Here is a 70,639-nt window from a genome sequence, read left to right as displayed (position 1 = left end):
CCGCTGCCTCCATGGAGTTTTATTCGCTGTCTTGTGATTTATTCTTCCGGGGAATAGCCCGTTTACACACCTCTCTACAAAGTAGCGATGTTTTATAAACCATAACCACGTCCTGCAGTCACAGAAAAGGAGTCATGGCGAATTGGCCAAAGATTGGGCAAATATTTATCGTATTCATCCTGAAATGGGCGATTTTAACCTTGCACATATTAGTATTGACAAAATATTTTGAAATACACACTAGTGTTAGTAGAATTACTGGAATTGGCTGTATCAGAACAGCCAAAATACTTTAATCACGAACAGCAATGCAGAACTACAATAGGGCATTTTATGTAATAATGTGTAATAGGTATAATAATATAAGTCAATACATTGAGAAGGAATAACGATACAAAACTTTATAATTGACTCATTTAGACTTTATTTACAGACGGGCTATAGGCCAAGATCTCGCCAGATAATATGCAATGTAAGACAAACGAAATAAAAACGGCAAAACAGAGGCCCCAAAAGTCCAGCCAGCTGGTTTCAGACAGAACATAGCAGCAAATGGGTTTGATTTCTACTTTGAGTCTTGATCAAGAAATATGACCACTAGCAGTTGCCCATGATGAATGACATGGAGTCTGGCTATACATGGCTCCTGACTGCTTTGTAAGTGTGCTTTATGTCTAACACTGATTGTTAAATATTTTTAATGCAATGAATTAAAGTCGATTACATGCTAATGTATTTGTAATAATTACTAACTTTATGGGTAATCCTGGGTTGTGTCGTGTTCTGCTCTGGGGCGAGACTATTCTGCCACTGACCTTTTCCTTGAGCTGCAATAACTCATGAGAGTAATGAACAATCAACGGAAATACCTCAAAATAAAATCCATCCTCCTCGTGCACGGGTCCCCTCGCTTTCTCCGTGAAGAAAAACACGCTCTTCCATGACAGTAGTGTAATATCATCCACAAAACGCTCCTCTCTCTCTTTCTTTCTCTCTCTTTTTCAGCACCCCTATCTGTCCATCCATCTATCTCTCACTTGCAGTATAGTTCACAATGGCCCGACCCCACTCTCGTGAAGTGGGCTCGCGCAGTCAGCACCATACCAGACCAAGGCTTGCTCACACGCAACCCCCCCACCGCCCTCCACCCCAGCCCCTTACCATTATTTCGCACACCATATTATGCGCCCTGTTCACGTGATCCACGTGATCCAGCTTAAAAACCTTTATTTGAATCTGTGAATCATTAATGGGGGCCGTCTGCCAGGCAGAAGGATCACTGAAGAGAAGATAAGGGGTGGGGGGGTAGCAAGGCGTACTAGTGGTCTCGTTACTTCAGCTCCAAAAACTTCTGTTTTATGTCTGAAGTGGTCTTCCTTTCTGGGGTTCTGAAGCTCGTCAAAGCTTTTTAGGACCTCGCATTAGATGAACGTTTATCAGGTGACTTGCTGGTAATGAGCTTGTGGTGATGGTGGTCGGCGTATGTGTGTAATGGACGGTTCACGGTGTGTGCACGCCTGGGGAGAGGGGGGGGGGGCTGTTAAAACTTGAAGAGTGTATGAATGGGTGCAAATGATTGGAGGGGCTGCAGCTTTTCTACGCGAGGAAATCCCTGTTTTATGGTTGGCATGCTGATCACTCAACATTGGCGTTTCTTCCCATTATCCGTAGGGCTAAGGGCTCCCAGCTTTTTTCAGAGCTAACCCCCACCGCTCCCCTACTTTAACAACGGAGCTCATATGCTCTCCCTGTATGATAGCAAAATAACTATCAAATGTAATTTGTGCAGCAGTAGGCGAGCAGTAGAGCACTCATGTGCGCAAGGTGGCCCTCTCCCGGTGGCCACGGTGCATCATTTTGTCACTTTACAAAAACGCATGGATAAAAGCTCAAACCTTATTGCGTTCAAAGCGCGCAGTGCCCAAGATTCCAGACAAGTTACCAAACAAGTCTGCGGCTGCGAACGTCAAGTCAGCAGTTGAACGCTACTGAAACGTACAAGCTGCGCGCCTTACGCAGGTCTGAGGTCATGTATGAACCTGAATTTCAGGCAATAATCTGACATAAATTATAATAAAAGGATCTGGGATGGGTTCGTCCATCTGCTGACATTTGGGAAACAAAATAAAATAAAATGGTAGCATTTAAATATGTGCGAGGAGCTGTCCGCACTATGAGATAGCAGCCTGGCACTTTTTGTCTCTAGTTTTCCGGCAACACAGTGTTTAAACCGCAGACGTGTCGAGCGGATGTGGCAGTCTTGAGGACAATTAATCAACTCAGTCGGGCATGAAGCCTCTCCCCATTCTCTGCGCTCACTTTGTCCCATAAAAATTTGTAACCAAAGGAGATACAAACTTACTCAAATGTAGTCGAAGTTTCGAAAAGTCGCCGTTATCTTATAAACTGTTTTGAAGGAAGTTTGGAGACAGCCCGAATTTGCCCACGACTTTGTGAAGATTGTATTAAGTTTTAATCCAGATCACATGTGATGAACTAAGTTACACTTCTCCAGAGACTGGGTTACGTATTTGAATGGTAAATGATTTTACAACTATGTTTAACATTTGAGTGCAAAGTTATGTCTTTTCTTTCTTTTGCGCAGACTCGCGTGCCTGCTTTCTGGAACTGGGAAGCTTGCTATGAGGCTACGAGACACGAAGAGAAGCCCCCTTCTCTCTGGCTTTGGCAAAAGGTCCCCAAATTTCCATTATCTTACCTGAACTTCATTTTCACTCTTCGCAACAACTTTACGTTAAAATGATGTGGCTGGGACTTTTAACAGAGTATACGAAGCCTCGTTTTGACATACAGAGCGCGGCTCCTCGATCAACAGATTGTTCCACATTAAGGGCTTATCAGACAGTTCGCTGGGCTGGATTTCTACTCCTGAAGTTCCATGGAGCTTCGCCAAGGAAAGGAGCGTATCTCTTCTGGATGTTGACATTTGGAGCTCTTACAGCAAGGCTAAGGTTACCACCACACTCATCCGAAGATAACTCTCCTCTCTGAGTTTACAGCCGCCAACATCAAGGCTAATAATAACAAAACGACACTCATCGCCCATGGAACCGCCTCGCGATGTTGCTTATTTTAAAGGTGGAACTGCGCTGATTTTGAAATCCAAACGCTCCAGACGCAAAATTGTCTTTGCGTTGAAAAAACAGTGAGATATTTTTAATCTCATGATGTTGCTTTAATGTGCTATTCAAGCTTTTCTTGCGTTAGTTATTATTATTATTATTATCATTATTATTATTATTGTTGTTCTTGTTGTCGTTGTTGTTTCAGTTTTTACGTCAATTTCTTTCACACTGAAGTATTGCCGTTGTTTGTAAGCTTAGTTAATATGTAACCAGTCAGCTGAGTGAGCGCTTTTATTTGCCGAGAGTCACTCAAAGCGAACACTGCAGTCATTCATACACCAAACGAAAAGGCTATTTTGTATTTCTGCTGCCGGAACAATGCTAATGTGTTTTGGGGAAAAGATGAAAAACCAATAAAGAGTAGCATCCATATGTAAAATGGACTATTTGCCTTTTTGTATGTGTAAAGCCTATGAGACATAGACAGCACGCGAAACACACGCAAAAATAAAAAGTTTATCACTGTGTGAAATTATCTTCCACTGGTGAACGTTGGAAAACTCGCGTTGTTTAGGTTTATTCGGAACCATTGAGAAATGTATAAAGCTCAAAAAGTGTATTACCATGCTTAAAGTCAACCGTCAATCCGCAGTACTAAATGGGCGTATAAGCTAATATTACTACTATTTTTCTGTTACTGTGGTTTTCATATACTTGGTTATCGCATAAGTTCTACAGAGCACCTATAATCCCACTTGACCTGTAGCCCTACTGTATTTGCATTGCAAAGCTCCACACACAGCAAAATTCTTGATAACTTCTCGACTTTCTTCAACTACATGCTAAAACAGATTGTTGGAGAACTCTGATTAAGCAATCAAAATAATAACACTCTCAAAAACGTCTCCAAGAAATCTCCCACTCCTCCTTCTCACTCTCCAACATTATGCTAACAGTGATGCAAAAGAGCGATATGATGAAGAACGAATGCTTTAAAAAAAGTATTTCAGCTGTTTAGGTCACTTACGTTGGACTGGCGCTACTTTGTAGATCAGTTGTGCGAGAAAGAAGACCTCGAGACAGGGGACTCGCTGGTCGCTGGATCGACGGTCGACGATAAAATGAGAATCATTCTCGAATTCCCGGTATCTATTTCAGACTTAGAGGTATGTATTATTAAATAAGGTCACGTGAGTCAATTAAAATTTAAGCACGGTAGATTGAGAGGCGGCCTCAGTCCGCGCACGTCTGGAAGTTTAAATTTCCTGTCTGACGAGATCTTCAACAAGGAAGTATCAGACAGCCTTGCAATGAAATATTTAATTCACTAAATGTTCTTTTTTTCGGTGTAATATGGCCCAATGAAAATCTGGCCTTCATTGTAAAAGTGAAAATTGCAATGGCACCGAGATCAGCCTGTTTTTACTACACATGACCCTTCTTTCTATTTGATCAAACACATTTAAATGAGTTTGGCGCACTTGAGTTAAAACTTGCTTTTTAGAGTTTATTTAACTTTGTGCAACAAAGTTCTGCTTACTAGAAAAACTGATTGCAGAATGTTGACTCATTTTTTTTTGTTGTTGACGTTACCTCAGATTTTTTACAGTGCAGCAAACTGCAGTCAGATGTATAGGTACATTTGATTCCCCTTCATGCTATGGCACTGTATTATTTTACTAAACCACTAATTAATCTTTTAGGAAACATATCTACGTCAACATATCCAGGCATGTAGGGAAATATAATTGCTGGTGTCTAAATGCTTTATGCACCTATAATGCCTTTGCATATGAGGGCTGAAAAAAAACTAATTAATAACTGTTTCCCTCAAATATTCACATTATTGGACTTTAAATATTTTATGCGTTCAGTTAACTCGACATAAGGCGATCAGATTATATACATTTTAAGTTAAACGAGAGGAAGTACTTTTGTAAGGGAGTAAGAAAACAGTTTATAAGTGTTGGTTTTACCATTGATTTTAGTCTGTATTGGTTAATGCATTTGAGACAAATTCGCTGAAGAATATGAAGCTACTTTCGCATTTCTGATTATCACCGCTGGTCCCTGATTTCGTCCTCTGTTTTGACTTATGGGTCATGGCAATGTATTTTCTGCAAGCTTATCCCTGATCATCTGCCTCTTCAGCGTATGTAGGGTATTCAAGCTCCACTACTGCCCCATGCGTCCAGGAAAAAAAAAAGTACCGTGCATGAAAGGGCCTTGGAGATGGTGAGGTCAGAGGTTAGGGGTCGTTCATAGTGCTGGGGTTTGATGATTGGACAGTTCCCTTGTGTCCTTTGCGTGAACTCAAAGCGATTGGAGCCCAGCAGGTACTGCCTGACACGGCACCATTTTTTTTATCAACTTCGAAGAAAAAGAGCTTTGGGGGTCTGCTGTTACAATAAACATTTCTATAAGAGTGCAGTTCAGAGTCAAAGCAAGGTCGCAACCAATAAGTGCAATCGATGAAAACTCCACTGGTAATGCTCATTAACATAACACAGCTAGAAAACACATTAGACTCCAGGCTAAACGTGTCTAACTTACTGCGCAGACGTACATGGACCATTTACGCGATTTAATACAAAGTAATATGATCCCTTAAAAAAAGAAATATATCTTTCAGCATCATTCCCTGATTCTCAGAGATTAACGAGCCACTTCACTAAGAGTGTGTGAACATATTCGCTACTAGTTTCACCTCGAAAGCATTTGATGGACAAGTCCCTGTCACATTTGGTCATATGGCGCATATGGTCACAGTTATAAGAATATGATTAGTTTAATATAAAATAGAATTCAGCTTTAAAACATTAAAACATAACGACATTGTTTAAAACTAATAACATCAATTACTTTGAAAATAAAGTGGCACGTAAGTGGACGTCAAGTCTAAAATGACTAAGTGTTTACATCAAGGAAAGAGGTTACAAATGCATGAACAAAGCTTACAAAATGAGGACCCCACGTCTGGATCACGCCTGAATCCTGAGATAACAAACATGATAACCACTGAACTGACAGTATTGCCTGTGGACTAGTCTATGCAATTGTTATGCATCATGTTTCCACAGAACAGTAACATATACCACTAAAACATGTCTTTTGACTGAAAATGAAATAGTTTTTAACAAATGTTGGGCGTTAAGGGCGCATGGTCATGTTAAATGCACCCATCAGGTCATCAAGAGGAGAGAAGGACATAGTCGATTAGGCTATTAAATGATGGCACAGGTTTCGGGATATCACGAGAAATCACAAAATTCAGTTTTCTTTTCATTACACGTTGGCCTATACTAATATTAAAATCACAGCACAGCTGAGGTACAATAATATAATTATTAGTGAAACAGGTTAAATGTTAAAGCTGGGCCTTTTGATTTTGAATGGTCAGTGAATGTATGTGTGTGTGTGTGTGTGTGTGTGTGTGTGTGTGTGTGTGTGTGTGTGTGTGTGTGTGTGCGTACATATATATATATAGATAGATAGATAGATAGATAGATAGATAGATAGATAGATAGATAGATAGATAGATAGGATATCAACGACTGCTGTCGAATGACGTTTTTGCTGAAGAAAAAAGAACCGTAAGTCAGAGTGACTGACTTTAAAGGCAGTAGTGTTTTTCACAGATTTCATCAAATATTTAATTCATGTAACATTTGTTTATTTACTTACACAATGAGATTATTTCGAATGTATATATGTGCCCATGATTTGAGAATTATGATTAGTTCTATATTTTAAGTGTTTTAAGCCTATTTCAATTGTGAACTGTCCGTATTTAGCAACGTCTGTAACTAGCCTTTTGTGCATTTTTGACATTTACATCTAAGTATTTATCACTACTATAATTATTTTGAAACTGAACTAAGTGGAATTGGCACGTACCTCCAACTACAATTCCATGGTAACCTGGGCGTAAGTCCGATCTGGCAAGTCAAACAGTGTTGATTTGTTTGGTTTGGAAACTAAATGTTCAAATTCCACTTTTAATAATTGTTCAGGGTTCTGTCATCCGTTCAAATAGGCACCATTATGTTTATTCACGGTGGTTCATGGCTGCTATTCAAACTGAACTGCGTTTACTTGGACCTCATTTTATATATATTATGTTGGCAAATCCACACTTCCATTCTGATGAAATTGTCTTTTGGCCTTTGTAACTAACAATTATGTGTTGATAGAGTGCAGCTCCTTAGACATTACTTGGACGAATGCGCATGAAGCGTAGTCAGCCTGTGCCTGTAGTTGAACTAAACTGGCCTTTCCTAAAATTATGACATGCCCAAGTCTTACCCATGGATTATACCTAAAAAAAACGACTGCTCACAATAAACGCATTTATTATTATCCACTGATACAATTACTTGCATATACTAAAACAGCATGACATATCCACCAATATACAGATAACTAAATACACGATTATTCACAGCTTGGATGACGTCATACAGAACACACTCAAATACTTGGGACTAAGACAAACAAAATTTAGGGTTCCTCATTTAAGGACGAGATTGTTCCTACATTTGTGCCTTCATGAGATTTGTACATGCTTCACTTGACCCATCTCCAAAAACGGGACTCCCACCCGAATGCAAGCTCCATGCTTACTATCCACAACAATAGTGCTTAACAGGGTTTCATTTCAACAGCAAACAGCCATACTTCGAGTTTAGTTGTGTTCTGTCATTGTTCCATGAAAAAGAAGAAAAAACACCTTCATCTAACCATGTTGGACGGGTGCATTTTCCAGCTCAGGTTGTTTGATTTCATGGGGTAAGTGAGGCGAGAAAGGAAGGTGAGTTGAGGCTGCCCCATCCATTTTGGAATAGAAAGTAACCCTGTGAAGCTCCGATCCGAATACTGCTCTGTTTTCTTCTGTCTTGCTCAGTTCTGCTGCTTCTGACGTTCCTCCATCACTATAGGCTAGATGAGCATGGCGTGGGAAGCAGTGTCTGCTGCTGCTGTTGGCTCGCGTCCGTTTTGACTTGGTGGTTGGGGGTCGAGGAGCTAGCAGAACGAACCTTCGTGTTGGGCAACTTGTGGTCTTTCTTCCATTTCATGCGACGGTTCTGGAACCATATCTTTACCTGTCGCTCTGATAGGCACATAGTATGTGCTATCTCCACCCGCCGACGCCGGGTCAGGTACCGGTTAAAGTGAAACTCCTTCTCAAGCTCCAGAGCTTGCTGGCGTGTGTAGGCGGTCCGAGACCTCTTGGGCACTCCTCCAGAATAGTTAGCGGTCACTAAACAAACAAACAAAAAGCAGGCAGGTGTTATCAATATTCACGGTCATCAATGACCATGAACTCCAATGAGTCACCAACAGTGTTGCAGGCTACAATAGACGACGTGGTGTTGGTTGCACCAAAAGGGCTACATGTTACTGACAGCGCGCCTCATTTTTAGACAGCCCTGATGTGTCTAATTCGGAGCTATTGTATGCGAGCCAACATGCCCAGAGCCAGGATAATTATTAACGAAAACACTGAATAAACGATGGGGACCCTTTGAGTTCGAAATAGAAGCAGATGGCTCGGCAGAAACAAAACAGACGATAAAATTTACGAGGGTTCCTAATTACCGAGACAGCGTCTCCGGGGTCGTAAATCGCCCAAACGAGGGACGAAAATGCTACTGAGCATGTTCACCTCAAGCGCTCCGATGCACGTTTTCCAAAGGGTTACCGGTGTTTTATCGAGCGTGACAAACACTTACCCGTATTAACGTGGACCTTCTTCATCCAGGGGTAGACCACTGGCTCCTTCCCCTTCGGTGGGGCAGGGAGAGCCTCTGTGGCGAGGCTGCAATCCTTGGTTGCAGTCGTTCCAGCGCAGCTCTCGGTGTTGAGGTGGGGCCCGTGATTTGGGGGAACGGACGGAGGTTGTACGTGATGTCGATCGTTGAAATCCACGAGACCATTGCTTGAGACGTTACCGTATTCATAGCTCGGGTCTTGGTAGTTTGACCGCGGATATGTTGCCTCCTCGTGATGGGGGAAACCCGAGTCTTTCGGTCGATCGTAGTAGTCAGAAGAGACGGGGATGTAGCCGTTCTGCTGGTACTCCTCGCACGGCGGGAAAGAGGGCTCGATGTAATTCGAATTGATCAAGTAGGAACTCATGGTCATTAATTTGTGAAGTGCAACAATTCTAATTTTTATCGCGCTGTCGTTTTCCTGATCTCTCCAAAACCCACCTACTCCCCCTGTCAAATGTACAAAGTTGGTTAGTCACGTGAGAAAAGAGACCAATCAGAATAGCCTTTGGGTGCCGTGTAAACAAGCACCAATAGCAGGCCAGACATGGGCACAACGAAAATTCGACCGGCCGACCATGCATCTGTTTTTCTTTTTAATTCCAAAAAGATATCTGGAAAATTCGACCACATTATCATCTGGTTTTATTCAGAGGATAGAACATCTTGTTTAAACAAAGAGGCGTAAGAGAAAAACGTAGCATCTGTTTGAAATGGCTCAAATAAGAGAAGGTGGCATCTGAATCCATATGCAGGGAACATACGCCGGACTGTTTGATGCAAACTACTTCAGATTTCTGTGTCAAAACGTACATCCAGTGCAACCAAAACTTTGATTCAATCAGTTTAAGCAGTATCACAGATCAAATTCAACAAGTCCACCAGCCGTCATGCGTAGGAAAATCATCCAGCCTGATTTTCATACACATCAATATCTGATAGCAAGCTATACAAAATGCATTGAAGGCCATGCTGCTACCTTCTCAGTTAACCCAATGAGCCTGTAAGTACATATTATCTCCAAGTGAGTTACACTCGTACGAAGTCCTCATATTAGGTCAGTTCATAAAGCTAACATGCACAAATTGTACAGAATAATCAGGTAGATTGTTCATCAGCAGCATGTTTGTTGAGAGCACAGGTCATAGAAACGGAAGCAGCAGTGTTCAGTGCAAGTGTGATTTCACTTACAGCAGCGCTTCCATCCTACGCACATCAGTCTTTTTTCTTTGGAGAAGAACATTTCTGTAATATCAGTGCCATCACATTGTCAAGATTTTAAAATCACCATCTGTGTGGGCTTCGCAAGCCTTTGTGAACCTCATCATCAGATACAGAACCGTTTCACACTACATACGTCATCATAACACAAAGTAGATGAAAACCAACAGTTTAACAGTTTACCTTCGCTTAAGGATTATGGCTGAAATGTTTTGAAGAATGAAGATAGGAATAAAGTGTACAACGTCATTTGTAACACGTTACTATCTTTCTCCTTTTCCTTCTGCTTTTAATGTTAATAATGGCAATATGATGATGTAAGCTTTTATTACCAGCTCCTCTGTTTTGTCCTCGGCAACATTACATGTGTTCTTTTCAGTTTGCCTCTAAACTCTCAGTTCCAAACGTTCTTTGGAAAGGCAGATGACAGTAAAGAGGCTCTGAATTCATTTTACATACATTAGCCAATAATCATTAGTAGAACAGCGCAGATGTAGCTTTGAACTGTTTCTGAAGTATGAATTTTTGTAAAGTGGGTAGGTTTTGGTCATCCGAACTGTTTACTTTGCTGTGCATTATTTCCTCCAAAGTATATATTCGAGTATAATGAAATAAGTCCAGTTGCTTGCTACAACATGAAGTATTTTCAGGTGGAATGCACGAGCCTTTTTTCTAACAATGTGCGGCCTCTGTGATACGCGGCTATAGACTGCAACGTATACACTTTTCAAATAGCAAATTTATTAGCCAAACGGGAAATATTGAAAAATCTCATTTATAGCCAAACAAATAATACCTAATACCCCACCAGCCTACATAAAAGCCTGCGCTGAATATATACCATGAATTAAAAGAAAGGCTCCTCGAGAAAAAGAAACAGCATTCTTATCACTAAACAGTTGGAATTCCATCTTTAGACTGTACAGACGGACAGTACTCCGCAACCCGATTATCCCATGCTCGAATAACAGGCCAGCTCTTGCATAGAGAGCCCTGTCAAGCATTTCTGACCTCATGTGCCACGGCGCCTGCCCAAAAACATTGAAATAATGCCTACCTCCTGCTCGCAACAGGTACCTCCGACACTCTTCCATTTTTTCCACAATGTACAGCTTATTTGAATGAGCACAATCCACAAACACGGGAAATCTTCCTGAGCTCTCAGCGCTGCTCATTTCTGAGCCCACTAAAGCCTGTGCGGCCCTACGGAGGGCGAAGTGTTAGACTCCGCTTCTCCTCTCGAATTAATCGCCGCACAGAGATAACTTTGCTCTGACCTCTGAGTGACTCAGTTTCCATTTCGCCTCTGATTAATCTTGCTCATTGACAGTCTTTGTTAAACAACAAGGCGTGCCCTCTGAAACGACGACATTTTCATATTTGTTAGACGCAGTGACCTGGCTTTCACCCCAGCCTTGGACTTAGCTTCTCCCGTTGGGTGAGGACCCAGGGGAGCTATAAGGGGGGCTCGTGGAGGTCACCACTCAACAGCATCCCAAAAATAAGAAGAAAGCATCAGCAAAAAAATTGAGCCGAAAGGACGCAGGCCTACGATTTGTATTCTGTAGGCTTCATCCTGTGGACAGCTGTAACAGTGCCTGAATTTCCCAACACGGTTAAGGAGTGTAAAGTGATTATTATTATTATTATTACTATTATTATTGTTATTATTATTATTATTATTATTATTATTATTATTATTAAGAATGCTTTTGGGCATTCTTAATAAAAATACGCTCGTAAATACAACCTGCAGTTCTATGATCTTACATTCTCGCGAAAGTCTATAAAGGCGAGTTATGACCTTCTGTAAAATCCCTGTAGATTATTTGCTCGAAGCTGTGCTGAGCGTCATTTCGTAAAATCCGCTATCATGCCAGTAGAATAAAGTCCCATTTCAACCTACTGGCTATTAGCTGTGAGAAACGTCCAGGCTATAGACAAATGTTTTCCTCTTCACCTCCTCAACTTTGAGGAATCTTTTGCGGATCCAGATTTTCCTTCCTCTTTCCTCATGATTGGCTGCATAACTTGCATGTTAGTTTCCGAAAAATTCATAGTACTTACCAAATAATGAGTCGTAATATTACTAGCTGAAATAGAGGTTAAGGGGTCAACATCACCTTAAAATAAATAATTTCTAGAACAATCTCATCAGTCTGCAGAAAGTACTGAAACCACCGGCTTTCAAAAAAATCCAAGACGTTTCCTCAAAGCGTGCAAGAACAATCACGAAAATGCAGCGAAGTGATTTCCCACACTTGCTTTTCTTATAGCAGTTCTTAAAATAAGCACTGAGCCAACGTGTGGAAGAATATGGCGACTTTCTTATATGACTCGCTTTTCGTCTTTTCAGAGTTTAGTTCATTTAGCAAATGAAAATTAGTTCCAAACAGCACGACTTAGATAAGGCAGATCAGTCCACGCAGTGTTTAGAAATGGGATTTAATCAGTATCAGTTTAGTTACTGAAATACTAACCAACAGGAATAAACGCTAGGCTCTTTTAAAGGACACTACATTTTTAAACAAGTAATTTTGCTTATAATTATATGGCAAATTCGTAGAAAATAATACTCACAAGAATGTACATTCTCAGGTCTGTTTAAAAATGTATTTCAAGCCATTTCCATTCCCGAGAAGCGTAGATCTAAATGTACCAGTTTAAACACAGCGTACATAGACTGAGTGCAGGGTTGACCAAACTACAAACTGACAACCATCTCTTATCTACCTAATTTTTTATTGTTTGCCTTATTATTTAAAATATTCTCTAAATATACTCTTTAAAGACCATTTGTGCGTAGACATAGCACAGTGGTGAAATCATATGAGTCTCCTGGGAATGAAATTATAAATTGCTTTCCTATAAATGTAAAAAATTACGTTCTGCAAAGGAAAGAAATGAAAAGTCAATTTCATTAAATTGTCATATTTGCTTTTATTAGCAAGGCTTAAAATAACAATGTGTCACACCCACAGCTATTTAAAAATGCATTTCAATTGCACATCTTGGCAAAGCTCCAAAGGAAAAATTGTTTATAGTATAGAATATAATCCGAAAAAAACGAATGAAGATACAACCTTCGATGCAAAAAGTAAAATCCTGTAGCCTCAATGTTATATAGCATGGTTAATCTGAGCTGCCAATGAAGCAACGATAAGAGAAAGTCATTTTTTCCTGACCATTTTGGTGAGTTTTCGTGATATCTGGTTAGATATGAGATAAATGACTGGACTAGCCTTTAAAAGTAATATTAATTCGTCCACGGTCTTACCGGTGGCATCCTTTGCCTTTTTCATCCATTTGGCGAACAGAAACTGAGGAATGCTCTACCCTGCCATAATATATGAGATTGGAGAATTTCGATAAGACGAAAACCTTTAAGATTAGCCGGAGACAAAGCCTGTCCGTTTCATTGGGACAGCGAGGGGAGTATCAATCGTAAAATGCAAATTTTGCCCGGGTCTTCTGCTCATCAAATCCAATGTATTCAAAGAAAATTCACCAATCAAGTCCTCTAATAAAACCCCCGACACTTAATCTTAGCTGGGCAGGCGGAGGAGGTAGTCTCTGGAGGTTGCTAACCCAGGGTCACTCAGCTCGCAGAGTTCACCGCGAGGTTAGCCCCGAACTCGCGGGATTCACAGCTATTCCATCTTTTGTGCCATTATAACGCTGGCACCGCGCTCCACCAGAACAGATGACGGCGACGTGTTCTGCGGTAAACTTTTGACCCCAGCCCCCCTTCCACACCAACTCCCACCTTTTACCATCGCTCCCTGCTCTCTTTCTCTCTCATAAATATACCAGGATAGACAACAAACAACCGTTCTACAACTCTTTTACATCACATTTTCCTCATTTACTCACGTTCTCATACCCCAAGGTCTCGCGCAAATTGACCTAAGTAAACATGATAGGAGAGAAAACTGTCCCCTCTTTAAAACTCGTGTTGCTTCTTTCCTCTTGTTTGTAATACAGTGTTAGCTCTCCCATGCTGGTGAGCATCCTCGTTATTAATAGATACGTAATCATTCTCTCTCTTTATCTGTTTCACCCTCGTTGGGCGCAGGGGCGCGCAGCGCGGGTGACAGTGAACTTGGCCAAAAGCGAGCTCTGCTGGTGGTTCACTGCGTGTGCACATTCATCTTCCTGCCGCCAGTGACCTCGTGGTGAACCAAGAACGAGGACATTTTTCTCCAGTCTCTCTTCTGTCTCATTCTCTGCCTCATTCTCTCTCTCTCTCTCTCTCTCTCTCTCTCTGTCTTTCTCTCTCTCTCTCTCTCTCTCTCTCTCTCTCTCTCTCTCTCTCTCTCTCTCTCTCCCCTCGCCCCCACTTCTCTAACCATTTTCTAATAACGGAGAACCTCAAGAGGATTCCGTGGCAAAGTAGACCTAATTGTTCCGTGCTCGACAATAGCATGTTGTAGTGCCTTTAATGAATGGCTATGACACATTTGGAAAACTTCGCTGGTGAAGATTATTGATGAGAGGGGCTGCCGAAAGATGTTGATAAACTTAACCTTTCCATGACTCTCTGAAAGGGCTGGTTAATTGTTTTCTGCTTCATTTAGGAGCCCATATCTCACCTGCACTGCAGCTGACTGAAGTGAAAAAATCTGAAATTTAGACTGCAGCTTTAAACTGCATACATACAATACATACTTTTAATGTATGTAATGTAATCGGATACTCATTTTAAAATCAGGGCAATGTAACATCTTCCAGGCAAAAGGACTACAAGTACACAAGTAGTGTAGCAATTGTACCTAAAGACAACCCAGAAACACAATGGCAGGTATTTGCAGAAGTCTGTTCACACCCAAAATGCTGCTGCATCAAAATAGGAACCCAAAAACCATGACAGGTATTTGAGATTTTAAAGAGTTTGAAATATCACAAAAAAGCAAAAAATGAACACTGAGCTCGAAAGCAAAAATGAACATTTTCACAGCTTGAATTGTTTTTAAGGGCACACTGAACATCTAGGATTCAATTAAGTGACAGATTTGTTTTACATTCAATATGAAACCTCGGATTTCAAACTTTGACCAGCAGGGCTACATAGCATCCAAAAACCACCCATGTGCCTGTATTTATTAGAGTAAAAAATGTATCTGAGGTTTGTGTGACCTTCTACACTTCACACTTTAGGCGAAGCTCCAAATAAGGGCTCTGCGTACTGCACCTCTCATCGAAGAATTAATTCACATTGAAGCAGGTGAAGAAAATAAGGAGCAGAATTTACTCCATGTGTTTGTACACACTGTCCTTGACCGTGCTGCCCAAACCCTTAAGAACTGCCTGGGGGAACTTCTTGTGTTTATGAAACCACCACAACAACATCCGTGCACTGAATATATAGGGGAAAGTTTGCTAAGGCTCTACCTATTGGAAAATTGTTCTTAACTATTTTGCCTGGATTGAGAGCCTAGAAAACACATTTACCCAAGGACAGAGGCAGTTACAGTTAGCTAGCAAGTTCTCTTAACCGCTCATCTGCTCGCTATTCAGTCCTTCACTTTGCATATCGATTTTAGCCATTCAGAAGAACTACATGCACCCAAGCCTCCTTCAGTCTTGCACATTTCAAAATGAGTGGAATTAAAAATGATGTGATAGACGAACCACGATGGCTTCCACGAATAACTTTTTAACTGATGCTTCTCATAAGTTTGTCAATCAGATACACAGATTTTTCAAAACTTAAAAAAATCAACAACATTTAAATGTAATGGTCCACTTTATGATTTCTTTTCTTTGAAACGTTCATCAGAGACTAGAGCAATTTTACGTTAGGTCTAAGTGAACAGGAGCAATGAACAAAAACTAAAAGTTAAACTTACCACCAGAGAAAACCCAGTCTTCAGGTTTCCAGTCCATGGCGAGCCTGTACGTGACTGGCAGCGGCGACAACGTTCAAGGAACACCTCTATCGTCTACAAAAAGAGCCAAAAGAAGCTCCGCGTCAGTGCGATTAGATGTTATATGCGATATACTGTCGACTCCCCAAAACCATAAAACCACTTTAATGGCCACCACGTGACTGTTTTATGGGCAGTGAGCCTATCTGTCCGTGTGCCCTGGATGATTTTTACGACCTAATTCATAGACCAAACCCTCTTATTCATTCCTCGCACCAGTGTCATGAAGGCAGAAACTGCGCAAGGCCTAATAAAGTTCGTAGGAAAAAAAGATGAGCAGCTTTGCCGTGAAACGATCCACTGTTGATATCAAGGGGATCGCGGAGCTCTACTACCTGTTGAGTTTTTACACAACTTTTGTAAATCATTCAGTATGTATATTTAGACCACCTCAGCTCAGAGTCGAGGTCGCCTACTTTTTATTACTATTTTAATTCATTGCGACCGTTAAAATGCACCATTTAGCTGACTATTTAAAATAGCCCCTGAAAAACTGTATTTTCGCTTTGATAAGTGTTTTATTTCACGTTGTGTGCAAATATAAATATTTAGTCAACAAATAAACAAATACAAGCAAAACAATTTGACAAAATACAAATCAATTATAGATTAAACAGTCCAAATAGAATAAAATCTGACACAGCAATGAAATGAGTTAGAGTAAAAATTTTATTGACTCAGCCATAAACCATAATTACCAGTGACATTATTATATTAGTTGAATTTCCAGTTAACGTTCAATATTTATCAAAAAAAAAAACTTTACGAGATGCCAAAATGACAATAATTCAATTTTGCAAGTATTTGTCAAATACAAACTCATGTTGAAAATCATGTCCAAGTAGTTGTTTTTTACGGTACAACGTGCAAAAGTAAGAATAAAATGCACATACATGAGAACAAATCTGGACATGTCATCACAACACACAGTGGTGAAAATACATTACGGCCACAAACAGGTAGCCTACTACCTCAGCATAACCACAAAACCTGAAATTAGAGATGAAGAAAATAAATACATCCATATTCAATACATATTTACACATCCGAGAAGGCCAAGACAACGCGATAAGTTCGTCGATTCTTTTATAAGAGTCTTTTCAGAGTGCAACATAAGCCAACCTTTAGTGTTTACGAAAAGCGTTTGGCGGACACTTCAAGCACTTACATTTTTCTTCAGAACTGGACATAAGTTAGAAGTTAATTTAGACTTTCATGTGGATGTGCTAATTCTACATACGAGTTTACAATGCAGCAGTCTATACTCACACAAGCAGTTTTACTTGACAGTCCAAAGGAAATGGTTTGGTTTTCAGGCCAAGGGTAGAACGCAGGGGCGTTCACGGTGTGGGAAGTCTCTCGATAAAGGGGGAACAGATGACATCCCTTCATACCCCCTTACAAGCCTTATTTACACGTTTAGCACACGACTACATATGATAACACACACACATTAACATGTACACGCTCAGGGCCTGTAAACACCCCCTGCAGCCGCCAGGCTCATGCTCTTCAGCTTGTTGTCCTTTTTCCATTTCATCCTCCGGTTCTGAAACCAAATTTTGATCTGTCGTTCTGAGAGGCAGAGCGCGTGCGCGATTTCTATCCGCCGGCGTCGGGTCAGGTAGCGGTTGAAGTGGAACTCCTTCTCCAGCTCCAGGGTCTGGTAGCGCGTGTAGGCTGTCCTCGCCCTCTTTCCCTCAGGCCCAGCCAAGTCTGTAAATATCCACAATTTGAAAGTCACAACCAATTTAAACCAAAGTGCAGTTTTTAGAATGAAACGGTGCTTAAAATTGGATCCACTTTCACGAAACACACACCTGGACATGCAAATCTCCACCGACACACCTGAGCTCACTAAACAAACATTTCAAACTGCTGCACTTAAAGGTCATGCGTGCAATCTGACTCTGCTGGACTGAACCAGAGCCCACATTTATGTAGGGAGAAAGTTTGGGAATCATGTGCGAAAGAAATTGCTAATGTAAAAGTCATTACAAAGATAAATTTGAGGAAAAAAACTATTTGATCTAATGGAATAATAATAATAATTAAAGCGTATTTATTTCTTTATTTACCGTGACTTAGATGAAGTTTTCGCATCCAAGGGTATATCTGTGGCTGGGATGTGTCGGACACACTCTGAGTAGTCGTCTGCGCACTTCCCGTCGGCTTCTCTTCCTCCATGCTGTTGCACGTTTTGGGTACGTCCTCACAGCCCAGCACCGCGCCAGCGCCGTTGGACGTGGAGCAAGTAGAATTCGGCATGGAGTTTTTCAAGGCGCGGTGCGCGGGCTCGCTAGCGGGAGAACTGTCGACCGAAGAGCAAGCGAGCGGGTCAGGGGGAGGTGACTGGGGAGCAGCGCTGCTCGCTGTGATCGGTTGACTGTACCGGGCATCGACAGACGTCGCCGTTGAGCTCTGACTGTAGCTCTGAGCCCGTTCACCGGAGGAGACGAAGTGCTCTGTCGTGGAGCGGCCGGTGCTGAGATCCATGCCATTGTATCCGTAGCCATACCTGCTGGAATGCATGCCCGTAGAGTCCCGGTATTGGTCGCTGGAGCCGTGATCTCCATAGTTATGTAACGGATAGTCCGCGCCATTTGGGTAGCGACCGCAGAATGAGTTCACAAAATAAGAGCTCATTGGTTGACAGTGATTACCTGATAATTGCTTAGCCAGTATTATTACTACCGTGGAGAGAACAATGCCGTGTGTGCTTGATTTGTGTCTCTTGATGGTTTTGCGCGTCTATTGCGCCCTTGCACAATTTATGATGAATTATGGAAATGACTGAGACACAGACTTCATGCTCTCTTACGTAGGCGTCCAAATATGGGGTACGGCTTGGAGTCACGTGTTTTTTGTTGACCAGTCGTAAATTCTGTGCAATGACCTCCAGCGGTAAACTCACGCGCAAGCAGGAAATCTGGGTGGAATTGGTGGAGGGCGGGAGCGCGCACAAGTGTTCCAGAGCACAGGCAGCGGTTGCCGTCAGTTTAGAATTGTAGTGGTGCGCCACCCTTTGGTCGAAGCGGAGAATTTCCCACAGCGCCCGTCCCAAGGCAAGGCTGCGACAGGGTCATGCGGAGGTTAACGACTTTGCAGTGGAAAAAATATTGCTGCTGAAACAATACACAATGCCGTGACCTCTCCGTAAAAGCCGAGAACGGAGAGCATATTCGATGGACACGAATCAGATCCAAACACTAAAATCCAGCATCAACTACTGAAAAAGCAAATTGAAATAAATATAAATAAGACAACGCAGTTTTCTTCAAGCTAAAAAATGCGCATTTAATCCAAAATTGCCGTGCTAAGGTGAAGCATTGTATAAAATAATGCAGTTTATTTGATTCACCGCAAACTGTTTAACCATATACGATGCGCGCCAGCAGTTGTTGGGTAGCTCTGTCTGCTGACAAAGGCACTATATTGTCAGTCAATGGCGATGTGTGATAGGTGTTATGCCTTCATCTTTCTTTTTAGGGGTTTTTAGGAGACATGAAAACAGAAGGAAAACGGACGCAACGTAATGAAATCAAAACACCTCCCTTCAAATCTCTGATACAGCCCTCTGATCGAGGACGACAGAAAATCGATTGAATAAACGTGTTATACTACAGATTGGGCTGGAGGTAATGGGTTTCTTTTAAATCAGTGGAATTTACTACAGTACGGATATTCATCCTTCAAGAGCTCCCCTTTTGCTGTAGACCAGACATGTCTCTTTAGAATTCAAGTCATTTATACTATCTCAAAGAAAAAGTGTAAAAATTGAATTTTTAACGCTATTATTTAATTCCGTTTGTCTCCTTCTGTGAAATCACCGATAAGAATTAGTTACAACATCAGGGCGCAGGATCCATGTTCTCCAGTGCAATGGCAAGTTGGTGGCCAGCTTCACCTCATCGTGAGCAAAACTGGCTAAATAAGCAGCCAAACTCTGTGCAGATGTCTGGAAATGACGCACACCACAGTTGAATGCAATCTAACATCGACTGTCACATTGAAATCGCTCAAAATATATATAGTCATCACTGGCATGTGAAAACGTCGATGGGTGTATAAAAGCCGTTAAATTAAGGCCTTCGGCGACGTGTTTGACGTGTTTAACGCTGCGGATGATAGTTTTAGAGCGGCAGGTCTGATTTTCCTGCTCATCTAATCAAACAGCACAGTCTCAAAGAGGAAGCCGTAGGATTACAAAATTAAATTCTAATATGATATACCCACTGTGTATCACACAGGTTGTTAACTAAAAATAAATAAATTGTAGTCTCTTCAAATAGAAATAATATAATATAAAATAATAATAATAGTAATAATAATAATAATAATAATAATAATAATAATAATAATAATAATAATAATAATAATAATAATAGAAATGCTTAGATAGACTGAACATGTTTTAAAATGCTTTAAATGGATTAAAACAGAGGGTAAAGTTTATTTTGATGGTGTTCACGTTTCACTTTCACGTTTTTTCTTGCAATGTACATAAACAGAAGCACTTAAGGATAGCAGGATAGCATGACGACCACGACGACGACGACAATGATGATGACAGTGATGCCTGCGAAAGACAAGACTTTTTTGTCCAGAAGTGGCACGTATAAAGTAAAAAAACCCAAGCAATGAAGGACTAGACAGACATTTTTTGATTTACACAAACACATTGATTTACAGCAATACAGAACAGCCTTTGTGAATCTCTCTAAATATATGACTAAAGAGTACAAATACTTAGCGTTAAACTAACCATCACAGCCATTGTAGAATTTGTTAGAATATTTATGATGTTGACTTTATCCTGATGTAATAAAAGTCACCTCGTCGTCACACTCATGGCGAGGTAACTGCATTAAAACCTATTCAAATGCCAGAGAAGCCTGAGACGTTTTAGTGCACAAGAACAGCAAAACAACATATGCAGCCAAGCGTGGACTGAAGTGTTCTCAAGAAGAATCAAATCATTTCTATTCTTATAAAGGAAACAGCACCGAGTAGTGTTCACAAAACTTCTCAAAATAGGGCAGCAGATCCAGGAACAGATTTGCTACACTCCCTACACACCCATCATTGTGTGGTCAGAAAACATTAGCCCAGAAACAGCACGCATAAGCCGAGATGCTTTGTGAATGCCACCCCAGATATCTTAGCTAGTCTGCATGTAATGTAGGTCTTTAAGGTCAATCATGACATTAAGTCTGACATGAAACCTGGAACCTATGCCACTCTGAACCGTGCATTATGTCACAGCGCCACCAGATGGCGGGTTTAAGATCTACCTCTGCGACAGAGGCCTAAACATATTCTATGGGGTCTGCGCATCACTGTTGTCAGCATTACATCCACAGTAATTACCAAACCCTCTCAGTTTTCATGATTTCCTGATTGAATAAATCCATCTTGAAGCCAACCGAGGTGGCTTAGCTTCACAATACTGTCTTCAGCATACTAACTGAACAACACCAATAAAGTACATGCAATTTTAAGTTTGCTCACTGGAAAAGTAATTCCTCAATATAAACAGAAATAATAATAATAATAATAATCACAAGCATGATCATAATCATAATCATAATCATAATACATCATATAGGCATAGATCATATTTCTTGGTGAACTACACCGTGATTCCTACCGTTTACGGTGGTCGTGGATCCATGTCAGTAGTAAAAGCAAGTACAAGCAGGGACGTGGGGAACATCTGACAGCTGTCCAGCTCAAAGTTCACTTCGTCCATCGTGTGAGAAAAGATACCAGCGATGCCCAAACGTCCTTCACTCCGCAGCCCCCTCACCAAAAAGTCTAAACAAAAGCTCTACGCGAAAGAAAACTGCAAAAAAAAAAAAACAGAATAACAATGAATGCTGCTGGTGAAACCACAGCGAGGCTGGGCGAGCAGCGGGAGAAGAATGCAGCCCTATTCTGGGGAAAGGAAGCATGCACATAAAAAGTTCATGTTCGTGGGACCTCAAGCTCATGTGATCACCGCTCGCCAATGGGAGCTCGCGGAGCCTCGTAAAGTTGTTCAGCAGAGTAGTAAATTTTGATAAACAACAACAGATTTATAGTCGCGTCCTGGCTTAGAAGGAGAAGGAGGGGCTGAAAAAGCAGGGATGTTTTCAAGGCGCCATTTTACATAGAGGAGGAGCTCGCAGCAAACGCCGGATTGCTATAAGCCTGAACGCCAGTCTAATCAACCACGAATATGCAAAACTCCGCGGTCCTGATTATCGCGAGCCACTGAACCAGCGCGACGTAACGTGTGAGGGATTTCAAACAGTGATTGATCTGCACTGAATGAAATGGTGCATTGAAGTTACGTCGTTCAGATGTGTCAGTCAGTTACACACGAATAGCATTTTACATCAACACGATTCTTAGTAAGTAAGTAAACTTAAATCCAGCAATTGAGCTGATGCAACATGTTGTATTCACGTGAGACCGATTGACCAATTCCATAATGTACAGTATATATCCCATCAATACAATACAGTGCTTTAAACATGCTTACTTAAAATGAGAGAAATCCAATATCAGCAGTAAATATACAGTGTGCAGCCTATTAGTGTATGTGTGTGTGTGTGTGTGTGTGTGTGTGTGTGTGTGTGTGTGTGTGTGTGTGTGTGTGTGTGTGTGTGTGTGTGTTTGGGTTGGAGGAACCAACTGATTTGTTTTGTAATTAAATATTTTTTAAACTAAATATTTAATTACAAATGGGGAATTGTTGCTTACTATCCTGTGTGCAATGTGAAATGAAAATCCTTCACAGATGTCGGTCAAAAGTAGGCCTGCAGCTCTCAGATCTTGGCTGTGGGAAAACTGATCCCTTTTGAAGTCATAAACAATTTTAATACTTTAACGCATTAGAAAGAGAATTATATGACCTGGAGACATCTCATGTTTTGCACGCCCTTGTGCCGTACTGGCTGTGGGAGCCACGCAGTATATTCTGCTGGATGGTGTGGGACTGTAGTTGTCTAGCCAGACCTGCAGGTTATGGTGGTACCACTCGCGGATGACGCCATCAGTGCTGCATACTTTCAATATACATTCGTTAAAGAGCCACGTTTAGCTTCCTTTCAACTGGTGACAAATCAAAGAACCGATGTTCTTGGAGTGAGTGCGAAGAACCTTTTGACAGTTTAGAACCTCCACATAACATAAACAGTAACTTGCTGGGCTTTTATATCCTACCACGTTTCTAATATTTCTTAGAATCACGTCCAAGGCAAGAACATTTATTAATTCATATATTTTGAATAAAATATAAGCGTTACAATATATATTGTCGTGAAAGAAACTTCTATTTGTGTAAGTGTAAACTAGACCCACTTATGTAAGCATATATAAACGAGAAATTAAGAATCGAGGTGTTAGTTATTCTGATTAGTGGTCCAAACTTGATGACATGTTCGTATTGATTTCTTATTTGGTATCAGAATCTGTAACAGGTTGTAGGTCTACTAGGCCTGTTAATGTTATTGATTTATTGATTGCTGTACGATTGATCAACATCAAATAGTAAATACAACAACAGTATACACGCAATAAGAGCACAGCGAGACAAGAATTAATTAGCTTGCAGGCAATCAAGCAATTAAAACGGCTCATTGATAGTCGAATCTGCTGCACCGCCGTCATTGATGCATTGCTCTGCAATACAGAACTCACGATCATCAGCGAAAAGCAGGATTCCTACCTGGTGCTCTCGTGGTCACTCCACAGCATCGTTTGGGTTGAGCGTAGATGGTCGGTGCTGTTGCTCTACGTCTTTTTCGAAGAAAGTCTCTAAGATATCCCAGTCTTAGCCCAAAGATCATTCGAGCAAGCCCAGAAGAATTATGTTTAGTAATTAAGATAAAAATTCAGTATCACTGTACGGAGACAGAAGCTGAGCGCTCTACTCCTCTGCTTGCGACTGAGAAGGGAGCTGCACATTACTGGGAAAAACGTCCACGATATTAGACGAATTCATTTTATCCCCTTCCAATTGATTTGTTGGGCCAGAATCCTCAGTGTCGTTTTTACGAGGTAGGGTGATATATGATGCCATTACAACCCAGAGTTCACGCGAACCTAGAGCTCACATGCATTGGGCTTTGGAGATCACGTGATCGTGCCGTGTGCTCTTTTTAACCAATCAGAGGCTATGAGTGTTTCTTCGGTTTTCTGCGGCCGGCTCCATCTCCGGCGTTTATTCATCTGGATTTTTGCAGATACAACTAATTAGTGTTTACAGTGCGGACTTTAACTGAAATGGCTTTAAAAGCCAGGCTTAGTGGAGCAGTACCAGTAGTACATATTTCTCTGTAGTGTGTGCTGTTTGAGGAATTTAGGAATTGCTTTCGCTAAGCGATGAATTGATGAAAATATACTGAGTATAAACTCGTTTTTAGCTGAGCTGTTTCTTTTTTTACTCTGTAGCACATCACAGCTACTGAAGTGTAAACGACGTTCAACCTACAAAACGTTGTTGTTGAAGAGGATGACCCTGTGAAAAAAAAGTTCATGGTAGAATTATATTTCAGTTTAAGGTTTCTAATTACTGTACGATATAAACACAGACATTTCAAATATTTATGCAATAATATCATATATAATTCAATACTATTTTAGAGCGTGATTAGTTCATATATATATATATTTATATATATATATATATATATATATATATATATATATATATATATATATATATATATATATATATATATATATATATATACACACACATATATATATATGTACAATTAAACGGGTAAATTATTTAAATATTCCTTCATTCATTCTTCTTTTAGCTGGCTAGTCTTTTACTGCATGCTAAAATAAGTATAAGTAGTAAATAACATTTTAGATCATACAGTAAAATACTGGTAATATTGCAAATAATAATTATTACCATTAAGAGTATTTTATTATTTTCTTTCTTTCTTTATTTATTTACCTACTTGCTTACTCACTCTTTTTCCTTTTTTCCCTATTAAAGAATTAACAGACCCCAGAACGACCATTTTATGGTCATCAAAACAACGATAAAGCTGTAAAACTAAAAGCTATGTCTTCCCAATCAGTTTTTGAGCAAAGCTCACATCTTTTTTGGAAACGTTATCCCTGCAGCGCAGTTTATTTTGAGGGCTTGACCCAGTAATGAACGCAACTTAAATTACACAGCAGCAGTAACCGTGTTAAAGCCCCGGAACACTACATGAAAGGCTGCAGCCGGGTCGCATTTGTAATGCTCAACGCAATACCGAGCACAGTAGTATTACAGCATGTTTTACACAGGCCTGCGGAACACTGTAATCCAATATCATAACAGATGCGCAACTCACATATCCAACGTGTAATTATTTATATCTCTATGGTAAATCAGCATGAAAGCAAGATACCTGAATCACGATGTAAACAGAAATATTATCAGTATTAGTAGTAGTTATTAGTAGTAGATGTGGTTGCCAATGATGCAGTAAAGGTCACGGCTGTAAATTACTGTACCAAAAACCAACGTGATTTATTCATATTAATCACGCAAAGTTCAGTTCACCCATCTCAAGCAAGCCTAATGAAGCCTGAATGCTAAGGCACTTAGGCACGCCGAGAATGAAAATGACTATCATTAATACATTTGTATTAGTGTAACTCTTACTGACTCAGTCTGAATCTGTTTTATACAAGCGGCATATTCAGCTCGAGCGCGCGCGCTAAGAGTCAATAGTCAATGAAATTATTTTTGTGTACATAAACCTAAACCTAAAATTGCCAGGTGGCTTGCACTTTATCGTTTCGTATGTTCTTAAAAGAGCTGGTTCTTCAAAGGTTCTTTTGTAAGGACAATGGCTCTCTATCGAACTATAAATACTCAAAGAACCATATGCATGCTTTACAATCATTAAACTTTAATCATTAATCTTTAAACGGATCATGCGTCGCTAAATGGTTCTTCGGATGGATGGAAAATGTGATGTTTGTGGTCTTTTTCAAAAAGCCACCCGAAAAACGCAGAAAAAAAATATTTAGTTTTACAAAGTCACCGTTTTCCTGTTATAAAGAACCATTTTCAAAAAGGTTCTACACAGAACCGTTCTCTTTGCTAAAGAACTCTTGAAGCATCATGACCTTTTTGAAGGCTGTAGTCCTGGTGGGATGTAGAAAACCATACGTCATAAACTTGAATGCTTTGCCTCAAAGGTGACCAGTGCAAATCAGTGAATCCATGACCCTTTGGTGGAACTTTGCTGACATCCAGTGGTCAGATGTTGTAACAGCGACATAAAAAAAACAGCGCTCTACGCTCACGTCCTCCAGGACTGGAGTGAAAACTGTGTTGGGTGGTTGCGCGTGCATGCAGGAACGCTGCATACAGCGTGCCATACTGCACTGATGATATTAGTTTACGTTCCAATATGACGTAACAACAAATACGTTCACCGGAAACGTCTCTATTGTACCCTACGCGTCTCGCTCCTTATCAACAAGCAGCTCTGCAGCATTCAGACAAAAGGTGCTTGAGAGCGCTGTGGGGCCAGCCTCAGCCAGAGACGCCAATAAAACTAGATTATTTCCGCTGGCTTTTTGTGCACGCGGTGCAGTCTCACAGAGAGAAAGGGGGAGAGAGGGAAAAAGCACTAGTCCAAATGGGTCCTGGGGCTTCTGAAAACGGCCTAATTGTGTCTGGACAGCCATAAAGCCATTAAACGCGGAATGCCAGACAGAGTTGCAGGCCCTGCACTTAATGGCTGCGTCTCCGCGGTGAGGCCTTTGAAGTCGCCGTCCATCTGCGACTAATGTGCGTCACAACACCCTCATGTCCAGCCCGGTATGCGGTACACACTCGACTCTGTTTGTGTTATTATATCACATTTGTTAATTCTCCATGCGTATAACTGGACACTGAAGCGCGTGTCGCCATTTTGCGCAAAGCTGGACGCCGCTGGATCATGGCCGCCAAAACGACGAATTATGCTCCTCCGTGATCTGGACTGTGCTAGAGTGGCACTCGGATGCACAGACAGAGCGATGTTCGCTGGCTTTCAGCTGTTGGCTTTAATAACATCTCTCTTGTGTTGCGTCCTCTCGCCTCGCAGCGCTTTGCACCCCATAAACGGTTATAGCGGTAATTGTCTTTTATGGCAGTATACAGCCAGCGGCCAGAACGGTTGGACTGCGGGATGGGCCTGCTGCTCACCCCGTGTCCCAACATGCCCAAAATGGCCTTCGACACTCTGCTGAAGGTAGCCTGTATAAGAGTCAGATGTGTCCAAAGAATGTGTGAAAGGGGGTGGGGGGTTATGCTGCTTCTAGGAGTTTATAAACAAAGATTATGTAAGAACAGAAAGTTTGTTTCTCCAACTTTAAACCCATTTTCAATTAGGATGAAAACAAGCTAATAACTAAAATGCATGGCCTACAGAAATAACGGTGTAGCTACAAAATAATACTGACACAATCGATAATCGAGCACAAGCAATACATTAAATAATAATAATAATAATAATAATAATAATAATACACATGACTTCAGGGTGTTTTCACAGATATGATTTTATTCTTCAATAAATAAAATACAAATTACATTTGAGAGATTTAAAGTAAACAAAAGCACATGGTCAGGGCGATCCACAGCCCATGAGGTATTTCTTTTTCTGACTACAGTGTTTTTTAATATCTATTTTGTTTAGCTATCTTTAATATCTATCTCATTCACTCCCTGAAGCCCTGAAGATCGCGATGATTTTTGTCGGAGCTCAAATGTTAGCATATATAGGGAATCTCTATTAAAAAAATTACAACCAAAAAAATCAAATATAGGTAGTGAAGAGCCTAGGCAGTCACAAAAACTATAGTAATTACGAACAAAATTCTACAACGTTTCTAGAGCACACATGACCTTAAAACCCCCTTCAGTGTGAAAACTACATAGCACTGCATAAACCATGTTTACAATGGTCTGCTCGAAATGTCTGAGACCTGCAGAAATGATAACAAGAAAACAACTATACTCTAGATGTACTTCAGTATACTAAGATGCAATCGAATGGGAATTGATATATTCATCAAAATCGTGTCTATTAGTTGAACAAAAAACAAAAGGCTTGATATGTGCCAGAAAAAAACACCTCGTCAGATCAAGATTTTTCCTTTCCGTTCAAATAAACTGGATTTGTGCAATATTCAGAAAGATTCAGTCACATAAAGACACACAAATAATCCAATATGCAACACGACTCCTAGCATGCTTTATAGACAAACAAAACAATGAATAAAAACCACGGAATGAAGGAGGAAAGACCTAATGTTAAAAAAAAAAAAAAACATTCAGTTCAACACTGGTTTGCTCTCAAATTGCTGTCTTTCACTCGTCTTTCGTGTCGTCTTTATTCAGTTTTTTCATCTTCATCCTGCGGTTTTGGAACCAAATTTTGACCTGTCTCTCAGTGAGATTGAGGAGGCGCGCCACCTCGTACCTGCGGTCGCGCGTAAGGTACGTATTAAAGAGAAACTCCTTCTCCAGCTCCAGGATCTGGTGCTTAGTGTACGGGCAGCGTTTTTTGCGCGTGGAGCTCGCGTGAAGCCAGTTGGACACGGGGTTGTCTGGGGAAAGGTAGAGGGAGCATAAAGAAGAAGAAGGAGGAGGGGGTCGAAATTATGAGCGAAGATCTACCTGATTGAGACCCAAGACCTCATATTCAATATTACATTCATAATCACATTACAATCATAACTGTTCAGACATCTGAGCAAACTGAATGGACAGAATTTAAGCCATATGTAAAAATTGTTTGGAAACAATCCAAGTGAGCTTGATAGCTCTCATAAAACATCTGGCAATAAAACATAGATAGATAGATAGATAGATAGATAGATAGATAGATAGATAGATAGATAGATAGATAGATAGATAGATAGATAGATAGATAGATAGATAGATAGATAGATAGATAGATAGATAGCCTCCAGTTCAAGATCCCAAGAACCTCCAAACACTGCTAAATGTAAGCCGAGAGCCCTTTAGGAACCGTTATTTTTAAGAGAGTAGTCAAATAGGTGAGGGTTCATCAAAGCTTATGATATGCAAACTACAGTTGCTACAGTGACAGCCAAGATAAAAAAAATAGCTACCAATCTACAACCACTTGACCCGCATGTAGAAGCACTCATTGATCTTACTTGGATCGACGCTTGGTTTTTGTGGTTCCTCGCCTCTTGCTTCTGTAGTCCGAGCGTTCAGCGCATCCTTGTCCGTGGCGCATCCACCGTTGGTGAAGTCTTCCTGTAAGAGAGTAGCTCGGGAGCTGGAAAGCGCACCGTTAGCGTGGCCAAGCAGCTCGTGTTTGGCAGGGAAGTGGTGATGGACGGCCGGCAGCTCGGTCAGAGACAGTGGAGCGCAGCCTGAGTCCAGGAGCCAAGGCTGTGCGTAGTCTCCCGCTAACTGAGGCTGGGGTTGCGCGTGCGAGTGATACACGGAAGGTATGTGGCCCCATCCTGAGCCGCCATACACGGGCTGCTTCGATGGGAACACGCATGGCCCGAGCTCGCTGCGCTCGGTTGGTAGAGCAGACTGCCTGGCGTGCTGGGGAAGCCCCGGGCCTGCAGGAAAGTGGGCTTCATCGCTCTCCGGTAGTAGCAGAGAGTCAACGTAGTATCCTGTCAGAGCTCCGGATGTCGACATGGTGGGGGCTCGCTCGCATTCATATACACGCATTAAAAAAAAACACACACACACATATACACACACACCAACACACACACACACACCAACAGCCTCGCAAAATAATAAAGTGTGGGAATCAAAAGGCTGCTTCCCCCCTCGCAAAGCTCCAGCCGCTTAATAAGTTGAAGGCATTCTGCCATTTGATTGGGTGCTGCAGGCACGTGATCACAGGGACTGAACAATAAAGGATAAATCATTCGTCCTCGCTGTAAAAAGCTCGTTTTGCCCAACGCCATGAGCTCTATAACAACACCAACTATCTAATGAAAAATAGAAGAAATACCCAATGAATGTTGCAAAGTGCTTGGGTCTGCAGGAACACCAAAGGAACAGTTGTAAAGCCAGTAAACGGGATTGATTTCAGAATTTAAGCCATCTGTAAAAGTATTTGCAACAAACCAAAGGGGTCTGAGGGTGTGTAAAATGTTATGCCCGAGATCACATAAAGCATCTTTATTCGAGACTAGACAACTGAATCTGAAGTCTAGTGATGCCTTAAAATGACGAAAAATTCATTTCTGCACTGGAGCTTCGACTTATATTACAATTTATATACCATTTACATACACAACTGAAATGCAATATTGTTTGAATTATCAGCTTATGTCTTATACCTGTAAGTAAAAGGCATGGCTAAGTAGCGCTCAGCACTTAAATTATCCATTTTTTCGGTCACTTTCAACAACAGCGTATCTCGTAATAAGTATGCAGCAATTCTCATCATAACAAGAAAGATAAACACAGCAAATATATTCAGTTTCAAGCGAGCATCTCTTTAGAACTGATCTTACTCAGAACGTCAGTAACTGCGCCTACATAGTTTTCACGGTCAGTGAAAAAATATTTTGAATTAAGTCCAGTAAAATTCCTATTTTTATTCCTAATTATATTCGCGAAAAGTATTCAATTTCGTCGATACTTCAATATGTTGCAAGTTCTTCACATTTTATTGAAACCTTTAATAGTGCATTTGAAAGAATTTTAAATCATTTCCAAGTAATTAATTGGCAATTATTGTACAGGCCTAAATTATATCACGATGCACAAAACACCGATTAAACATTAATTACGCAAATGTATAAATGTTGTGTGCCTAAATATTGGTGCACGATTTACTCAACTTTAATAATAAAGCCAACATTAATATTGTTAATTAATATTGAATTGATTATAGAGAATTCCTCTTCCACCAGCAGCAACAACAACAACAATAATAATAATAGTAATAATAGTAATAATGTATTTGTTTGTTGTATTTCACATCACTGCTGATATTAGATAATATAGCAATGATCACAGCGCGCTAATTGCTATCATGAATTAATTTTAATTAACTGGTGTTTAATGTTTATTCACAAATTTCCACTTAAAAGAGTAACCAGCAACTTGACCCTAAAACACCACCACCACGACCACCACCAATAATAATAACAATAATAATAACAACAACATCACTATTTTCGACAGCTTAAAATCCATGCATTTGTGGTGGGTAAAGATAGATGAGTAATTCTCATTAAACTGATACTGAATCATGTATATAATGAAACTAAGCATGCATGTGAAAAAATGGGTTTACACTCAATGATTATGATTTAACCGATGAATATTTCAAATGTAATCAGCTGTCCAAAAGATTTTCAGGACGTGTATCAGTTGAACAGCCGTGGTGTTATAATGCTTGCTTTCTTTTTCTTTCATTCTTTCTCTTTCTTTCTTTCTTTCTTTCTTTCTAAAATAAACAGCTGTCCACTTTCTGAAAAACTAATACACTGCATTTACTTGGTTTAAATGTATACATCACACATGAATATATTGCATCAACACAGCCATTTCCAATAGTAAGTAAAGCGAAACACGTAACTGTGTACTATGCAGTGAATTAATTGTATCAAAGTGGAAATAACGTGTATGTTTGGATCCGTTCATCGCATTGCATCATTTATTCCCAGTGTATTTTATACCCTTTAAACTGCGGCATTTTAAGCAAAACAGACATAGAACTTCAAACACGAATTCAGCGCTGGTGAACCAGGACAGTTGGTGGGAAAAAAAGCAGACGGGGTAAATCTGTCTCTCTTTTACAGCAGGAAATGAAGCCACCTTTCAGAAATAAAAGGGGGGAAAAGGGACGGAAACTGCATGGCACTTGGAGGCAGTAAACGGCGCAGGGGTGTTTGTTAACGCGGCCCAGTTTTACCGCAGGCGCTATTCAGCTCTATTTAGGCTGCAGATAAGATCCTGTCGGCCGAGTCTGAATACCACCATAAAGCCCATCCACCCTTTTGTGTCCAGCCGCCTCTTATGACCGCAGAGCGGAAGCGCGGGAGCTCACCGGAGCTCCACTGAGGTCGCTGTTGCCCACGAGACGTCCAGGCCTTCCCCAGACTTCAATGGACATAACCGAGGCCTTGTCTGCTTCCTGTACGCTGCACACTCAGCTCCAAATAATTAAAAAAGCCTTTTGTATTTTCTCATTCTTACTATCATGGATTCGTCTATAAACATGTGCGGTCACTACAGCATTGAGATTGTCCAAATAGCTGACAAAATGAGGCGATCGATTACAATTAGTTTAAGTAGTCTAATGCCTAAATGGGGGGTAATGGACGCTCCAGCAAGCCTTGATCATCATCAAAATAACATGAAGTCTGGTCAAATGAAGTGTTGAGCTGTTTGCGATGAATTTAACTGTGGCAATTAAGACAGTTTCGTGTTGCAGAGGTAAAAATGCAAATCCCAACAACATGAAACTACCTAAACCACTCGACAGTCTAATCTCTGGGCAGAAAAGAATGCTGTTATGGCATTCAGAAGACGAGATCTCAGAATTAAGCATTTATGTAGCACACTCTGTTCTCTAAAGAAAGCAGACCATTCCAGCAATTAAATATACTTAGTACATAGACAAATGCTGTCAGCATGAGTAGATGCCGCCTCACCTGTGTGCTCCGGATCGATTTAAATCCTACATGTTCTAGATCCTGTAGCCAAGCAGCTTGTGGTAGCCTCTGAAAGCATACCTTCTCCCTCAGACTGTCTATCGGAACTGCACCAAGACTCGCAGCAAAGTGACGAGCCTCATACAGCAGCGAGCCATAAAACCCCACAAAAGCGAACTAAACTGCCGACTCTGCGAGGTTAGTAGTCATCGTGGCCTGAGCGCACCAGAGCAACACTCAAATCATTTTTCAAAACCATAAACCAAAATTCAAATACAAGAAGGAAAAAAAAAAACAGGAACAATAACCATTAAGCTACAGATAATAAAAATAAGAAGGCATCGGGCCACCAGGACCCCCTGCCCCCTCTCCCACAAATACACGTTCAGGCAGAACACATTTCCACGCTTTAAAAAAGCGCCATGTAATATTGCATTTTCATGTAGGCATATTTCACATATTTCACGTGATCATCTCAAATCACTTAAAACACTCCAGTGTGAACGTCCATAGAATAATTTATTCATTCTGAAATGCATAAAAACATGAAGGCTAAACAACAATTGTACACAAAGCTGGAGCCACAATTAAAATAGTCGTTTTTGTTGGCGGTTATAAAGGAATCACAAACACATTTAGGAGTTCCCGTAGCCTGTACTAACACGGCATCTCTGCACCCATAACACACACTCACACACTCCAATTTTCACACATACAGTGTCGTGAATTACATATACAAAACGCATGCATAAAAAAACAGCATAAATATCAAGACCATCGTTGCATTTAAAGCCCCTCAAACGGTCTTTTGTCTCAGAGCGCGTGACATACGACGATAAAGTAAGACGCATCTTTTCAAATGTACCTTGTACCTTGAATATGGTTTGATAAATATTCATCATAAAGAAAGAAGACTACAGACTCACACAGACACAAAAGCAGGCGACTAACCCCAAAAACACATTCATGTCGTCAGCAGCTTGCACAGAAGAATGCACAAATACAAACAGTGCCGTTCAGAAATATGGAGGGTGGAGAAATTCGTGTTAAGAGGAAAAACCGTAAGTTTGGGAAAGTTCTCGGATTCGATTCTCGCGGCTCATTTTCTTCAGTTTCATGCGCCGATTCTGGAACCAGATTTTGACTTGCCTGTCGGTCAGGTGCACGCTTCGACTGATCTCTAGGCGGCGCTCGCGAGTCAAGTACATATTGAAGAGGAATTCCTTCTCCAGCTCCAGCGTTTGGTGCTTCGTGTAAGGGCAGCGCTTCTTCCGGTCACTCTTCGCTGTCAGCCAGTTGGACGTGTTCTCTGTTTTAAAGTTTCCTGCGTGGTATAAGCATGTTTTATTGATACAGGACTGGACAGATTATTTTATTTTATTTATGCTTATATTGATTATTAATGTGCAAGTGAGTGTGTGTGTGTGTGTGTGTGTGTGTGTGTGTGTGTGTGTGTAAGAATGGTCTACATTAAGTTAGTTTAATAGCAGAGTATACCCTGAATAAAGCTTTGAATTTACATGATTTGAAGTATTTCAATGGTTGCACATGTTTTAGTATGATAGAACACAATAGGTGCCTAAAGAAGCAAACTTGTACTAATATAGCTTATGTTATTTGTGTGCAGGCACGTGACCCATTTTTAGTTGTAAAACATATTTCACATAAGATCCTTCTGCAGGTACAGCAACATATTGCAAAAAGTTTCACGTACGAGTTATATGCGATCTTGTGATACATGACTATGTATAGAATCATGTTGTAGGGAAATTGCATATACATATGCATATCTGTTGGAATCTCCATTTTTGTCGTTTTTCAGTTTTTGACCTAATTTGAAAATGCCTGTTGCCCTTCACATTGTGTGAATGTCATGCTGAATGGACCAAAAGAAATGGTCAAAAAAAATGTCTGGTTGCATTTATCTACATTAAAAACCAATTTTGATCAGACAACAGCGATAAGTAAAAGCTAATATGTGGAAAAAATAACACGTGGAGTGTCTAAAACCCACGTGATTATTTACACATGAAATTAATTTGGTGTTTCATGACGATTATTTCAGAAAAGAAAAAAGGAAAAGAAAATATAGATTTTAGTTTACTTCCGTCATTATATTTTACTGTAATTGTGCGTAAATACACACACACATATATATATATATATATATATATATATATATATATATATATATATATATATATAAGTTGCTCTTTTCACTGTATTGTATTTCATTCATAGATCTCCCTGTTTCCCTAGAAATAAAGTTCTGTGCTTTGATCATTTGTGTAAATACATACGATTCGAGGACTAGGCCTAAGCGCATTTAAACCAAGGTTTGTATGCTTTTAACTTATGCTTGCGCTGATAACTGGCTATATCCAATGACAACATATATACATCACATAACCAGTTTCTGAATATAAAGGCTTTTGTTGATTATCAACTGTTTACCAGTTTACAAACACGAAAATACGAAATACAAATAGGTCGACGTCTTATTGCTAGATTTACTCTAATACAAATACTCATCATTTTCACTCTTTTACTAGACCCTCTTAGTCTTAGGTAATGTCAGTTACTAATCAGTCACGTTTCTCAGTGCAAAACTTTCATTTTAAAGAGCTCCGTTGGGAATCTGTTGGGCTCACCTTTACCATTCTTTCCCGGACACTCTCTGGGGGTTTCTGGGTGCTCGGGAGATGACAGCCCTTCGTCAGTGGTCTCCTGAGTCTCCTCCTTGTCGCTGTGGGAGGGAGACTCCTTATCTCTGTTCCTGGAAGACTCGGCGACATCTCCAGGTCTTTCTTCAGGCGCTTGCTCCGAGTTGGACAGTGAGAGACCAAAATGAGAAACATCTGAAGCCGTCACCGGAACCACAGTTTGATGACCCGTGTTGGTCTGCGCGCTGTGGTGATAAATCTTGGCATGTGGATGTATCTGGGATAACCGGAAGTAACCTGGAAAGGCAACCGAGTTACTGTCATTACTGCTGACAATGTAGGATCCTGAAGAAAAGCGTGCACTAGAGAAGTCCTCCACGCAGGGAACTGCGGTTGCAGAGCTCTTCAGTGGCTCGTAGAGGTAAGACGAGCTCTCCTGTTTGATGTTCCGCGGAGAGAAGCAAGAAAACATGGCATCCTGCTGATGGGTTGCGGATGGTGGCATTCGGCAGGACCTCGGCGCGTCTATGCACATCTCCGCTCTGGCAATGGACGCGCCTGGACCGGGAACCACGTCATCACATTCTGGACGCTTGCTAGGACTAGAATAGAAGCCGCGGTTTGGGTACGTGTAATGCTCAGGGTTAGCTCTGCAGTTCCTGTACTGGGCCGCAGTGCTGTCGCCGGGTTCAGAGCGCACACGGTGGTCGTGACTTACCGGGCCGGTGGCACACGCCATCACAGGTGTCCGCTTTAGTGAGGGGAAGTGAGAGACCGCTCTGCTGGTCATGTTGAGCGCCGAACATGCTGGAGAAGATGAGACTTCTTCGAGAATTCCTGTGCACTCCTGAGCTAGTGGAAGTGCACAAACACACAGGGCCACGCCCCCAGCGGAGCTACGTCGCCCGCAGGCTCGAGACCAAGTCTGGGCTGGAGCAGATGACGTACCGATTTCTTTTGATCCTGTCTTTCTTCTTTCAGTGAAGAAACTCTGCTTTGAGTTCAGATGATTCAAGTGTGTCAATCAGTTGCACAGGAACGAAACGTGTTAACATGATTCTATCTACGCAATTATTACCAAAGGAAGTACTGAAATACAGCAGCGTGTTTTATTCATGTACAGTCGATTGTCACTTCATTTCAATTTCGTTTTCAATGTGTGTCTGTAATGGTGAGCACACAGCCACAGGACACAACTGAGAGTTACAAGGAAAAAGCGTTCTGCACATGCGGTTAATGTTAGTGTGTGTGTGTGTGTGTGCTTGCGTGTGTGTGTGTGTGCTTGCGTGTGTGTGTGTGTGCGTGCGTGCGTGTGCGTGCTTGCGTGTGTGTGTGCGTGCGTGTGTGTGCTTCGTGTGTGAATTTGAGAGAGAGGTGTTTTTCACTGTTTGGAAATGCACATGCGCACAAAACCGATGGAGAGAGTTATCTATAACACGCGGAACGAGAAGAGGTTTCGCTACCTGCGGTTAAAAGTTAGCCGAGTTCGCTCCACCCGAAGACAAATCACCAGCGAACAGACATGTTCGGTCTTGTAAAATGTGAAAACGTTGTGTAACAAACAGAAGGGCGTAAAATATCTCCTAATGAGGATAAGTAGGGGATACAGTGTACAATGGAAGCCAACTATAAATTACAGCCTACCGCAAAACACTAAGAAAGAGTCGTGGTGTAAATGTCTGCTGCAGTGATTCTAAATGGCCTTTGCTAAACGGCCTTTCTTAGGAAGAGCTTAATCACTAATCAACCCCGAATTAGAAGTAGACCCTAAATGATGATTTTTACAAGCCATACATAACAAGGTCCTACAGGGTAGATTGCTTCCTAAGATTTACAAATGTCTAAAACACGCTGCAGTTGAAGTGAGCAGAGCATCAGAAAACTGTGAGATCGTCACTAAGGATGATCTTTGTGCTACAGTACATCTGAAAAATGTAAATATTTATTAATGACAGTATTGTTTCTGTAATAAGTGTCACACACACGTACATTATTACTCACATATTATTACTCTAACAAACTGATGACTTATTAAGAGCTAATCTGAAAACTGCACCCCATAAAGGTCTAAAGTTATTGCTCAGGCCTACATGTATCAACTCGTAAACTGTACCCCATTAACCTCACTGTTAACTGTATACATTACTCTGTTTTATTTCAAGTTAAGAGCTCGCGGGTGCAAATTATTATGAATGATTTAGAATTGTGTATATTTACAATAAGAAAGTTCTGTAGTCTAATTGGTCTAGTAATTGCCCCATGATGAAGAAGGCCGCATATCATCAATATGTGCTAAAGGGCATTCAGTTGATAATAATAATAATAATAATAATAATAATAATAATAATAATAATAATAATAATAATAATAATAATATGTAACTTTGCATTTATATGCTTTTGAATTCAACATCCTATAATTATCATCACATCGTAGTGTCTCAAATGATTGCAAAGACATGTTTTATTTAATAACAACTACTGTTGTAGACATATTACATTTAATAATAACAATAACAAAACCAGAACATTTTATATTGAAATTATTATTATTATTATTATTATTATTATTATTATTATTATTATTATTGCAAAAAAAATCAGTGAATCATAAAGACGTGAAAAATCAAATACAATAATATGCGCCAACACAAACACATTTTCTCGTTTTAGTATAATTCACGGTAATAATGTTCTTTATCACAGCTGTTTAACGAATAGTGTTGTGTGTTGTTTCCGGAGGTCAGCGGCTGTCAGACGCGGGTAAACCCGAGCCGAGCTCCTTTTTCTGCTCTGGATTGAGTTCGCTGTTCACGGAAATCATAAACAATAATTTAGCATTTTACTTCAAGCAGCGGAGGCATTTATTTTTCATGAGAGACAAAGACTCCACGTGCACGGTAACAGGACCCCTCTTGCCCCTCCGTCTGCTCTCGCCCCTCCATGTTGTCGCCGAATCGCTCTTGCGGAAAGAGCCGATCGTGTTGCACAACTACAATCTACATTTCAAATGACATCATTCATGTTTGAAAAAGGAGAAAGAAAGAAAAGACCTTTGGAAAAAATCCAGACGCTGCTAGCCACAACTTCGTCCAAACCAGGACTGAATGAACTGTGATCGTGACTGCTAAGGTCACAATGAATCCAGCTGGTCATAATTTAGCTTCAGCTACATTACAGATCATTTAAAAAAATGAATCTCATAAATTTTCTTCATAGATGTGGTGAAAAAACGGCCTAGTCTGCCTCGTGCTTAATGGATTTTTCTAATCGGAGACGGCTAAAGCATATAGCTCATTTGCTGTGAAATATTTGATTCGGTGGTAAAAGTAGGACTTTAATGGGCACCATATCTTTACACGCTTTTATTTAATTTAATAAGAACAGAGGAAGGTTTATGTGCGTTCTGGGGAGAGAAAGTTAATTGCACGAAATATTTCATTGGCAGATGATTTTAAAACAAGCGCATTGGATCCGCGCACACCTGCATTGCATTTGATATTGTTTAATAGCAGTGGCCTTCGACTCTAAAGCTCCCTTCTGACTTATTATTCAGAAGCCTACCTAACTTCGACTAACCAGTCCACCATGTTGGGTCAGGAAGTTGTAAGTGACCTGGTCGTTACTACCGACACCAGTGAATTCAGCAAGAATTGTTAGATGAACGCTTTAACTTTTTGTTGGTGTTTACCTGCGCTACAGACCCCAAAAGTGTTGAGGCTCCTCCTCGGCCATGACATTGATCTCAAGAGCGCCGCCCGGTGGACACCCAGCACTCACTCTCAAGGAGCTGTCAATTCTGACTGCCAGCGTTTGTGGAAAGGCGAAAAGAAGAGCATAGAACTCAGAGCAAAGCGCTCGGTCAGAGAAACGAGCGATGATAAACGAAGTATGATTGGACTGGAAGTGCACGAACCCCCCGTCGACAGCCGTCGTTGCTTGTCTTCTTCTCTCCCCCTCCACCTTGGAAACGCAGCTAATAACCTTGGTTCTGAGACGGTTTATGGCACCGCACTGCAATCGTCCAAATGCTCCAGACGCAGACAGCTTTTATGACCGCGTTGCTGCAGCAACAGGGAGGATGTCCCAGTAATTAGGCCGAGATTCCTCAGCGCCTCAAAGGATGCGCCAGCCATGCCTAACCATTCCACGGCGCGCAACCATAAACTTCATTCTTTCTCTCTCTCTCTCTCTCTCTCTCTCTCTCTCTCTCTCTCTCTCTCTCTCTCTCTCTCTCTCTCTCTCTCTCTCTCCCTCTCCCTCTCTCTCTCTCTCTCTCTCTCCCTCTCTCTCCCTCTCTCTCCCTCTCTCTCCCTCTCTCTCTCTCCCTCTGTCTCTCTCTCTCTCTCACTCTCACTCTCTCTCTCACACTCTCTCACTCTCTCACTCTCACTCTCACTCTCACTCTCACTCTCTCACTCTTTCTCTCTCACTCTCTCTCTCACTCTTTCTCTCTCTCTCTCTCTCTCTCTCTCTCTCTCTCTCTCGATTGTCATACATGAACCCTACGGCTGTGCGGCTGCGGTCATAAACTCAGATAATAACAGCAAACGCGGAAATGCGGTCACCGCAACAGTAAAACTCTCAGGTGAAGACATTCTGCTAAAAACACTTTTGATTCATTTCCATATTGGGAGAAATCACAAATGGCAAGTTGAGCTGGACACTCTGATGTCAGAATTTTTTAAAAAAGAAGTTCAAAGTCAGTGGAGTGCGCAGAACATCACCCAAAACATGAACGCTGGCCAAAATGATTAAGACTGAACCTGAGGAGTGTGCGAAGGAAATGAAACAAATAAAAGCACCACCAGCTGCAACTAGAACGTACAACAATAACAATAGTTTATTTACACGTTTTTAAAAAGCTCTTGTGATTTTTTTACTACAACTTACACGTCGCTGATCAAGTGCAAGTGCCTCCGTTTTTGAACTTAAGTCCATTTTAAGTCCAAGTTGTAAATGTTTTGCGACCTCAATTCTGAATATTTTCTGAGGTGAAGAAATGAAATTATACATTTATTCAGCAAACGGTGGGCCACAAACACACCCTTAATACTTCTCACAATTGTTTGTTGTTGTTTTTTCTGGAAATATATGATACATGGCGTTACAAGCAGTGGGGTTCAGTCTTGTCCCTCTAAAAAAATTAAATGTCCTTCACGTTTCTATGCGGTACAGAAAACGTGGATATGTAAACCTTGAAAAAGAATTCTTCCTCTTTGGGTGAAAAGGTGATTTCGTAAAGTAGGCCCTTGGCCTGCTGCAGTGAAGAGGACATTCCTCTTTTCCTTCAGGCCTCTCCAAAGAAGCAGTTCACACAAGCAGGCTCTGTGGTCATTGCTTTGGTGAGAATAGTCAGCCTTTTTAAATGTCCCTTGTTAGTTTTATTTGTGTCACCTTTGTTGCCTTTGCAGAATTTATATTTGAAGAACTGTGAACTTCAGACAAGAACATTTTCACAGTGTGCTGGAATAGTAACGACTCAAGTGCAGCTGTGAGCACGCTTAAGAAGTGTTATTGCTTCATGTGTTGCCTCAGTAATTATGCATATGCAAGTCGAAACGTCACCACAATAGTGGAGTAATCAATAAATAGCACTGCAAGCCGAGAGAAGTCAAGATCACGTTTCCGTGTGGCTTCTTATTTGGTCACACACAAAGTCTCCAGCCTCAAGAACTATAACGTAATTCCACGCGTGATTCCAGATTGGTGTAACACTGCCTACCAACGGTTACCTTTTTTAATTTTTCAAGCAAGATATTTTTAATCAGAAAAACAGGAAATTAAATTAGACTGCAAACTCTGTATTGGGTTCCAACACAGTTGCTAGAAAACATGTTCGAGGAGGCTGTGCGTTGCGAGCTTTTCAAACAGTTGTTTATGTCCATGTATTTATTTGACTGCGCATAAAGAAATACCTTACGAGCAAACATATGCATTCACTAAATAACCCGTAGTCGACGTGGCTCATGCTCACTGTCATTGCATCAAGTCAAAGCGAACGCCGCCGTCCTCGAACTTGAAATTAACCGCTGAACATCGTTATCGTCTCATTGTTAATGAGCAGCAGTTGTGCATGTTGTCCCGCTCTCCTATAGCAAAGGGTTCGTGGTGTAGTACTGTAAACGGTCCCGGTTCAGCTTCTTCTCTTTCATGCGTCTGTTCTGAAACCAGATTTTGACTTGACGGTCGGTCAGGTTGAGCATTCGGGAAAGCTGGAGCCTTTTCTCTTTGTTGATGTACACACTGAAGAAGAATTCCCTCTCCAGCTCGCGGATCTGATATTTGGTGTAGGGGCATCTCTTCTTCCGAACCCTGGGTGCATCTGGAAGCCACATAGAAGATTACAAGATGAAACACATGCTTTGCTGCTTTTTTTCCTTGCGATGGCTCTGACAATGCGTTGAGCGTTAGTAAACATTAAAGCATTATACTACAGCAATGTTTACGCACTTCTGTAGTGTATTTAATTATATATGGTTGGTATTAAAGCTTTAAAAACAATACAACGTGTGTAATGTTGTCGCCTTTTGTAAGTCAAAATCTTATAACGACTTGTCCCTGTTATGAGTCTTTCACCAGCAATGTTCATTTTGTCTGTTAAAATATCTGATTTATATGTTATAGAATTAATACTACTAAGAAACTAGCTTATTTGAACACGAGCTGCATATAAAAGCAGGACGACGTATACAATGCACAAAAGATCAAAGGCTTGTACGCCAATACGTCGTCCAGAACAACACCAGACAAACATTCTCAGCTACATCTACGCATGTTGATTTCACAATCCGCGAAATTCGGGTTTATAGACTAAAGAATGTATAGCTCTTTCACGTTCGCCTGCTATTATTTGTGCACTAGCTGTGTATAAAGGCAACCGTGAATATGAATTATGTAAAACACAAAAAGATTCAATAATAATAGGCAGTTCAATACAGCAATTGCTAAATTTGCGCATGCTAATGTACGACATGACACAATTTGTACAATTCTGGTTCATTGAATAAAAAAAAAAATAATAGTACTGTCATGTTCGTTTGCTATTATTTATACATTAGTTGTGTATAAACGCAACCTGTCATGTGCAATACACAAAAGGAGTGAATACAAACACACAGTTCATTTAGCAACAGCTACATTTGCGCATGGGAATATACAACATTTCACAATTTGTACAGTTCTGGTTTATAGAATATAGAATGTATAGCACTGTTAATTTGTCTTGCAATTGTTTGGACGTTAACTCTATAGAAAAGCTGCCTCGGATATAAAAGGCACAAACCTGCATGCTTGGAAACAAATACGCACTTCACCCCAAATAAAACACGTATGTAAATATACACCAGCCCAATCTGGAAAGAAATACTTGCCGGTTACCTTAGCACACCCGCGCTCTCTTCACACACGCTCTCACACACCCACCAGGGCTTTTTAACGCTAATAACCCGTGAAAGTAGCATTTATAATTTTACAGAGTCATACGAGAAGCTGCTTACTACGACCAGTAGCACAGAGAAAGAGTGTTTTTAAAAGTTCAAGTAAAGACAAAAAATGCTTTGGCCTGGAATATTTCACGGCCAATTTAAATTCCAAGCACGTGATTCTCACACAGTTTATAAGTACGTTTTGTTGGGTAAATCTCAAGCCCTCAATAAACCTTATACGCTTATAAAACAGCATATAAAAAATTTAACAGCAGCGCGCAAGATTGCAAACTTTCTCTCATGACAGGGTCGCGCTGCGCTCCTACTTACTGCTCGCTTCGCCCCTCTTTTCCTCGTTGTTGCCGGAAGAGGACTCGGGGCTGCTGGTCTCGCCTCGCTCCTTTCCCTCCGTGTCGTGATCCGGCGCGGGCGCGGCCGTCTGCTGCTTGCTGGACTGTTGTTGTTGCTGCAGTTGCTGCTTTTCCGCCGTCGTGAACTCATCGCTGGGCGCGTTTTCCAGGTTCCCGTAGGCGGTGTCGAAGAACTGGTCGAAGGCTTGCGGGAGCACGCCGTTCCTCCCTATGCTCCCGTAGAACGTTGACGACGACGCGCTTGAGCCCGAGGTGGAGTGGTGGTGCGGGTGGTGGTGGTAAACGGCCGAGGTGTTCTTCGCTAGCATTTCCCCGACTCCCGCCGACGCTGGCAAGCATTCCCGGTGCACCACGTCCTCCCCCGGGTAGCACTGAGCCAGCGGCGCTCGGTGAGGCCACTTCCCGGTCGCGTCAAACGCTGCGTAGTCCCGGAACGTCACCTCCCTCACGGGCTGGACCTGCGGCAGGTTGGACGAGTAGGAATATGGGACGGGGCGAGAAGACGGGCTTTGCGAGAGGAAGGAGGGCAGCGTGGGGAAATCTGCTCCCGGGACGTAGTACGTACAGCTGGGCAGATACATGTTGGAACTGACGGGGACCCTCTCATCGAAATCCATCATTCGGGATTTGGGGCAAGGGGGGTGTTGTTTTCCTAGCTCGGGCTAGCGAGAGCCGTGCCCAGCGTCCTCAACATGGCTCGCGAGCACGCGCGCTCCTCTCGCCCTCCCTTTGAAGCCGCGTCCGCAAGGCAGAAATTTTTAGACGTAGGCTGACGTGGAAATTCATCTACATCCATTCCAAGGGAGGCCACAGTCACGTGACCCACATCAGAAATTGACAGATTTCTTTTTTTCTCCCTCACTCGCTTTTCCTCTCTCTCTCTCTCTCTCTCTCTCTCTTTCTTTCTTTCTCTCTCTCTCTTTCCCTCATACACACACACACACACACACACACACACACACACACACACACACACACACACACACACATATACGCGTGAGTGTACATGTGTGCGAGCGCGCTCATTTTTACTGAGTGAGACACATATAGGCTTGTATGCTGGTAGCTGCGGGTGAGCCGCTGCGCTCCACACTACAGCGAGGCTGAGATTAAAGCAAAACACATGTTTATCCCCATCTAAACAACATAAACACAACATTGATACCTTACAACTAGCACAATCAATGCCAAGGCCATGTCAAGTATGTCCATGTCCTCGTAACAGACCTAAAAAACAAAAGCAATGTCATGCAAGGACTGTCTGTCCTGAGTGACCTTAACTAGGAATCTCTGTCTTCCAGACGATAATTTTGTGAGCCCAGCTAAGGTTTGCTCCACGTCACATTTAACAACATGAAATTAACAAAGCAATTGCTAAATTCCTGAGTCACGTCACTTTCGCACATTTGGCCTTTTTGTGAAGATTCAAATACTGTATTAGTTTAAGTGCATGTGGACAAATTTCGTTCGTGTGAAAAAGGAAAGAGCACAATTTTCGTTGACAGGACTGCACACAAAGCAATAGAATAGATGACATCAGCATTAGGCAGTGGGGGTTCAGCGTATGAAGGCAATATGTCAAAATCATGAGAAAATGCTTTTGAGATTTCACAGCTGTCACTGAACGATGTCGGTATAAGCCTTAACATTACTTTGGGGAAATCTGGAAACAATCAGTGCCTGCTATTGCACACCAAAAGGCATCTACACACAGAGGAACGTCAGTGTCAATGTGGCTGTGGTGACCTTCGTCACTACCGTGATGTTCAGACTGCTCGGTGCCAAATGTTGTTTGTGACTTCCTTTACCAGGTTGTTCAGTGTGCATGTGTATAAACACAACCCATTTGTTTTTGAAAGTTCTTTTATGGGCATTTTTCCCAAATAACTCCATAATTAAAAAAAAAAAAAGTCTACTAAACAGTGAATTTAATAGTAAGACCCTTAACAGACTTTTTGTTTTACATGTTTATGGAATGTGTTGACACAGACCATTGAAATAAATTGAAATACATTTAAATTAAGCTTGAACAGACCATTTTCGTCTCCTTACAGATTTGCAGTAATAGAAACACCCGGTCTGAAGATAATCCGCACATAGAATTCGGTAATTGAATCTGCAAAATTTGAAACGTTGCTCATGCTGCTCACTTAGCTTACTCTTTATGAATGGCAAGCCTCTCTATTTAAACAAATATGTTTTGAACTGCACTGATATTTTAAAAGGCTCAACGAAACAACCTAACACAAATGAAACGAGCTGGCCTAGTTTATCAAAGACTTAACCCTTTCATGTATTTTTTAAATGTTTATAAATTTTTTGTAAAAACCGTATCACCCACATTAACAGAACTGTTCGCCATGCATGGAAGGGTTTTAAGATACCAGGCTTAGAATAAAATCTGAATATATCATTTTTATTTGAAATAACTTCCCCTTGGCTTGCTTAACCAATAGTTCTCATTGTCTGAGTGACGTTGGTCTTGGCAATGCTTACGAGGGTCTGAGGATAATTTGGTGTGACCGTAAGTGCTAAAGCACGATTAGGCTCTGGAGGACCCCACATTGCCCCTGCCACACCGTGTCTTAATTCCCGTGCATGGAGCACGTCTCGACAGAACGCACACGACGAATGAGTAACTCGAGCTTCATAAAGCACAAGCCAGCGAGTTGTAAGACTTGGCGCAATGGAACTGATTTCAAAGTCGTCCTTGTCGCTGTAATCCGGGTTCAGCGTCGTCCTGGCGGTGGAGTGACATTTGCCTGCAAAATAGCGACTGGAAAACAAAACGGTGGCCCAGAAACCACACGCTCCGCCTCTTCGTCAACTTCTGACAAATTCCGCGCCGTGTGTTGGAAAGCTTTCAGCAGTAATTGGGGCCCGGGTGCCACGGAAATACAAGGGACAGAGACAGACATGAAGCTTAACTGCGCCTTTTCTCTCTACCTTTGGCTGTATGGTGGGCTGCTCTGCCATTTTAACACAGCAGACAGGACGGAGGTCGCCAGGCGTGATGAAGATACACACACACACACACACACACACACACAGAAATAAGCACACATCTCAGCACGTAGCCACTGGCATCACAAAAACACAAAGAATCTGCAACATGTGTAATAACAAAGCAAGAGTCTGTTCTGCCCCATTGTTCACAATCCAGGTAAGTTTTGGCCTCTGAAAACGTGATGGAACATAAATTGCCTTGACTGTCTTGTGGATGCAAATGCCTTGAAGCTTTACGGATGATAACGGATATCAGTAATTTTAGCTTGTTTGTAATTGATTAGGAAAGGCCATGTGGTACCATATTGGGCTGTTAAGTCTGAGTGCATTCATCTGCTGTTTCTCTTGCGCCAGGACGTCTAATGCTAGCCTAACCCCCCTCATGTGGCCACTGCAGCCTTGGCTATGCGGTCGACTTCAAGTTCGGGGGAGGGGGGACGAGTCACCCGCGGCGTAAGACGAGAAGAGACTGCAGACGCCATACAAATCCACGGTCTGTACCAAGGATGGACTTCCAGCCACCAGGACTTCCTCATGAACTCTTTTCAGTGGAAATCTTCACGGCACTCATTAGGAAATGGGGAGGAAAGGAAAGTGAACACGACGCTCGGAAATATAAAAAAAGTAATATAGACACACAAAAAGGACATACAGGAAAGCACCATGCAGAGGAACGACGAATTAGCAGAATGGATAATGCATGATGGTGACGATACATGCTCTAGAACCGTGAGGGTTCAAATACGTCCTAAATATTTCCATATTTTCCTAATTTTACCGACTTGTGGGCAAAAATTTGGTGGGAGAAAGAACAAGCCTATCTAGTGTCTAGAGGCTGGATAGTGCTGCAATTTAGGCCCAGTTTGTCTAAACTGTTCTGTTTTTGTCATGGCTCCTCAAAATGCGCCAAATAAACGGACTCATGCACCTGAGACATTCATTGGGCATTTTTATGCACTACCAGTTCGTGTTTTGTGGTAAAATTATACATCGCCACCAACACAGCCCGTTTACTTTTCTTTTAAACTCTACATGTCAATTTCTGTACTGAACACCGTCTAATGTTCGAAACCTTTCTAAATTTCTCGTACATTCGTATGTAAAAGTTAGGGCGGTCCTGGTCAGTTGACATGTTTTGTTGATTTTATAAGTTTAAAAAGTACACGTCCTCTACAGAGAACACGCAACTGGACATTTTAATGGACATGATTCAGATGTAAAATGCGACAGTGTATAGTTTGTTTTAAATGTTATAATCAATTAAAAACATAGGCATCGTGCAATAAAATGATTAGTAAAATATCACATTTAGGCTCCTTGTAGAAGATGTGCTACCTCTTCCGAGAAAATCGACAAAACATACGACTGTATTCATCATAAGCCAAAAAATAGACTTTAACATGGAAAATACTCAGAATAGACTATACCCTGCAGTTTGCAATAGGCACAGTTGGTCTCTTAATTTTGTAAAAGACAAATGTAGTAAGACTGCTACTCAACCAAAATAATTCTAATAATAAATGACAGAGAAAAAAACATAAACAAACGAGGATCAGCCAATTCTATTGATCTTTTAGAACTAAAATAGTCTACAGGATAAACTACACTAAACTAAACTAAAAGGTTAGGCAGTCTTATAGTTTATTCCGTTTTTTCAACATTTGCTTAATATTTTACATCATAAATGAATCCCGTCGAAGATTAGGGAATTTTACACTGTAGTCAGTTGTCTTGTATTCTCATGCTACAAAGTCAGTTAAAATGCGACGTTTATTTTGTTTATGTGTAAACACAAAATGGTATACATTAGAATAACTGAGATAGATTTTGATCTTTTAACGCTGTTCCTTGGTTATATCTTACTTTTGAACTTGAATTACACCGTACTATCTCGGTAATCTTGATAATGATAATAATCTTCGTCAATGATCCAGCTGACTTCCAGCTAAATGAACAACTCAGTATTCTTATAAAACAAATAAAAAATGACCACAATCTTTCCATCTGTGGAATTCAATCTCCAAAGCCAAGCAAAAGTACGCCAGACGGATTACAATGGCCAAAAATGTAAACAACCATGTAACGATGAACTCTACAGATATATGACAATTATATATCTTATTATATATATATATTACATAATCACAGAAAATCCCGCGTCCCGTTTCATAAGAACGCAAAAACATGCTTAAATAATACAAAATAGCGTTCAAGATCATTATTAGATCTAAGCTTTCTAGACTTACGTTTACATATTATAACATAGTATGTTGCATTTTTAACATTGTTTTATTTAATCAGATTGTAAATGATACATTTTTAGTAAATTAACGTGTGTCCTCCGTGGATTCTAATATTATAATATTGAAATGAATCGTTTTATAATTTAACTATTTTATTTTTTTATATATGGAAGGCTTGCAGCAAAAGTGGCGAAAGTGAGATCTCAGACAATAAACTAGTTATACGTATCAAATTAAAGCTCTTGAGAAAGTCTATCTAATGTCGAAACACTGTTTTCATTCAAACATGAACGTAGTTATGATGTTTAGGATGAATGTTGATAAACACAGAGAGGACGAAGTGTGGCTGATATTGGTTATTGCTCTTCTGTGAAATGTTTCACGTCATTTACCTTTCTGGTTCCAAGCCGTCGATTTGGAAGCCCTCCACTGAAGTGGAATGTGGAAAGGAAAGCACTGCTAAATTCTCGGTATGTTTGTACAAGTCCTAAAAAATAGACTCCAATTTCTTGCATAGCATGCATTAAAAAGAAGACCAGTGCCAGGTTATAAAGCGTTCACTAACACAACGTCTTCAACACAACCCCCTTCGCAAGAACGAGACTGAATCTGGGATGTGCACAACGATTTAATCCCAAAATACAAAATGTGTCTTTGGCACGTTTCCAGTAGGCTAAAACTATGGTTTACTACATGATAAATGGGCCACATACATTATTAGAGTATGTGACGCTGTAAGGATAGGGACAGCAGAACATGTAAGACGGTATAAATGAATCAGGCCTGTAAGTATGTGGTCAGAACATGTCCAGATCTATCATTTGCAAGATAGACCTAATATTAATCAAATATACAGTGTGTTTTTCGGCCTATAAACAATTATGGCCATACTCACCACTAAGTTTAGACACAATCATATTCTGTTCTAGAGAAAAAACTTTGTATTTTGGTTAGTTCTGTAGTAAAGATCTCGCCTATTGCCTTAAACTTTCTTTGTAGACGACCACCCCGAGCAGTAAACCCGCTGAGAGCTCACAGGCCGAAACCTGAGAGAAGGAGCGCCATTTTACCAGCCATTCATAAAACTTTATCTCCATCAAGTCTGTACAGCGTGCAGCCTGACCACAGATTACCAGTACCGAAGGTCAGAGTGCTATAGGAACAGTGTAAGAACTCACACGAGGCTGGATTTTCCCCACCATATTGTACCTTATATAAACGTATGGGAGACTATGAGGCCAGTTTCAGTGTGGCGCAATCTCCAGAGAGCGTCAGCGGACTTCAAGCTACGTCATACACAAACCAATGACCTCACCATTGAATGTAATGAAATAATAAAATGTCAGTTTAATATAAAGCTTTTAAGCAGTATACTTATTTTTTTACAAATACAGAAATTTATTTAATTATGTAATAATTTGTCCCACCCGCTTTATTTTTTCTGAAAACTAAACTCAATAAAAGGTATGAAAATCACATTGTGCCCCACATGGATCAACATTCAGCTCTCAGGCTGGGGTTTCAGTTGCTGTTGCTGCTTGGCGCAGTGGGTGGCGCCAGAAACCTGGTTTTTACAGCAGAGGCTGGATTCCCTGAGCGCCGCTTTTCTTTCTTTTCCTGGATGACGTGCGCGTTCTTGTGTGACTGCGCGTGCACGGTGCGAAGGTCCACACGCAGGCGCTCTCGCACTGCAACGCTAAGCAATGAATTTGTAGTCCACGGAGAGCTCATGTTAACCAACTCTTCTTATTAATTCTTCAGGAGGAGTGAAGCCTTAACATTTGAATTATTAAAACTCACCAGCAACTGCCTGTAAAATGGGGACTGAGCAAAAACTGAAATGAAAACAGTAGATCAGGTGATACGCATTTAGAAGTAATAACTAAAAAGAAAAACTTCAACATAAACATGAAATAAAATGCTTTTTAAAGACAATGAATGTTCAGATCTGGCAGTGTAAACAGATGTGTAATAGAAAAAAAAGTAATAGACTTACAAGCAAATTAATTAACCACCAAATATCAGTTAAAAAAATACTACACACACACACACACACACACACACACACACACACACACACACACACACACACACACACACACACACACCTGCACGCCTGTGTGTATAAGGTACACAATTGGACCTCAAAGCCACCTTTGAGAGTACATTTACATTGTTTGTACCTTGTTGACGAGAAATATACATACACAGTACCTTTATTTCTAACAGTGCATACACATATATACTGTTTTATATATACATACATTTTTTACATTTTTTACATGTTTGTACTATGCTGTACATTTTTGTTCATCAAAGTATGAACAAAAAAAGGTAAAAAAATGTAAAAGTACAATACAATCTTTTGCAGAAAAAAACGTGTATATTTGCACTTTTTTCCTAACTTCTAACTTTTTAAAATATATAAAAAGTAAATAAATAAAACGCCTGGAGTTCAGACGAATCAATACTTAACAATTATAATTGTAATGGATTTTGGTACAGAAAACGCATCACTGTACCCAGCAGTGTAGAGCGCTTTGCGGTGGTGTGTGTGTGTGTGTGTGTGTGTGTGTGTGTGTGTGTGTGTGTGTGTGTTGGCGAGGCAGAGTTGCACTGTAGCACCCCATTAATCCCCCTCCGAAAACAGCCAAGATGAACACATTCTAAAAAGAAAGCACAACATGGAGCTTCCTGGGGAAGTCTGTCCAGTAGCCGTCCACACATCTACAGCCTTTTAGCCGCTACGCATTGCAGACCACAGATCTGGAGTTAAGTAGGAAACATTAAAAGCCTAGCAGGTTATGTCATATATTTGAGAAAGAAATGATTTGACAGATTTGTAGTAAAACTATGCGCAAATCATGACCGGTCTGTATAATAACACATCTAAATGCCATATAATAAAATATGTTTTATTCTTTAATAAATAAAAGGCTTGCAGAAACACACACAGCAATTGTCAAACCAAGGCGCGAATTGGTATGATAACAACTACAATGACTGTTATTACATGAAGGTTCTTGTGAATGTATTATATTGCATTTATTTACGTTAACAACAATGAAACATTTGATTGATTTGCTTAGGAGTGATCGGTATGCTAAATTAAACATTATCATTATTGTTGCTGTTACTTTACAAAACGCAGGTAAGCAAAAAGTCTAAACAGCTGGATATTGTTACCAAAGACCATCACGAAAGTTACAACGCGGGTTCATATCATGTCATTTTCTGCTGGTTGTGTGTGTGTGTATATATATATATATATATATATATATATATATATATATATATATATATATATATATATATATATATATATATATATATATATATATATATATACACACAACACATAACCTTAACAGACATTTTCGTTTTTATGACCGCGGACCTCATTTACTATTTCCATGTTGTAATTCTAATTTGCCTGTTCTTTAAACAGAAACAACACAGTTCCCCAAAATGATGTTGTAAAATTCAAGTCCAGAAAAGTGCGTGCTCTTCCCTCTTCGTAGTTTCCAACTTCAGAAATAAAAATATCTGTAAAAGTTCTCTAGAAGATATTCTTTCCAGCTACACCAAGTTCCATAACTAAACGACAAACTCATGATACATTATTGAATATTTCATTTTGTAGGTTTGAGAATTATTATAAATCAGATGTGTGAATCTATAGGTACATTATTTATACATTTCAGCAGATATATTATATTTATAAGCCTAAACAACTTAACTCCTGTCAGAAATCATTGACTTCTGTTTTATACTTTCTAAAATGACAATTTCTGAAATTGTGATGATAAAAAGATGATTGTTATCAACGGGATTAGTAGCTGCTATTGGTGTAATAATGCAATGCGATGAACATAGCATACAATACTTATATCTACGTTTTAAAGCTAGCATTCACAGGTAACTGTGACTGAACCACAACAATCTTACCAGCAGATGGCGGTGTTGCTCTACCAAATAAGCTTGAGGGGTAGGCAAACAAACAAAAAAGGTACTATAGCATGACTGGGCGAGCTGTATCTCTTTTTGATATGATGTATGTAAACCTGCAACATGAGTAAATCCATGCTGTAATTTTATATATATATATACATACACACACACACACACCTCGGTTTGAAATTCTGAAAAGTCAACCTATAGAATCACGTCTGTCCAGAGATTCTGGTAGCGATGTACTTTGCAGGGAGTTTATCGTAAATTTGCATGCAAGCCAATGCAAAATAGGGCGTCATGTGGTTCAGAGAGGACTTAGCAGGAACGCACGTCTCCCAAAGCAGGGACAGCAGTGAATCCTCTTCGCAGTAAATAATTTTGACTGACAGGCTTGTGTAAAGTCTTGGCGACCTTCCAATATGAACATTAGCTGTCTGTTCACTACACCTAGTACAAAGGAATGCGTGTATAAACAAACAGCTGAATTATCCATTAGACGGAATGAATACATATATTTAAAGGAAAATCGAATTTACCCACATTTCCAATTATCCCAAATATGGTTCAACAGCCAATACATGTTTGGTGTCCACAGCTCGCTTCTTTGGTGCAGCGGAGCTAGTTTAAGATTTTGGACGTCATAGATTGACATTACTTGTTGGCTATACTGTTCTAGTGAAAAGCTAAAGAAGCAAACATGTCTTGGTCCATCATCTAGGGTTGGGTTATAACCCTATAGGTGCAAATTGGGCAAACTCTTTTTGGGAAAGAGGGAAAGATAAAAAAGGGTTTAGTCGTTATTCAGTAAATCAGTGGTTTATTCGGGACGGACGTGTTGAACAACACTAATAGGACGATATAGACACAGATGAGTCACTCCAATGTTCAGATAGATCAGGGCGCATTTTGGCACAAAGAAGAGCACATTTGGGCTGCTGTACATGCAACAGGAAGACACCTGGCTCCTGCTTTCCTCACACAGAATCTGTATCACTGAGGAGAAAAGTGTGAGACAGCAAGCGAGACATTGAGTGAGTCAAAGTAGAAGAAGGAGCCAGTGAAAGACATTTCGAACAGTCAGCAAGCAACGACATCGTCGATATTTTCAGTCAACATCCAAAAGGTTTTCGTCAGAAAATTCTGCCAGAAGTAGCCTAAATATGAATTATTGCAACACAAATATACACACTTTGTCAGGGACCTTCTTTGTCCCGAGTTGAGGGTTTGGCCGCACATACTGGCTTAACGTGGCGCAGAGCAAAAAAAAAAAAAACAATTTATAAAAAAAAAAAAACCAAACAAAAAACTATCGACGCACAGCGTTACCATCAAACCTGTCAGCTCCAAAACAAGTGGCCTCTGTGATGCAGTAGTCCAGCAAACCAAAAATACAAAAACATCACTGTCTGGAATTTGGATAGCTTTGAAATACATAGCTTTGGTTTTGTGCGCTGGCTGTTCATCAACGTGAAGTGCTCTCTCAGAGTTTTTGTTCTTCCGTCGTGAATAGCTAACTGCTGTTTTTCACTTTGTTGACAATTTTCTTCTCCTTGACGCGCCGGTTTTGGAACCAGATGGTGACCTGTCGTTCGGACAGATTGGTCTGGGCCGATATCCGCCGACGCTTGTCCTTGGTGATGAACTTGTTGGCGGCGTACTCTCGCTCCAGCTCCTTCAGCTGCACCTTCGTGTAGGGCACGCGTTTCTTCCTCCCTCGGCGGAATGAACTGGCTTCTGGCCCTCCGTGGGGCACTGCTTCTGATAGAGGGAGAGGAATGGTTTAGAAACAGTCATTGGCGCCATTTAATGCAGCTTACACAAACATGGAATTCAACGTCATCAGAAAGTAACGGTTAATGAACTGCCAAATACCAGACAGCGAGGCTTAGCATAGTGTGAATAAGTAGCCAGTGGATATGCTGTGACGGACGTTATGGTGAGATATTCCAGTCACACCACATGACAGCACTGCCTACTGTATTATTACGACTACAGAAACATTTTATTTTTGCACAGCAAATTCCTTCTGAACGTGACGGCTAATCTACCTTTATATAAGCTCGTGTCACCTGGTAAAGATGACTTCCACATGTGTCCTGTCTGTGGCTGCTCCTTGGTGCAGTAGACCTGTCCGTTCCAGCTACTGGCGGTGATAGCCCACGGCTGATAACTTTCCATAGACAATAAAGGCTCGTGCCTGGGTTCCGAGGGCCCGCTCACAGCCTGCACAACGGGCACGTCCAGATAGCTGGGGACCGGCTGGTACGGACTGGACGCGTAGCTCGGGTAGAAGGCGAACTCTTTCGCCCGAGAAGTGGCGTAATCCTCGCCAGCAGAGGCGGACATGTCCATGTATTTCTCCCCGTAAGGCGCAGCGGCGGAGGCAGGGGACTGGGCGCACGACTTCACCCCACCCCCGCCCCCGTGGTGGTGGGCCATTCGGCACGGATAGTAGCCGCCTCCACCGAAGTAGCCGTACGGCAGCGAAGCGCCGCCGGAGCCCTGTGTGGCCGAGCACGGGCTGCACTGCTTGCCTGGCTCGCCGGCTCCAGTCCCCGCCGCCGCCTCGCTCGACGTGTACGCGGAGGCGGGGTGGTGAGCCATCAGATTCCTGCACGAGCTCGGTGCGAAGTTGCCTCCCGGGAATCCTTCCATGTTCTTGCCTGCGTCGTCCGAGCCGCCGCCGTTATCGTAAAGGAACATGACCGGGTCGATCCAGCGCGGGCGGAGGAGCAGTGACGTTGTCATAGCCCGTCGGACATCGAGCCGTGTGTCTCTTTTTAAAAAAGCTCGCAGACTGAAAAACTGGAGACTGCCGATTGCGCGAGAGTCAAGAGACTCTGACGCGCCCCGTGCGCGTCCAAGGTCGCGCCGTCATTGGTTGGGTCCCAGCCACGTGACACGTCTGAGGCGGACAGAACGTTTCAAGTGCAAACAATTAAATTAATGAAAATGCGGTGCTATAAAAGGACTGTTCTGTTTAAAGGATTTAGTCCGCTTTAAGGTGCTCAGAAAGAGAGCGCCCAAGTGTGTAAAGCTCTCCACGTTCTTAAAACGCACATCCGCAAGTCAAATTTATGGAGGAAGGTAAAAGTAGAAGATTTTCTGCCGCTGCGTCAACCTCAGGAATCCCCTTCAAGCGGATTCATGCTGCCTTGAAACGAATTTGCATGATTCCAGTCTCTTGTCCTTGTGAAACAAAGGTCCTGTCGGCAGCCAATGAGGTCACTGTTTACTCACATTGGATCTATCGACATGGTGGGCAAATGATCTCTTTCTGAATATGCTATTTTGAGGTATTGTTCCCTCTCCATATCCATTGCCATTGTATATATTATTACACGTAGACAAAGTAAAGAAAACCCCGAATAGACGATGCATTGTGAGTGGACTGTATAAGGGCCACTCGCTCTATTTTCGCGCTTCTTTATGATTTCAAGTTACAAGAGAGCAAGTATTAATTCATACTATAATCATACTGCAGGAATGCTAGATGACTACATGAATACAGATTCAGCGGAACAAATATCAACCAATGAATTTTGGTGGATAGGAGAGATTGCGCTAATGTGATTGGAGTCCAAGCCCTGGCCACTTCCGCTGTGTTTACAAGATGCTAAGAAGGGAGAACAGCGTCTGTGTTTGTCTGCCCATTTTACGCGTCTGCAGGCCAAGGTCAAGTTGAAAGTTGCCGTCTGGCTGCGACGCTGCGCCTGTTGATCCATTCAAGGCTTTGAAGGACCGTCTCAAAGCTCACAAAAGGGTGGATGAATCCAGTGATGAGAACTGTCTGATGAATGCAACGCTTTTACAAAGCTTTCTGCCGTTTACTAGCCCGCCGTTCCAGTCCTGAAACTTTAGCTAAGAGGAGCAAATACGGCGTTTTACACGCGTGCAGTTGGTTGCACTTCATCGCAGCTAAAGAGGATTTTAGAAGCTGAATTCGTCCTTGTTTCCTTCTTTAGGAATTGGTCGCGGATTTTGTCGAGGAGGTGTGAAAGAAGTCTTTTGAAAGGATGGCTAGTGGACAGCTCAGCCTCATGGGTGTCCTGCGTCTTAATTCTCCAGATGTAGTGCAGGGAGCTTCTGCATGGACACTTTCTCACCATCCGTGAATTTTTGACGATGCATAGATGTTTTTTTTTCTCCAGTGGATGTCCACATAGCCAACGCAACATCATTCAAACGTTCAGTTCTTGATAAATCTTTAGAAATGCGGTTATTTTGCAAATAGAGAAATAACCGCAGAACGAATTCAATCATTCATCTTCTTTTACAACTAGAATTGGTTTATTTTGTATTTATGAATCATCCTTTGTTTTTTGCTTTGTACTTGACAGCAGTGTTAGATCTCGATTGGTCGTTCTAAAGTTATTTTCTCTTCCTCGCCTTTTCGAATTTTCAAATAATTGAATTGAGAATGTTTTTTTCAACACATGCGTCTCTTTACGATGTTTGCGTAAGCTTATTTTACAACATTCATGCATAGATGAAACATAGCATATATGGCAAATATGTTAAATAAAAAAACGTTAAGTAATTCCTTCGTTCTTCAATGTATAGACTATAACACAGCGACTGTAAATGTGAGGTGAACAAATGAATCAGTTCCATGTTAAAACATGTCCCTATTTTATTTCATTTAAACACGGGGGTCTTACCAAGGCCTATACAACTCGACAGAGCAAAAATAAATATAGTTATAGTCTATACAATAATAGCCTACCATGTACGATAACAAATGGGGTTAGGATGAACCATCGCGTGTATTCTAATGGCTGGTAATTCAGAATATTTGAGAAAAAAATATATAAACATCCAAATAATGGTAAGAATGAATTTTAGCGGCGAAAGTGTATTTATACCAGATATTTTAATTCATTTTTTTTTCTGTAAGATACAACTTCAAATCAAACATATAAAATATAGCGAACAACATCTCAGCTACACACATAACTGTTCAAACATGAACGTATAACGTGTGCTGGTGGATTCCTATCTTATCTTACATATGTATTATTGGACACGTGCATGAATAAGATTACAAACAGCAGAACAGTGAAATATAAAGCAATCACCAGTCAGTGCAGTGTAAACGGCGTTTACGCCGCGTGTTTAAAGGCAATATTCATCTATATATAAATCACATTTTAGTGAACTAAAACTCCAGATTAACTTATTTCGTGAGACTTTACCTGTCATATGAGACTGGGAACAGAGGCATGTTAAATGTCCTGGTTGATTAGGATGTCTGTGAGCGGCCTTCAGGTTCAGGTGCAACAGGTAAGATAGGCCTCCGTTGCACGGAGTAATAACAGAGTCTGCAGGACGTCAGTGTCCAATAAAATGGCGGGTAGAAAGTGAAGCCTATCTTCGTGCAGCCTCTCGTCAAATCAGTGAAATCTCAAGGCCAGTGTTCTCCCCCTGCAGTGATGAGGTTGCGGAAGACTGGTTTGCAGCTCATCGGTGATTTAAGAGCAGCTTTCCTGACGCAACTTACACGTGTAGCCTAAGAAAGACCCTAATGCACAGAACTGCAACGTGTACAGCTGGTCAACAGTTAAACAAGCAGTGGAAAAACAATAGTTTATAGCAGCGGATGGTATTTTATATTATATATTTAAAAATATTATTTTATAGCATATACATGTATTATTTTAAAATATATTATATATAAAAAATTAGAGCAGCGGGGGGTCAATCTAGTTGGGTACATGGGCGAAATAGTCTAGGTTGAGCGAAAAGGCTGCACATGACTGTAATCAAAGTGTCCAAGTCGATCTGGAATATTATAGACGAATATATAATATTTCAGATATATCATTATAATTATAATATCTTATAATGAGGGTGTTTTTGTTTTCAACTTCTCTAGTTAATCATAAGCGGCCAGCAAGTATTCAGTTGTCCTGCAAGTAAAATCCAGCGGTCTGTTGTGGTGCTGACATAAACGTTGTAAGGACACTTACTCACGGACTTATTTGAATTTACTGGTAAACTGGCTGACTAGTCAAATGAGTCAGTGTTGCTGGAGTTCTTAAACTGTGTGAGTCAACTTCTTTCAGCAAACTGGCTTTAAATTAGATCATACTTTCGCTTAATCGATTGCCTTCAGCAAAAACTGCCTGAAGGTGCAAAAAAGAAAGAAGTGACATATTTTGACTATAGATTGGCACACGATAAAATAAAGGTAATGATTCCAGTTGTAAGTTAAAATATGTATATCGCTTAATAAAATTTGAGTAATACTGGTTCTTAGATATTATTGTAAATATATGAAATTTAAAGTTTAAAAAGACTAGTAAACTAATTTAACCAGAATACCAGTTAACTATATGGTTGATGTAGTTTGATCACAAGAGAAGGGATTAGATTTATGGTGAGGAGAGGTTTAATGAAAAATGGATTGGCTGACACTGAAAGAGACACTGTTTTCTAAATGCTTGACAAACTTGAAAAGACTGACGACGCCTCTGTATGGGAATGTAAGACCGAGTGAAGAGCGGAAGGAATTTAAAGGAGTTATAAAGCTAGCCCACTAGTGCCTCTGAATGTGGGCTCGCTATGAATACAAAAACGCAAAAATGATATAACGTGCTTCATTTGGCGAACCGCAGACCATTCGACCTGCTTTCAAAGGTTTTAACGGAAACTTGAAAAGCATTACTTCTGGTGAGGATGCTAATGTTAACGTTAGCAGTTTGGAAACGAATCAAGTGCTGATTTAAAGGACTGAAAAATGGAAAAGATACTGGTTCACTGCCCACAGAAATGGCCTTTGAGATTGAGATTTGTGAAATGTTAACAATCACAATTACATTTTTCTTATATTTTTCTCTATCGCCACCAAAATCATTGCGTTTTTGCCTTGAATCTTTAAGGAGGAGCTTCCAGGTCAAAAATAATGGTACATAAAAATGACAATAAGCAATGGAGGATACAATTTCGTTGTTAAAACGCGAAGTTGTCGAAATGTGGAGAGTGCCCGACGAAAATAAACAGGCCCGTGAGAAATGTTACTGAACTGCCGTTAGCACTGAAAACATTAAAGGAAATGTAAGCTTCGTGACGTGGCTTTATTTAACTGAAATTGAAATGTTATAATTTAATCTCAAATCGTTGAATGCGTCAGCATTTATTGTCAAAATAAAACACAGACGCAGACATCCGGACATCTCTGCATCTTTACCTGTCAAAATGAAAAGAAATGTTCAAGTTCTTCAAATCATTTGTTTAAAAAGTATTTTCAAAAACACGTGTAGTAACACAATTTAGAAATGACTACAAGACATTTTTTTGGAAACAGAAGATTCCTCATTAAAAAATCCGAAGACTGTGAGATAAATATGAATAATATTATTAATATTAACTTTAAAAATGCTGCATCACAGCCAGGTCTCTTCTCAATTGGGATGTTGTAACTGCATGTAATGACATGAGTACACAGTGTTTGGCCAATACAGCGTTTAAATCTATAGGCAAAGGCTTAAATAAACGTGACAATGTTGCTCATTTATTGCAAATATGATCCATTCGATGCAACACCCTGCACTGCATGAAATGATTTAAAAACATTTAACCCACTTAGATCGTAATTAACCTCTGATGCAATCTAGAAATGCAGCATTCGTTGATTTTTCCACTTATTATATTTTGGTATTGTGGAAACGTTAAAAATGACTACGATTTCAAAACGGAAGTTATGGATGTCGCTGGCATGAAGCGGTTTCCTTGAAAACCTTTGCTTCTAGGCGCCACTGCTGGGTCAGAGGACCGTTAGACACGGTCCATCATTTGTTATTCAAGCATCTTATCGTGTTAACTTAAAGGCTGCGCGTTTGCGACCGTCTACAAGCCATATCAATACCATAAACATGATAAAAATAATGACTCATAAAAACGAAAACTCCAAATTGTAAGATGCACTGAAATTATAGCTTTCTTCCCGCGCGCGCGCCATGGTCAAGTTCAAGTTGGGCAGGCTCATTAAACCGTGCGGCATGGTGAGTGTGAGGGGCGGATCTGGTGGGCTCATCGTGTGACCAGGCCTAAACCCCCTCTCTGATCTCTAGCTCAGCACGTCAGCTACACAGACCACAGTCATTTAAATCATGATTATGCAGAAGCCGCAGGAGTGGAGGAAGTGAGAGCAGTGAGGTCAGCTAACCCTACGTTTGACCAAGCGGTCCTTCTTTAACATTTCCAAATGGAAGAAGACGCGAGAAAAAGAGCAGCGCTGAGTTATAAGAGGATGCGAGGCGGTCGTTAGTGGCCTTGGACGTTTCCGCGCACACAGAAGTCAGAGCCAATAAAACAATTTCCTTATCTGATCAAGGTCTCCCTCGTTGCGCAAAAGCACCGTCAGCAGCCTGCGCGCTTTATCTCGGCAAGGATCACGAGCCAGTATCAGGCACGGAATTCTAATTCGCTACTAGTCCTAGTCGTATATATGTGCTGCTCCTGCTCTGGTCGCTCACTATTGGCTTCTTGAAAGTATTTACGATGATCAAGAGGTGTGAGGGCGAGGAGAACACTCTCTCTGTTACTGTTGGTGTCGTGCTGCGATGCTTTTTTAGAATAGGAGTCCCGTTCCCCCTGCACTGACACTTGTTTTGGTCTGTACTTTGGAGATGATCAGTGAACGCTCCGATATAGCCAAGCACCTGTTTGTTTAGGCTGCATACAGACAGAGCTCGGATGTAAGGGAATGCAGGTTTTCCCAATAACTGTTCAGAAAATAAAAATGAAATATCTGTATTCAGTTTAGGTTAGTTTTCCTAAAGAAAAAAAAATCATATTCAGAATAGAGATGCTTAAAAAGTGCGCAGCATATCATAACACATTCTAAAAGAACGCGTACTGCTTCTTTATAAACACTGACGATCTTGCCTGACTGATAAATCATTTATTGATCTCAGTATTGCTGAGCTCTGCTAAAGCCTGAGTAGACCGATAAACCAATATGACGATCAATTATTAATCTCAGTGTTACTGAGCTCAGCTAAAGCCTGAGTAGACTGATAAATCAATACAGTGATCAGTTATTAATCTCAGTGTTACTGAGCTCAGCTAAAGCCTAAAGCTAAAGTAACTGCAGAGAACAGTGAATTAAGTAAACAAAAAGGACATCAGCACATGCCTTGTCGATATATGTTCCAAATGTTTTCTGAATACAGTACGTTTTATGCATTGTAGCGGAATTCATTGCTGAATACGTGTGTTCAGTATTCAGCTGTCACTACTTTTTCAAAGTTTTCTTCTCAGCTCTGCTCTCAGTGCAGTGATTATAAACATGAGTACACTGTGTAGTCCACTGCTGATCCAGAGGGGTTGGGGAGACTCAATCTCGACACAAATCTAATCTTGATCTGTCCTGCCGCTGATCCAACTCACCTCTGTAAGATAATAGGTTTTCCAGCACTGCGGATTTAACTGCGAGCTGTTGTGGGCGAAGGATACAACGAACACATTTTAGTCAAACATCTGTTCCACGCTGAATAATTCGTGAATTGAGCTGTGGCTATGGATTTTTTTACACATGTTACATCAAACTTTCTTACTTCATACAGATATAACGGTTGTCCTAACCGCCCCCTCCATCTAGCCAGAAAACCTTTTGTAGTATGTAACACTGAACGTAAATGAATTTTCCTTTAAAGTGTATTTTCGAAGGAAGCGCTTTAGTAAGAAAGTGTGTATTCTACACGTAATGTAAAAAGAAATAATAATAAAAAAAAGCCTACCTTATTTGTTTGTCCACTGTTTTTTCTTCCTGGCCCCTGTCACATCAAGAACTTTGCCCCTTGGTTCCGTTTGGGCCCACTTAGTTTGAAAGTTTTGAAACAAGAATTTAAACGGTCTTAAACATTTGAGCTATGGGTTCTCTGAACCAACGATTTTGAGATGCGGTTTACAATAAACCCTAGATATATTTTTGCACTGAGGTCATCTTGGTAAAAATTTATTTCGAGTACAATTTGTCAGGTTTTTAACCTTTCCTTGTTTTTCGTGCGTGACATGCTTTCATGCTAGACGTAGATCTAAACCATTAGTGTTTCAGTTATGCAAAGATGTTCGTAGCCTCGGTACAGAAACGGCATAGAAATAGACTTTCTTTAAAGTTCCTAATTCTGGATTTTAGTCTTTGGTTGTCACACTCTTACCAGTTGGTTACCAGTTTGGTCACAGTTAAATGACAGCTAATTCATGTAATATAGAGCTGGTACATGATGCGGTGCTTCGTCACAAAGGTTCTTTACAGTTTCACGTTTCATTCACAAAAATGATTCTGTACAATCATCTATCCAAAAGTGGTTCTTCTGCAGCGCTGATCCTTCACACCTTCATTGTTAATAGGCGAGAAACACCGACACTCTTCTTCCCCGTTCTTTTAAACAGCGATTTTTTGGCAGCCGTGTTTTTACGAATGTCTGTTTTGCTAAAGTGGTTCTTTGCTCTGTTACCTTGGTCCATAGCTTTACTGTTCAAATCCTGTTCGCTGTATTCTGACGTGTATTTTGTGTGCATGAATGTACGATCACAAATATGTGCTGTGAAAAACTCCAACTTGTTGAATAAAGTTCTGTATAACCCTTTAATTCCTCTCCTTATAAACCTTTGTTCCTTTTCTAAAAAAAACAAGCAAAATAAATCCAAAGTGGGGAGTCAAATCTACACAGCAGGTGTTCATTAATTCTGTGATTGGGCTGCAGAAAAGTCTAAATAAACGTCATCGAGGCAAGTTTACATGAACTATAGTGTTTAAATCGGGAGCACAATGGACGGACACAAATGTAACAAAAGGAAGATGCGTTAAATGTGGATAGGTGTGGTGCCAGATTCCAGCTTGGAGAATCAAAGATAACTGAAGATGATTTGGAATCTGCTTTTTAGGGCGCCAAATAAGCAGCCTTAGATCCGTTACACCAAGAAAACATAATAAGATGAAACTACAGATTCTTTATTTATGGTATCTTGAAAATGACTTTTATGTAGAAGCTGTTTGGTGGAATGAAGGTTTCAGCAAGATATTTTGAGAAGACAAATCTAGTCTGCGTTTCTGAAAGGCGGCAAGCAAAATACATCATCGAAAGAGGAAGCAATCGGACATATATTAACTTCCTAATGAGGATGTTCATTTTGAAGAATCACATTTTTATGGCAGCACTTTTTCGAGTTTATTTCCATATAACAAATAATATGTCGACGCATAGCATGTAAAATATGACAGCGCTTCAGTGTCTGTGATGGTATCATTTTTACTCCGCTTTCTAAAACCAATCTCGCTGCACAAAACCCGTTCATTTTCTACTTTACACTGAGTTCGACAAATAAGGCCTTTCTCAGGCTTCAAAGCTCACATCAGCCTGTTCAGTTGATCCAGATGCCAAAATCCCGCCAAGAGCCTGAATATAGAAAGATTTGTTTAGCGGAAAAAATCAAAGACGACAGAAAGCGGCATTCAAACAACATTCAAGAAAGCGTTCAATGAATGGCCTGAGTTTATGTGGGATCAGTTGGTAAAGTAAACTCAGAGCTAGCTCTGGGGAGGCATGACTGGGCTTTAGCTGTAGACCATTTGCTCTCCTCTAGAATGACAAACGTCTTAAGGTTCAAAGTTCAAGGACGTCTCAAAGGAACGCCCAGAAGTTTATTGCTGCTTTAGGAATGTACACAAGATGGAAGGGCTCAGGAAAGTAGAGCTAGCTTTATGAAATAGGCAGCTCTAAACACTAACCCTGGAGCATGTTGTAGCATTTTGCTAATCTGGACTGCAGGCTGATCTATGGTGTGCTACATTTATCACGAGAAGTTGTGTTTGAAAAGTCAGGCAGGCCAGCTCCAAAGACATAGACTGATCATTTTAAGCTAGAATTAAAGCTTATGTTAATAGATGTAGTAAACCACGAATGGCTTTACTAGTACATGATAAACTTCCATAATCTAAAAACTAGACTGGTGTATACATTAAGGCATAGGGCCGATTAAAAGCCTTGCCAATAAGTAATGAAAATCAAGAACAACTTCATTGTCATCCCAGCTGTACAGAAGTATATAGCAGAGTACAGGTCAGAACGTCATAGAGTGCAGTGCAGTGTAGTACCTACTCCAATACAGCCATGCACAATAGTGAATAACGTGGCACAAAGTCCAAAATAAATACACAATATAGATACACTCTCAAAAAAAACTGTCACTGGGGCTGTACCCCTCTTGTCACTGGGTGGTACCTTCAAGGGTACATCTCAGTACCTTTAGTCAGGGAACATAATTGTACCAACATTTATTGAAATGAAATGTTCTGGGTTGTATTGACTCACACTGTCCCATCTCCAGGACTTTTGTTGTATTGTTCTGTTTTAAAGCATTGGGTTTTGAAAAGGTACAAACACATACTTTTTACCTGGGAAAAAACATATATTTAAGGTACACAATTGTACCTTAAAACCATTGTTGTACTTTTATAACTTTGTTTGTATCTTGATGAATGAAAAATTACCTGCACAGTAGCTTTATTTCTAGCATTGGAAATAAAGTTTTTAGACTATTAGTAGTAGTAGAATTAGCTTGTTGTTATTGTTGTTGTTGGTGGTGGTGGTCTTGTGGTTGGTGTTCTTATTGTTGTTGTATAACCTTTCAAAATTCCTTCAAGTAAAACATTTTATTTGGACGTAAGCCTTAAAGGCTTGATCTCGTAAAGATCAGCCTTTATAATCGCAGTATCAGTCTATAGACCTTGCCAGCATGTCAGCAAAGTCTGCCGGAATTGCTTTCAGCGTTAACAGTGATTCTCCCGTAATCCTAGATAAAGAATGAATGACTCAAAAGCTGTGTGTGTGTGTGTGTGTGTGTGTGTGTGTGTGTGTGTGTGTGTGTGTGTGTGTGTGTGTGTGTGTGTGAGTGAGAGAGAGAGAGAGAGAGAGAGAGAGACAGATCTACAGAGCAGCCTTCGTATAAAATACTTTTTGTGTTGTTCTTTCTTCAGACAGGTGAGGGCGCACTAGCACAGCTTTGAGTGCCCAAACGCCGCAGTGTCACCACGGCCACACACACCGAGCCTCTGACATCATTAACCACTTCCATGCGTGTCCCGGCCCTGTGCTCCGTTTAAGAAACAGTGATTTTGGTGGTGTCAGTGCTTTAGGACTACCGAATTTCCCACAAATCGAAAACAGGATGACCAACGTCTACACCAGAAACCTGAACAAACAACTGAAAAACATCGGCTTTTTTATCTAGTGATCTAAGGATATTTAACTAATTTCGGTCTACCCTACATGCACGTAGTTGATCATGCATGTTATTATAGGACTTAATGACGTGCTTATGTGTTTTCGTTAATGTTGAAAGTAGTTTAAATACAATCCATAGATTATTGTCATCACTACACAGCCAGAGCTTCCCAGGACGCCGTGGACGTGGATATGTTATGCTAGTTCAACCCCCCCCCCCCAAAGGCCATATCTTTAAAAGCCTTTCTACTACATCACTGTGCTTAGTGAACTTTTACTACCAGAGAGCACATCAAAGGCCTCCTCCCTGAAAGCAAGCAGTCACGTTAAGGGGTTTGGTTTTGCGTTCGAGATAACCTTCCCATCAGAACGCTCCTCATTCATGAGAACTGAGTAAAGAAACAACTTCCTTTTAGGATTTGTCTTCAGAACACGTTTCTGTTGCTGTGTTCAGAAACGGAATTCGACCGGTTAAAAATAAAGACAGGTTTTTTTTTGTTATATCAAATGACGCTTTTCATGTGTCCAAGTCCTCTTGTACTATTGCAAACCTTGGAAAGGTGTTCCTCGAGGGTTCTTTTTTCAAAGAAAACGGTTCTGTTTAGAACATTTTTGAAAACAGAAGAACCCTTTTTGCTTGTCTATAGAACCCTTTTCAAAAAGGTTCTATACAGAACCACGTATAAGACATTCTCCATCAATCTGAAGAATTATTTTATCATGCTAAAAACCTTTTAATAATGCAAAGAGGTCTTTGAGTGTTCAGGGTTTTAAAGAGAGCCTTTGTCTTTACTGAAGAACCCTGCTGAAGACCGTGTGTAGCAGTGTAGTGTGTAGCAAAGCAGCTCATTGGTTAGATTCTGGTTAAACATGCAAAAAATATTTACACAGAAACTTCATGTAACCAATTAAGTGTTATTTCCAAAATATATTGGTAGTTGGGGTTTAGCAGTGCATCATGACATTGTGAGATGACAATGCGAACTCTGCCAATAATAGCAATGTCAATTATGCAACTGAATGTATTGCTTGGATACCGCTACCCATCATTGATCAGTGACTCACTCCAGCACCTACAATAGCTTTTAAATTTTCTCAAAGTGTCCTGTGAAAATTGAATCGTGAGCTCAATATCATGAATCAAACCGTGAGCTTAGTATATCGTTGCATACCCAACTGCAAAGACAGAAATATATAATATTATCTATATAATTAGGCTAATATCTCCCATTTCTGACACTCAGGGGCATTTCTGACTGTCTCTAATGTTTAATTTGCTGGCAAATTAAAACAGAACAATTGTAGCCTGTAGGAGTGCAGTTCCACTATTTGTAATAAAAGGCTTTTAGTGAAAATTGAAAGAGTTGTTCATTTTCCGGCTGCTTAATGAGAAAGGACAGCTTAACTCAGTATAAACCCCGAGAGCGGCGTTGTTAGCCTGGCTTAAACAAATCCAATTAAATGTCAAATAGTCTGTTATTCTGACTACTGGCCAGAAGGACTTGACCTTTCTGCACTTTACTTGACACCGCTTTGGAAGAACGAATGAGGAAGAATGGAGAGACAGAGAGAGAGAGAGAGAGAGAGAGAGAGAGAGAGGCGCAAGAGCGTGACGAAGATGGCGCGCTGAGAGATGAAAATATGGAGCGTTCACTTCAAATTCCGCCGGACAGACAGCGCTCCTCATCTTCTGGAATATTCTCGCTCGCTTTGACGTCCTCCAGCGCGCGCTCCCGGTGTTGATCCGAAAGGAACATGTGCTAATGTATTCCTGGGCTGCCATTAAGCCCGTCCCCGGCTCTGTGCGGTGGAGACAGGGCGATAATGGATAGGGCTTGAACTGATCCAGGTTCTATCACATTATTCAAGGCTCGGATTTCCTCGTTATTGCACATTATGCCTGTGTCACCTCTCAGAATTATTACAAACTAGTCCAATTATACCATTTTATCCGAAACCTACCAAAAGGGGCTCGTGCTGCTTTCTCTTTATCCGAGCCCTTTAATTCAGCTGTATTAAGTTTAGCTGATGAGTAATGAATTCATAGCACACGAACTGCTTTTGTGCGCATTTCTACGCAATAGGCGACCAATGCCTAAACACCCAAACCTGAACAGGCGCACTCCTCACAAAAAGGATGCGTTATAGTACGAAAACAATGTTCTTTCACTAGAAAATAACAGTCCTTTTTGTTGTCATGTAAATTATACGTTGCAGTTTGTTTATAATGCAGAAGAACCATTTAATAATGCAGTATATATATATATATATATATATATATATATATATATATATATATATATATATATATATATATATATATATATATATATATATTAGCATTGACATGGTTCTTTGAGCTGTCATGGTTCTTTTCATAACTTCTTAAAGGTTGTGTTCTTGGTGAATGATTACACACAGCATTGTTATTACTACACGTCATACTGTAGTTTCTTATTCCAGGCACCAACATATTGACTCACTACTGTAACAATGGACTGTTATTTGTTTAATAGATTCTTTGCTTTGGAACATAGAAACCATATTTCATTGCAGTTATAACGTTTGTTATATTGACTCCACACATAATTTCTTGACTCCAGCCTTTTTATCTTGCTATTGTATCGTTTTGTTTTAAAACATTTCGCCATAAAAAGGCAAGAAAACGCGTTTCCCTGGAAAAACTCAATTTAGGTACATAATTAAACCTTAAAACCACTGTTGTACCTTTGAGGGTTCATTCACATTGTACCTTGATGAATGAAAAATCTACCTGCATAGGATCCTTTTTTTCTGAGAGTGTACCTTCAAAAACAATGTTGGGATGAATGTCTTGCTATGAATTCTGTCCGTGGAGAACAGCGGCAGGGAGAAAGAGAAGCTATGTACATTTAAGCAAATGATCAAGTGTGTTTTAATTCATATGTGAGCCTTTTCTGTAAAAATGTCTTGTAAGTGGCCAACTCACAGCGATGCTTTTCATTAGTGCTGAATGTTGGCTTCCTCAGCCTTCTCATGTCGTCTCTAGAGGTGTCATATGCTCATGCGCTATTATACGTCCTTGTAGATTTTTTTTCTGGCGTAGCCTTTGATTCACCCCCATCTCTTTCACGCTCGCCTGTTTATTCCTTTCGAATCGCCGCGTGGCGTCACCGAGCCCTCCATTATGACGCCCGCCCTATTAAGACTGACGGCTCGCGAGCACAGAGGGGGCCACGGAGTTTCGTCCCAGAGCGAGCGGCGCACTCTCCACAACACGACCGCCTCTCCGCACGCTTCCCCCTCCGCCAGCGGCCCCCGCCCCCTCCCCGCTAGCTGCAGTCCACCCGGCGCCCCGTGCACACCGCGCGCATCCGTCATGGAGAGCAGGAAGGACGCGCCGGCAGCCGCCACGGACTCCGATGTGTCCGAATCCGCTGGCGAGCATCGCGACAAGCTGGCTCACCGCGACTGCCGAAGCCCAGGCGCGTTTCCTCATTCGCGGAGCAGCACGTGCGGGGATACGAGGGTGGCCGGCAAGCCGTGCTTGCCGAGCAGAGAGCTCTCTGATCTGCCCAACAAAGAAGGCAGCGGCTCGGACGCAGAGTCCGACTTCTACGAGGAGATAGATGTCAGCTGCACCCCAGAGAGCATGGACTACCCCGCTGGACAAGGTAAAGACCGAGCCTGACACGGCAAACTTCGCATAGCACTGCAGAGCATTGTTTTGGGAGAGTGAACAGCGCGGTTCAGAAACATGACTAAACAACATCCAGCGCCACTGACAGGGGGCTCGACTGTTGTGTTTCGAGTTGATGAGTCCATTTAACAGACCACAGTGTGCGTTTGCAAGGAGTGCAGCTCCATCACAACAGCTTTAATCTAGATGTTGTTTTGCAAACATTTAATTTTCTTAATTTTAGATGACAAGTTTATTCTTGTGAACGTAAAGGACGATTCAGCCCACAATGGCACTTAAACATAGAGTGTGAGTGAGAATACCGTGGCCTACAGTGACCCTGTTGTCATCGGAGCTCCGCAGGCTGAAGCAAGAAAATGTGCTAGGCGAACAGCATTAATAGCAACATACAGAAGGAAGATCAAAGAAAGGCTGTTTATCTCAGAGTAGACTGTGTAGGAATAGTGTGGGGTTGTAACTGGGCTTTACTATCGAAAGAGCAGAAAATCATACGTCATAGATGAGATGGTAAAAGAGTGTTATTCATTCATTTATTTATTAATTCATTTGCCATGCACTTGCCTGTCTGCTGATATCCTGTTACACTCACCCACATATATATATATATATATATATATATATATATATATAGTGTCAAGGGTAATAATATTATTATTAACGATTTACAACAAGAAACGAAATAACGAAAAGGTCTATTTGCTGATGCTGACAATGTATCTGAATTCTTTGCTGTCCTAATGAAAGATCTCATTTACACTTCAACAAAAACCAAACATGACATGTATCCTGTGCGTATACAGTGCAGCTGTCACGCTGTAACTCTCAGAGGGCCTGACGCTGTGTGTGATTCATTCCTCCAGGATGTGATAAGGAATCTCAGGGCCTCGGGAAGGAGAGCGGCGCGGACAGTGGGAAGCTGAGCTCGAGCCCCAATGCCCTCTCCTACGGACCTGACCAGATGAGGCGATACCGGACCGCCTTTACGAGGGAGCAGATCGCCAGGCTAGAGAAGGAGTTTTACCGGGAAAACTACGTGTCTCGGCCGCGCAGGTGTGAACTGGCGGCCGCTTTAAATCTGCCAGAAACGACCATCAAGGTACCGCAAGAGCCTTTAACTCAGAGTAGAGAGAATAGACTAACTTTAAGCAAGGGGGAGTATGTGTTTTATACAGTAACCACAAAGCAAAGCCCTCGATTGAGCGTAATATGAACATTCGAACAATATATAACATCATAATAATGATGTAGTTGCACCTGTACTCTAAAAATGACTGAACACCTTTAACACACAGCCTGGCCTGACCGCATAAATACCTTAATAAAAAGGTCTTTGGAGCGATCCTATAGAAGAACCATTTTGGCTAACTAAAGAACCTTCAACTGGTGATTAAC

General features: G+C 40.9%; 8 protein-coding genes and 2 long non-coding RNA genes across 14 annotated transcripts in view; 3 read left to right on the top strand and 7 right to left on the bottom strand.

Moving 5' to 3' along the window:
- Positions 1-3,525, top strand: part of LOC108425279 — a 5,321-nt gene extending 1,796 nt beyond the window's left edge. The window contains exon 2 of the long non-coding RNA XR_001857692.2: positions 2,606-3,525. This is a non-coding gene — a long non-coding RNA (uncharacterized LOC108425279). The remainder of the gene's footprint in view (positions 1-2,605) is intronic.
- The window catches only part of hoxa3a (homeobox A3a), a 30,194-nt gene extending 8,435 nt beyond the window's left edge, over positions 1-21,759 (bottom strand). The window contains exons 1-2 of one of the 3 annotated variants that reach the window (XM_037535373.1): positions 21,656-21,759; positions 15,928-16,020 (exon numbers count right to left, since the gene is read on the bottom strand). The gene's annotated coding sequence lies outside the window, so the exon portion shown is untranslated. Of the gene's footprint in view, positions 1-869; positions 1,117-11,135; positions 11,590-15,927; positions 16,021-21,655 lie in introns of those variants that run through there. The other 2 variants (XM_017693845.2, XM_017693844.2) reach the window with 2 other exon arrangements.
- On the bottom strand, positions 7,422-11,102 carry hoxa4a (homeobox A4a). Its single transcript, XM_017693847.2, has 2 exons — positions 8,819-11,102; positions 7,422-8,346 (listed from the first exon to the last, which is right to left on the bottom strand). Exons 1-2 carry the CDS (start codon positions 9,228-9,230, stop codon positions 8,018-8,020), a joined length of 741 nt encoding a protein of 246 aa, XP_017549336.2. The 5' UTR covers positions 9,231-11,102; the 3' UTR covers positions 7,422-8,017.
- On the bottom strand, positions 16,657-21,721 carry hoxa5a (homeobox A5a). The gene is made up of 3 exons (XM_017693846.2): positions 21,656-21,721; positions 18,084-19,076; positions 16,657-17,721 (listed from the first exon to the last, which is right to left on the bottom strand). The coding sequence occupies exons 2-3, from the start codon at positions 18,649-18,651 to the stop codon at positions 17,474-17,476; spliced, it is 816 nt and encodes a 271-aa protein (XP_017549335.1). The 5' UTR covers positions 18,652-19,076; positions 21,656-21,721; the 3' UTR covers positions 16,657-17,473.
- A 5,784-nt stretch (positions 21,760-27,543) lies between the features above and the next one.
- hoxa9a (homeobox A9a) lies at positions 27,544-30,915 on the bottom strand. Its single transcript, XM_017693606.2, has 2 exons — positions 29,188-30,915; positions 27,544-28,611 (listed from the first exon to the last, which is right to left on the bottom strand). Exons 1-2 carry the CDS (start codon positions 29,720-29,722, stop codon positions 28,373-28,375), a joined length of 774 nt encoding a protein of 257 aa, XP_017549095.1. The 5' UTR covers positions 29,723-30,915; the 3' UTR covers positions 27,544-28,372.
- A 2,258-nt stretch (positions 30,916-33,173) lies between these two features.
- Positions 33,174-36,254, bottom strand: LOC108425158 (homeobox protein Hox-A10-like). The gene is made up of 2 exons (XM_017693605.2): positions 35,325-36,254; positions 33,174-33,997 (listed from the first exon to the last, which is right to left on the bottom strand). Exons 1-2 carry the CDS (start codon positions 36,124-36,126, stop codon positions 33,720-33,722), a joined length of 1,080 nt encoding a protein of 359 aa, XP_017549094.1. The 5' UTR covers positions 36,127-36,254; the 3' UTR covers positions 33,174-33,719.
- A 3,899-nt stretch (positions 36,255-40,153) lies between these two features.
- On the bottom strand, positions 40,154-43,853 carry hoxa11a (homeobox A11a). The gene is made up of 2 exons (XM_017693841.2): positions 43,093-43,853; positions 40,154-41,660 (listed from the first exon to the last, which is right to left on the bottom strand). Exons 1-2 carry the CDS (start codon positions 43,751-43,753, stop codon positions 41,428-41,430), a joined length of 894 nt encoding a protein of 297 aa, XP_017549330.1. The 5' UTR covers positions 43,754-43,853; the 3' UTR covers positions 40,154-41,427.
- A 24-nt stretch (positions 43,854-43,877) lies between these two features.
- LOC108425275 lies at positions 43,878-47,071 on the top strand. The gene is made up of 2 exons (XR_001857691.2): positions 43,878-46,296; positions 46,494-47,071. It is a non-coding gene; the product is annotated as an uncharacterized LOC108425275 (long non-coding RNA).
- A 6,612-nt stretch (positions 47,072-53,683) lies between these two features.
- hoxa13a (homeobox A13a) lies at positions 53,684-55,102 on the bottom strand. 3 transcript variants are annotated; one of them, XM_017693602.1, is made up of 2 exons: positions 54,385-55,102; positions 53,684-54,094 (listed from the first exon to the last, which is right to left on the bottom strand). In XM_017693602.1, exons 1-2 carry the CDS (start codon positions 55,082-55,084, stop codon positions 53,847-53,849), a joined length of 948 nt encoding a protein of 315 aa, XP_017549091.1. In that variant the 5' UTR covers positions 55,085-55,102; the 3' UTR covers positions 53,684-53,846. The 3 variants fall into 3 exon arrangements, with proteins under 3 accessions (XP_017549091.1, XP_017549092.1, XP_017549093.1); XM_017693603.1 differs by having other exon boundaries at positions 53,684-54,091; XM_017693604.1 differs by having other exon boundaries at positions 54,406-55,102.
- A 13,632-nt stretch (positions 55,103-68,734) lies between these two features.
- Positions 68,735-70,639, top strand: part of evx1 (even-skipped homeobox 1) — a 2,640-nt gene continuing 735 nt past the window's right edge. Inside the window, exons 1-2 of the mRNA XM_017693601.2 lie at positions 68,735-69,221; positions 70,108-70,343. Of these exons, the coding sequence (XP_017549090.2) occupies positions 68,735-69,221; positions 70,108-70,343 (723 nt within the window). The remainder of the gene's footprint in view (positions 69,222-70,107; positions 70,344-70,639) is intronic.

This window comes from Pygocentrus nattereri, chromosome 27 (assembly GCF_015220715.1).
Source record: "Pygocentrus nattereri isolate fPygNat1 chromosome 27, fPygNat1.pri, whole genome shotgun sequence".
In the NCBI taxonomy this organism is placed as follows: domain Eukaryota; kingdom Metazoa; phylum Chordata; class Actinopteri; order Characiformes; family Serrasalmidae; genus Pygocentrus; species Pygocentrus nattereri.
This window is presented reverse-complemented; position numbering and strand designations above follow the sequence as displayed.

Excerpts from the sequence above, each read along its gene's own strand:
- hoxa4a (XM_017693847.2), bottom strand. The coding sequence starts at position 9,230 with ATGACCATGAGTTCCTACTTGATCAATTCGAATTACATCGAGCCCTCT. Across the intron at positions 8,347-8,818 it reads GAAGGTCCACGTTAATACGG|TGACCGCTAACTATTCTGGA; the intron begins GTAAGTGTTTGT and ends TTGTTTGTTTAG.
- hoxa5a (XM_017693846.2), bottom strand. The coding sequence starts at position 18,651 with ATGAGCTCTTATTTTGTGAACTCATTCTGCGGTCGCTACCCAAATGGC. Across the intron at positions 17,722-18,083 it reads AAAACTTCATCTAAGTCACG|ACTTGGCTGGGCCTGAGGGA; the intron begins GTAAATAAAGAA and ends GGATATTTACAG.
- hoxa9a (XM_017693606.2), bottom strand. The coding sequence starts at position 29,722 with ATGCGTGTATATGAATGCGAGCGAGCCCCCACCATGTCGACATCCGGA. Across the intron at positions 28,612-29,187 it reads AAAACCAAGCGTCGATCCAA|ACAACCCCGTGTCCAACTGG; the intron begins GTAAGATCAATG and ends ACCTTTCCCCAG.
- LOC108425158 (XM_017693605.2), bottom strand. The coding sequence starts at position 36,126 with ATGACCAGCAGAGCGGTCTCTCACTTCCCCTCACTAAAGCGGACACCT. Across the intron at positions 33,998-35,324 it reads TCCGGGAAAGAATGGTAAAG|GAAACTTTAAAACAGAGAAC; the intron begins GTGAGCCCAACA and ends TATACCACGCAG.
- hoxa11a (XM_017693841.2), bottom strand. The coding sequence starts at position 43,753 with ATGATGGATTTCGATGAGAGGGTCCCCGTCAGTTCCAACATGTATCTG. Across the intron at positions 41,661-43,092 it reads AAAGAGGGGCGAAGCGAGCA|ATGCACCCAGGGTTCGGAAG; the intron begins GTAAGTAGGAGC and ends TGTGGCTTCCAG.
- hoxa13a (XM_017693602.1), bottom strand. The coding sequence starts at position 55,084 with ATGACAACGTCACTGCTCCTCCGCCCGCGCTGGATCGACCCGGTCATG. Across the intron at positions 54,095-54,384 it reads TGACACGAGCTTATATAAAG|AAGCAGTGCCCCACGGAGGG; the intron begins GTAGATTAGCCG and ends TCCCTCTATCAG.